This window comes from Glycine max, chromosome 18, assembly GCF_000004515.6.
Source record: "Glycine max cultivar Williams 82 chromosome 18, Glycine_max_v4.0, whole genome shotgun sequence".
NCBI lineage: Eukaryota > Viridiplantae > Streptophyta > Magnoliopsida > Fabales > Fabaceae > Glycine > Glycine max.
Window position 1 is genome coordinate 23,518,558 of NC_038254.2, and position 72,089 is coordinate 23,590,646.

Sequence of the window (72,089 nt, forward strand, 5' to 3'; positions counted from 1 at the left end):
ACATATGCATTAAGTTTAGTGCATTGGTTTTTGTGAAGATGAACAAAAACCACACACCCAAAAATCCTTGGTTGAAGCATCAACACAGTAGGTAAGTACATGAGAGGTGTTTTAAAATTCAAGACCTTGGAGGGCATGCGGTTGAGGAGGTATACAGCTGCAGTTACAGCATCATCCCAATGACGAGTTGGTACATGGGTGCCAAGAAGAAGAGCATGTGTTGTCTTCACAATATAACGATTTTTTCGTTCAGCGACACCATTATGTTGTGGAGTTTCTAAGCATGAGGTCTCATGAAGGAGACCATGTTGTTGGAAATATGCTTTGAAATGATGGTTAACAAACTCACCTCCATTAACTGACCGAAGAACTTGAATCTTGGCTGAAAACTAGTTTTGAATCATGATATGAAAATTTTGAAATATTTGAAACACCTTATCTTTAGTCTTCATTAAGTAAAGCCATGTCATTCATGTGCAATCATCGACAGATATTACGAACCAACGATGACCAGATACGGTAGTCCTAGAGGAAGGTCCCCACACATCAGAATGCATTAAAGCAAAAGGAACACTACTTTTATTCAAACTCATGTGATAGGAGGTTCTATGGCTTTTAGCCAAAATACAAGTCTCACATGTAAACTGAACATTTTGAAAATGTAAAAATAAACCTGGAAATAAGTGTCTTAAATAAATGAATGATGGATGTCCCAAACGACGATGCCACAACCATATTTCTCGTTCTTCGCTACTGGACTGATGGTGCACGTGATGTGTTTTTCCCTTGCTAAAATCATCTAGGTAGTATAGCCCCCTCTCTTAGTACCACGCCGAATAATCTTCTTGCTAAGAACATCCTGAAGAAGGCGAAAAGTATAATACATCAATACCACACAATTGAGCTCTTCAGTTATTTGACTCACAAACATAAATTTATTAGATAATGTAGGAACAAGGAGAGTGTCAGATAAAGAGACTGGGGATGATAATGCCACAGTTCCAGGGCCTGTGACTGGGTATGCAACTCCATTTTCATTCGCAATGTAAGTCCTATGTGGCAGAGTTGAATGGGAGAAGTCTATGGGATCAAAGTTCATATGGTTTGTTGCCCTAGAGTCAATAATCCATGCACTTGCATCTTAAGAGTTAGAACTACAGAAAATTTACCACAGTTACCTGGTTTCATTAAGGTAGAGGAACTAGTCATAGGACAAAGTGAGAGTTGAGACTCGACAGTGACTGCAACAACTTTACTAGTGCCTTCCTCAAGTGTCGGGGTGTTTTTCTTCTTCTTAGCTTGCAACTCATGCCACCACTCTGGATATCCATGTAGCTTGAAACAGGTATCATGAGTATGTATGACATTTCCACAATGTGTGCACTTTCCTCCATCAGATGGACCCTTTAACTTCAAGACTGAGTTGTGTTTCTTAGCCACCCATATTGGCAATTGGTCAAATTTTTGAGCCTTTAGTGTCCATAACAGCACCACTTGTTGTATTCTCTGCCCCAGATGTCATTACAGTTTGACAAGTGTCCTCCCTTCGAACATGTGCATAAGCATGCTCAATTGTGGGGAATGGCTTTAGTTGGAGTATGTCACTCCAAAGGTTATCGAGTCAATCATCCAATCCATCAAGAAAGATATAAACTCTTTCCTCCTATAGTAGAGAATTGTATTTATGTATGTCTCTTGGGCACTCCATGGGATTAAGGCATCGGAAGTCTATCTCACGCCATAGCCATTGTAGATCATTGTAATATTTTTTAATCAATCCTTCTTTTTTTTCCGCATCTGGTTTACCTTACGTCGAAGGTCATAAATAATATTTTTTTATAAATGATATAAATTAAGTTGTGTATGTTTTGAAATTTTTTTCTCCCATTTTTGTTTTATTTTTATATATAATTTTAGTTGTGTATGTTTACTAATTATTTATTTTTAAATTAGTTGTGTTTTTTTGTTTATAAATAAAGTTATTTTTTTATAGATTAAGTTGTTGATGCATACTAATTAATTATTTTTACATTAGTTGTGTCGTTTTTATAAATGAAGTTGTTTTTTTTTGTTATAAATTAAGTTGTGGATGTTTACTAATTAATTATTTTTACATTAGTTGTGTTTTTTTTATAAATGAAGTTGTTTATTTTTTTATAAATTATGTTGTGTGTGTTTTGAAATAATTTTATTTAAATTAGTCTTATTTTTTATAAATAAACTTGTTTTATTTTTATGAAGAAAGTTGTGTATGTTTTGACAGAAAAAAATACGTGTTCCACATGATTTGCAGATCATGGTTAGAACACGAGGTTTTGGTCGTGCTATAGGTAGAGTTATAGGTAGAGATAGACAGGATGAGCATGATGCAATTGATGTTCCCGAGAGGCGTAGGCCTACTGCATCAACCCGTAGGCAACAGGTTCATCAGATGACTGAGGATGTTCCTCACATGACTGAGGATGTCCCTGATATGGCTGAGGATGCACCTGAGATGACTGCGGACGTATAGGGTGATGATGGTGCTGAGGGGTCACATGTTGATGATGCTGAGGGATTCTCAGGTGGGGCACATGACCATCAGTGCTGACATCATTTGCGGACCATGTTGCACACGCCATTTGGAGTGGACAAGTATTTTAATTTGTTAATTATTTCTCATTGTTGATTTGTTTGTCATTATTTTTTTTATAATTGTATAATTTGTACTTCAAATCAGGAACATCTTGAGTTGAAGTTGGTGTCGCATAGGAGGAAGGTGACATTAATTGGGAGGCCAGTGCCTGAGATTGAAGGACTAGTTGGTGCCACAGGATTAAGTCCATTGATTGAGTGTTCAGTTGTAACCAGCGATCCTGAACTTATATCCGCATTTGTGGAGAGGTGGCACAGCGAGACCAACACCTTCCACCTTCCAGTAGGAGAGTTGACGATCACACTGGATGATGTGTCGTCACTCCTCCATTTGCCTATAAGTGGTGCGTTCCCCAACTTTCATGCTCTTTCTGTGGACGAGGCGATATTTTTGTTGACCGAGTTGCTTGAGGTGTCTGCTGAGGAGGCTAGAGCCAAGACAGCACGATCACGTGGGGCATATGTACAGCTAGGATGGGTTCGAGACATCTATGAGATGTGATGTGAGGCCCGACAATGGATTGTAGCAGCTCGTGCTTATCTGCTGCACTTGGTCGGTTGCACTCTTTTTGCTAACAAGAGTGCAACATATGTTCATGTGGTGCACCTAGAGGCTTTTCGCGACCTGGGTCAGAGTGGTGGTTATGCCTGGGGAGTTGCCGTGCTGGTTCATATGTATGACCAGTTAGATGAAGCTTTTAGGACCACTACACGATAGATTGCGGGGTACCTGACTTTATTACAGGTAAATTTTGTGTTTTTAAATATGTTACGTTGGATTATGATTTAGACATGTTTTTATGTTATAATAACCTCATTTTTTTTGTAGTGCTGAATCTATGAGCACTTTCCTAGTGTGCATCAGTGCGTCACAGATGATGCATACCAGGAGACGTCCCCACGTGCTTCCCGGTGGCTGACGTTGAAGGCGCATATGAAGGGAATTACAGGAGCACCGTACCGGGCACGTTGTGATGCTTTGACAGTCACAAATGTGTGCTGGTTGCCTTACACTAAGCATCGAGGGGTTAAGGGGTTTGAGCTGATTTCATCATTACAGGGTCAGTTGAGATGGGGTCCTATGGTGGTCACAGCTCGACCAGAGAGGGTGCTACGACAGTTTGGTTACATTCAGAGCATCCCTCCGCCGCTTGTTAGTGCTTCATTGTCATATGATGATATAGATGACAGGTGGAAGCATTTCGCGGACCACGTACTAGCTGTGGGTGAGCTTTGTGTAGTGCCTGGGCAGGTATCTGCGGATTACATGAAGTGGTTTTTCCGGATATCTCACCCATTTATGATACCGACCCAGGCAGGTGACCAGCTCAGACATGCACCTGCCGCAGACCATGAGGAGTACATGCAGCCGGCCATCCCACAGGTTCCAGTGGCATTTGACCTCCCTCCATATGCAGTGGTAAGATTATTTGCGAGTTTAATGTTTGATGAGTTGTTATTTATTTTAAATTTTATAATAAATGTTTTTAATGACTGTCACAGGATGATTACGATGGCTATGAGGCGATCGCAGAAAGGTTGGAGCGTGTGCTCAACCTTAGGATGGTCACTGCAGGCACAGAGTTACAAGATATTATGCAGGATTGCCTCACGATCGCCAGAGGGGGTGCCAGTGCAGATGGAAGTGTCAGGGCTCGACAGAGACGGTGCACAGAGCATTGATTTTTGTTTTTATGTTTTGTTTTGTAGTTGACATAATTTTTTGTATTTGTTACACTTTTTAGTTTAATATAGTTGACTTGTTTTGCACTGTATATTATCTTATGATATTAACTGACGTATCGATTCCGATTCCGATCCTGGTCCTTAAGCGAAGTTTTGGACTGTTTTGAATTTTTTATAAAAAAAAAGTGAAGCTAAAATCATGAGTTTCGTTCGTAAGAATAACATTAAAATTAATTTTTTTTAAAAAGAGGCAGAAAAAATAGAAATTGGACCCTTTTTTTATGTTTAAGTACCCATGTTTGAGGTTTTTTTTGGAGGGTGTGCGAGTGGGGTAAGACTTTGGAGGGGTGCTATTTCTTATGTTTGAACGTCAAAGAACCCAAAATAATTATTTCCATTCCCTGGTTCCATCAAATAACACCTAGAAAAAGAGGCAGAAAATCGAAAAAAATAGGAACCAGACCCTTTTTACATGTTTAAGTACCTATGTTTGAGGTTTTTTTTGGAGGGTGTGTGAGTGGCGTAAGACTTTCGAGGGGCGCTATTTATCATGTTTGGACATCAAAGAACCCAAAAAAATTATTTCCGTTCCCTGGTTCCATCAAATAATACCTAAAAAAAGCGGCAGAAAATCCAAAAAAATTGAAATCAGACCCTTCTAAGTATGCGTAAGGTCTGAAGGTCAAACAATTAAAATAAATTATCTTTGGACCATTGAAATAACACATTGAAATTTATTATGGGATTTAAACACGCCATAAATAGATAAAGGTTACATCAACGAAAAAGCAAAAAAATAAACATTGCATTCAATCGTTTAGCGATGTCGCAGTCACCTCGTCTTCGAATTCCACAACATATTTAGTAAAGATAGCTAAAATTTCTATTGGTCCATATTTTTTTCAGTAGTTAGATTGTACTAACACCTTCAGCAGTTCTTCGTTGGTCTTCAACTCATCAATTTTATATTTTATAAGCTTATCTGAATACTTAAAGCGACCTGGTTGGCGGAAAAACAATCGTCTTACCGTTTGTGATTCGCGAATTCCAAGAGGGGGAATCCCTTTAGGTGCAACTTGCTTTATTAAATCCTTTAGTTCATCGATGATACATGTTGAAGGAATTGGAAATCTCTTAGGATTTTTTCCTGTGAACGCGCATCCAACAAATTTGTTCTGCGGTGGTATGTTCCATTTCCCGTTGTAATACATGATCGCGTCATGAGTACGGGGCATAGTGCGTTGAAGTAAGTTTATTACTCCATCTGGTGTTCTTCCAACGGTGCATAATAACTCAATCAGACCAACACACGAAAATTGATCATTACACATTAACATTGTGTTGACATCGTCATCATTTATCAATTTCATACACTGAAAGCGAATTTGGTTACCTGTATGGGTGAATGGCTTCCGGTAGTGAATTTCATCCAAAAATTGTTTGTCGGATAGCTGAAGGGTATTGTGTATTCTGATTTTTAGGCTTGCAAAATCACAACTGTTTGGTACTCGAATGGGCACCGGAGTCGAAGTTTGAAAGTAAACCCTAGTATAATTGTGAATAATCGATCCATTTGGAAAAATGAAACCCAACCTTGACTTGACAATCGTCTGACTGCTAGTTTCTCCTAAAAATGCCATACTTTGTGTATCAATTGGGAGACTATGTGAAAGCAAGATAATGTAGATGCAATTGGCTTTGATGTTTTGATGATGATCATGATGATGTGTTGCAATTGATGCAAATGGGCTTTTCAAGATTAAAATTCAAGACAATACTTCAAGATTACAAGTCACAACATCAAGATGATCACTAGAATATTAGGAAGGGAATTCCTAATTGAATTAGCAAAGGTTTGGCCAAGTGATTTAAAATAAAAAGTGTTGTTCAAAGGTTTTACTCTCTGGTAATCGATTACCAGAGGATGTAATCGATTACCAGTGGCCAAATACTTTTTATAACAGCTATAAAAATTTGAATTCGAAATTTTAGACTGTGTAATCGATTACACAATTTTGGTAATCGATTACCAGCAGTTAGTAAACGTTTTAATTCAAATTTTAAAAGCTGTAATCGATTACACAATTACTGTAATCGATTACCAGACAGGAATTTCAGAAAAATAATTTCAAGAGTCACAACTTTTCAAAGGCTTTACTCATGACCACCAATGGTCTATATATATGTGACTTAAACACGAAATTGCTTAGAGATTTTCAGTACAACAAAGTGTTTATCCTCTCAAAGAGCAAATTCATTTTATCCTCTTAAGAATTCCTTGGCCAATTCAATTGCAATTCATTAAGGAATTAATTGAGTGCTCAATCTGTAAAATCCATCTCTTTCTAGAGAGATTTGTTCCTCTTCTTCTTCTCATTCTCTAAGGGATTAAGAGACTGTGAGTCTCTTGTTGTAAAGGATCTCTAAACACAAAGGAAGGATTGTCCTTGTGTGTTTAGAACTTGTAAAAGGAATTTACAAGATAGTGGAACTCTCAAGCGGGTTGCTTGGGGACTGGACGTAGGCACAAGGGTGTGGCCGAACCAGTATAAAACTGAGTTTGCATTTTCTCTTCCCTTAATCTCCTTTATTTATTATTGCTTTATATTCATATTCAAGTTGCTTTGTTTGAAATAATATTTAAGAAGATTGTCATTAAGGGAATTCATAACTTGAGTAAAAAGCAAAATAGATTTTTAATTAGGGGAAACAGTTTGGAATATCTTAATTCAACCCCCCTTCTTAAGATATCTGAGGCCACTTGTCTAACAGATAATGTGTGATTTATTAGCCGTGTCTCATATATATACATGGTTGTGACCGACAGATTGCTTCACTTTTTTACAAAAAATAGACACGCGTGAACATGTTTTGTGTTTATGTTTCCTTCAGAATGTGCAGTCAATGTGGTTTCATGCTCAAACTTTAATACGCATGCATGTCATTATGTGTTGTCAATTATGACAATGATGTATCGTACACGTGTAATTGATTTTTTTTGGACCAACTATTTTTTTGCTTAACAAAACGAGTACTTAATAATATTTATTGGTTATTAATGGCTTAAAACAAATTATATCGCATAATGAATACAATTACACAAACAATGCATGTTTAGTCTTCATTTAGGTCGACATAGTGTCTTTTGAATGACATCAAGCTTGTGTATTGCTGCATTCTACTAATATATGGAGTTGTCCACTGCTTTGCCTGAGAATAACAATTGCTTGACCACAACAACGCTGGAGGCGGTAAGGGACAATGGTCTTTCAAATAAACCTGTTGTACATGAACAAAGATTATATCATGTGGTGACCGACTCAAATGAACCAGGGAAGTCATTGCATAATTGTTATACTAACTATATTCAATGTACCTGAACAAAATGATTTCCAAACACGTGACCGACACATATGATGCGGTGCCCAGAAGAATCAGGTGGTGGTTGAATTCTAAGAGGAAAAAATGTCATGCTTTGTTGTCGGGACAATGATACAACGATTACGTTATACCGTGATGCAATCACATATCCCATCTCCGTTATATCCATCCACTTGTCCACACTAACCTAAATCAAGCAAACATACACATGTAAGTAATTTAAAGTTTTTTATTAAAAAAAATAACCTCAAAACATACCTTGGAAAACCCATCAACAAGTAGGGACAACTTTAATTGTTCAAATCTCTCTGTGCCACCGAAGAGGTTCATGTACTCATGCGACCACCTGCCAAGTTCTTTAATCAATTCGTTATGCACTAACGACCACAAATCTTCCCCCGTACCTAATAAAGCGGCAAAGGACCGATATCCACAGTTACCATCTGCATTCACATCCACAACGTCACGAATGAAACCTTGAATGAATGGCGCAAATTGATCCAACATCGGGATGATCGTTGTTGGCTGAGGCGGTTCAGAACATGATGCACTACGTTTGACTGAAGAGTTGCTGCTTTGAACAGAATGAAAAGCATCAACATACTCCCAGTAAGACGGATCAAGCTTTGTGGATCTTTGACTTCTTTTCATCGGTTTCTTCGGTGCACCTTTAGTGTTGACCTTTGACGGAGGAGGGCACATAGAGTTCTGATCAGGGTATGCAATTTCTCGAAGTTTACTCTTCAGAGTTACTTTGCCAGACACATCAAGTTCCTCAAACCTTTTAGATATGGTCTCAATCTCTTCCTTGATGTTGACTTCCGCCTCACATAACCCTTGGTGTGAAAAGCAAAGTCTCCTCCAGAAAATATGGACTGACTCCAATGGGATGCTGCCAGCAGTATACCTAGAAAGCTCACATGCACAAGGAAGACCATGCGTGCTTCTCATCACACAACCACAAGAAGAGGGATTGTTGCCGAGATAACGTAGATGGTCAACCTCAGAAGCAATCTCATTTAAAGCGCCCTTGAAACCATCCCAAGAAGCCTCTTGTATAGGGTTTTTTTAAATACATGTCCAACCACATGCGTATTGGTTTGAAAGAATGCCTTAATTTCAACATGTTACAGCGTGATCATGTTGTTCATGGCATCTCAAACACTACACAGGTCTCCAAGGCTATTTTGTAGTACTCTTTTTAGAGCCCCATGAGCTGATTCAACCCTACATTTAAAATACACAACAAACATGAAAAATATACAACAATTAAATACCATTTATTAATAATCCTTACTAACAAATAAAATCAATTCGTAATACCTGTTTGTTGTTGTGTTGCTTAGGTGCATGACCTTATTCGTCCATGCTGTAATAAATTTTTCCTTGTGGGGGATAATCCATGTGTCGTTAAAATAGTCAACGAACTTCGGCCAAGGCGAACAAGCAATTTGAAACTTCTAAAGTGACTCAGGGAATTGGTGTTCGGACGGACAATCAACCAAAGTATCCCAGTTATCCATTACATAGTCCCAGGCATTTTTTTGACCGATTAAAGATTTGCACTTCGCCTTCACATTCTTATCGATATGAAACCTGCACAACAAATTTGTACACTCCAGGAACACAGTTTTCACTGCATTCATCAGTGTTAGGTCTCTGTCAATGACAATAACAACAAGGAGGTGATCGTTTATTAAAAATAGACCTCAAAATCGTTCCAAAGCCCATACAATATTATTAACACGCTCAGCCTCCAGATATGCAAACCCAGCAGAGAATGTCATCGCCGTTGGTGTCACCCCAACAAAGTCAAGTAGTGGGAGTCTGTACCTGTTTGTTTTGCAGGTACTGTCTATAAAAAATACCAGATGACATGCATTGCATAACTTTACAGCATCTGGGTGACACCAAAACAGATCACGCACCACAACTTCATCTTTCAATCTATGCCAATGAATGTATTGATCACGTTCAAGAAGCTTCATCAGATGTTGTATTTCGGTATCAGCTCCTCTTATTGAAGAACGATATGCACTTCTTGCATTGTAAATTTGCTTTATCGTGGTGCAACTGTTGGCATTATGTTCCTTCAACGTTAGCAAGATGTTTTTTGGTTTCACCATCGACTTTGTCATATCAGCAATAATTTTCTTTTCATCCTTAGTCAATCGCCCAGCGTATGGATGTCCAACTAAGGACTTGGCCAATTCATGATTGTGGATCCCACAGATCAACTTCACTATCCAACCTTCCCCTCCATGCACTGGTTTCCCACGAAGCCTGAAGGGACAACCACATTTCCTATTCCCAGTGTCTTTTCTAACGAATTCTTTATTCCTACACTTGTACATACCACTCCTTTCACACCTAATTATGACAAATGAACTTCTTCCTCTGCTACCGGTATCTATGTCAGACCTCATAATCACTGCAACAAATCCATTTTCATGGGCAACTGTTCGAGCCCACTGCAAAACATCATCTCGAGTACCAAATACCTATAACGCAACCCCAACATATTAATTTTTATACAAAACATAAATTCAACCAAATGACTCAAACTAATCAACATGATTACCTGAGATGTATTAAAAGCATTTGAACAATCAACATGTGGTTCATTCACGCCACATTCTTCTTCATTATCATAATCATAATCCATATGAACTTCTTGTGACATCGTATAGTCATACGTCCATTGATCTTCGTCCATCTTAAGGACATATGCATCATACACAAGTACATTCAAATTATCATATAACCACATCCAAAAATTGACTACATATTAACTAACAAACATATTAACAACTAATACAAATACATTCAAAATTTATAACTACATTATCTACTTAAACTAAAATTAACACTATAATAAACAACTAATAAAACATTTTTCTACTACTACAAAATACAATTATTTTACCTAAATCATTTAATATTATACTAAAATCATTATACCTAATTAAACCAATTATCCACAATTTAAAATACATATATTATAAATTATAATATTCATATATATATATATATATATATATATATAAATTTTAAAACAAAATTCAATTTTTTTTTAAAAACTAACATTCCGGAAGAAGTGGTTCCGGAACCACTTCTTCCGGAGTTTCACATATTAACTTCCGGAAGAACTTCTTCCGGAAGAACAACACTGAAATTCCGGAAGAAGTTGTTCCAGAAATCTCTTCCGGAACCACTTCTTCCGGAAGTTGCCAGATCAACTTTCGGAAGAAGTACTTCCGGAAATTCATAGTTCTGCTTCCGGAATAACTTCTTCCGGAAACAACTTCCGGAATAAGTTGTTCCGGAATTTCACAACTGTTCTTTCGGAACAACTTCCTCCGGTAGTTCGAAGTTCTTCTGAAAAAAGTTTTTACCATTTTACTGTTCATCTTCTCTGAAAACCTACCCAGAAAACGCAAAAAAAAAAACTGATAAATACGTATCTCCGACGAAATAGGAACAACAACGACTAACACACAAATGGGACCACCAATATTTAAGCTTCACAGAACAACTACTTCAAACACAAACGGGACCACCAAAACTTCAAAAGCTTTTTACAGAAAAGGATAGGAATACCAAGAACACCAGGATGAAGGCGAAACCAACAAGGTGTAAAACGGAAAAGCAGCGCAGTAAATTTAAAGAAAACAACACAGGGACAAAATTGTCATTAAATATGCATTAAATATTATTTTATTTTTAGTTATCTTTATAAAATGAAATTTATTTTTACTTCACGTTGTTATAAAATTAAAATTATTTTTTTATTATATATTAAGTTTTGTAATACAAATTAAATGTTATCATAATAAATATTTTATATTTTTTATAAAATATAAGAATTAATTAATTTTTATGATTCAAATTATACTAAATTGTCACACAATTTATTATTTAAATTTACATGTACGTAAAAAAGGAATTACAAATATTAGTCATAATTATGTTTACTAATAATTTATGTATAATAATATTATTTATTTTATAACGTAATTTATATATTAGAAATGAAATTATTAGAAAAATATTGCATTTTAAAAAAATCATTTACAAAATCACTTCCGGAAGAACCTTCTTCCGGAAGAAGAAGGTGGTCTTCCGGAAGAACCTACTTCCAAAAAAAATTCCGGAACACGTCTTCCGGGAGTTCTTTCGGAAGCCCACCTTCTTCTTCCGAAAGAACCTTCTTCCGAAAGTTTTCCGGAAAGACATCTTCCGGAATTTTTTCTGGAAGTAGGTTTTTCCGAAATAAGGGATCGCAGAAGGGCAATTTTGTCCATTCACTGTTTGCTGGGTGCCCCAACAATATTGCTGGGTGCACGTAGCATGTCCCCGATCCAAATACCCCATTTCAAATTATGTGTCTACTCAACATTTATCAAAGCCTATTCAAGCCTTCACAAAGACATTATTCTCCTGTCATATTCCAAAGAATGTGGGAGAAGCCTTAGTTGATCCTAAGTGGGCACAAGCCATACAAGAGGAAATGGAAGCTTTATAAAAGAATAATACATGGAGGTTGATACCACTTCCTAAGGGAAAGAAGACAATGGGGTGAAAATGGGTGTTCTCAATCAAATACAAAACCGACGGATCCATTGATCAACACAAGGTAAGGCTAGTGGCGAAAGGGTTCACACAGACTTATGGTATAGATTATACAAAAACTTTTTCACCTATGACCAAAGTAAATACTGTTAGAGTCTTATTATCTCTTGCAAAAAATTTAGATTGGCCACTACTCCAACTCAACATGAAGAATGCTTTTCTCCATGGAGATGTTGAAGAAGATGTTTATATGGATATCCCACTGGGCTATATGCCCTCTTCCAGAACCAAGGTGGTATGCAAGTTAGAGTGAGTACTATATGGATTGAAACAATCACCTTGAGTATGGTTTGGAAGATTTAGCTCAGCTATAAGAAGGTATGGTTTTGACCAAAGTAATTCAGATCACACCCTATTCTTAAAGCATCGGCAAGGAAAGGTAACTACTCTAAATGTTTATGTAGATGACATGATTATTACTGGAGATGACACCGAAGAAATTTCAAGACTACAAGAGCAATTGGTAGCTGAGTTTGAAATGAAGAATTTGGGTGGACTCAAGTATATTTTGGGAATAGAGGTGACAAGGTCACAAAGAGGTATTTTCTTGTCTCAAAGAAAGTATGTGTTGGACTTATTGACTGAGGTGGGGTTGCTCGACTACAAACTAGCAGATACTCCAATAATCCAAAATCACAAACTTTCTCAATACACAAACCAAGTGCCCGCAGATAAAGGAAGATACCAAAAATTGGTGGGGAAACTTATCTATTTATTGCATACTCACCCTGATATTGCCTATGCTGTAAGTATGGTGAGCCAATTTATGAATAATCCAAGTGAAGAACATATGGATGTAGTAAATCGAATACTTTGCTATTTAAAATCCTCACCAGGAAAGGGGTTGATGTTCTCTAAGAATAATCACTTGAGTGTTGAAGGGTACACCGATGCAGATTCAACACGGAATGTTCTAGACAGAAAATCCACATCAGGATACTTCACATTCGTGGGAGGGAATTTAGTTACATGGAGAAGTAAAAAGCAAAAAGTAGTGGCCTTATCCAGTGCTGAAGCTGAGTTTAGGGGCATGGGTAAAGGTCTTTGTGAACTATTATGGCTCAAAAGGTTACCAATGGAGATTGGCTTTGGTCCTAGCATGGAGATGAACCTATTCTGTGACGATAAAGCTACAATTGATATCTCACAAAATCCTATCCATCATGATCGAACAAAGCACATGGAAGTAGATAGTCATTTCATCAAGCAAAATCTTGAGGAGAAGATCATTCGATTTTCGTTTGTCAAGTCGGAAGACCAATTGGTAGACATTCTTACAAAGGCAGTGTCCAGTAAGAACTTCCGTGAATTACTTGACAAGTTGGGCATTAAAGACATTTATGCACCAAATTGAGGGGGAGTGTTAGTGTGAGTCATTGGAATTACCAAAAAATAAGAACATTAATTGTAAATAGCTGTCAAATCCCTTAGTAAATGACTCAAAGGAATAATAAGGTGAATAAAATACCTTCTATTATGATATTTTGAACCTCAAATTCACAGATCATTAATCACTGGCGCGATTCTTCTTGGTAACTTAGTCTTCCTCAATTCATAATCTGCTTATTTATTTATTTTTATTTTGATTTTTGCTGGCTGGATGCTACTTTACTCTCTACAGCTCAGAATTCAGCGTTCATTTGCTGTAGAAATCTAGTTTTGGAGTAGTCTTTGTGATTCGACATTCTAGGTGTATTGCCAATTGCACCTTTTTCCCTTGTATATTGTTTTCAAATGCTTTTTAGTTTTATTGACTATATTGAGCTTTTACTTTGATCAATTTCTTTTTTCTATTTTTATGCGCGTGTTTTATGTTTTTTTTCACCTTTGAGGTCTTTTTCAAAATTTTTTATGACGATTTATGAAATGATTATTGGCAAAAAAGTCAGAAACAAAAATATGACTCCAATTCCTCATGTTTCAATCTGTGCTTAGTAGAAAGGGTAGGAAAGGTGAAGAGGGGCTGAAAATTGAATGGTATGGAATGAATTTTCATTGGGAGAGTGGAATATGAAAAAAAAATCTTTATACTTTCCTCTGGGTAGAATTAAACATTATTTTGGGAAATTCATAATTAGAATAATCTTCCCCTCATTTTCAACTCAATTTCACACTTTTGGGAGAGGTGAAAATTTGTGAGCCAGAGTGGGAATGAGCTGGCCTTCACTCTCAATTGGTTCCACATTTTTCTTTTCTCCAAGCAAGTGAAATGTCATTTCCAAACCAATCCAATTCTTCTATGACCTCATTTACATATCCTTGGCAATTTGCATAAAACTAATTTGACTTCTACTAGTGCTAATAGAAGTTGGGAAGCATATTGGTATATTGCATGATGATTTTCACTTTGCATCATCTAGTACTTTTGGTAAAGATGTTTGTCCTTGGATTTGGTCTTGTTCTTGTTCACTAAATCTGGTAATCAATCTAGACACAAAGCATAATCTAATATACCAAATCTGGTAATAGTCCACTCTATAACCACCATTGACCATGTACGGTTTGAGCAAGCCAACATCCATAAGGAACTTGCAGAAGCGTAAACAAAAAAGAGGTCTTGTGAAGTTGTGAACAATGATGAGCTTCATGTGGTTATGTTCCCATTCCTTGCATTTGGTCACATTAAGGCATTTGTTCAACTCTCCAACAAGTTGTTCTCTCATGGAGTTCGTATCACTTTCTTGTCAGCTGCATCCAACATTCCCATAATCAAATCAACTCTTAATCCCACTATACTTCCCAAATGGCATAACTAGCACTGCTGAATTGCCACCAAACTTGGCAGAAAATTTCATACATGCACTTGACCTTACTCAACCTCATGTAAAGTCCCTTTTGTTGGAACTCAAACCCCATTATGTTTTCTTTGACTTTGCACAAAACTGGATCCAAAAAACTAGCTTCTGAACTTGGCATCAAATCTGTTCGCTTTGCATCCTTTTCTGCCTTATCTAATTCTTACATTACTGTGCCTTCAAGGCTTGCTGATATTGAAGGAAGAAACATCACTTTTGAGGATCTTAAAAAGCCTCCACCAGGGTATCCTCGAAACTACAACATTTTCCTCAAGGCCTTTGAGGCCATGTACTTGATGTTCTTCTTCAAAAGATTTGATGAAAAAAACTTTACTGGTTCTGAGCGAGTTTTGCAAGGCTTTAGTGTCTGCTCATTAATAGTGTTTAGATGGCGCAAGGAAATAGAAGAATCCTACTTAGACTACTGATAGGGAAATGGCTAATACTGGTTTCAAGGACCAGTTCCTCCTAGAAGAAGAAGAAGAAGGAAATTGAGAAGATAAGTATTTCATTCATATTCTGCAGCTTATTACAATATGCATATTTATATTGTAAATTCCCTAACAGAATTGTGATTCTATGCTAGGAAAATATTACAAGCAAAATGGAATTGGCTGTCCCCTGATCCCTTGACAACAATGATCTGTAGATTCTTCGTTGCCAGCTCAGCCACAATCACACATAATCTTCTAGGTATGCAGGTTTGGTGATTGTTCTTTTTGTTTTCCCTTCTAGCTACACCCCCTTGTTGCTAGGTCCACTGTTAGTTACTTCTTGCACCTCTGTTCCTCTATCAACTACATAGAAAAGCAATTTGGGAAACTGATTTTGTGAACTGGTTTCCTTGTCCTAGAGCCATCAATGGATGTGCTAGAGGAAAAATGGTCCAAATGGTTAGACAGTTTCCCTGCCAAATCTGTCATACTATGCTCTTTTGGCAGTGAGCAATTTCTGAATGATGATCAAATCAAAGAAGTGGCTAGTGGCTTAGAACTTAGTGGCTTTCCTTTCTGTTGGACCAGAAGAAGCAACAATCAATTTAATAATATTCTTTAAACATGAAAGAAAAAATTGATTGCAACAAAATAAATGAGATAAGGGAAGAGAGAATGCAAACACAGTTTTTATACTGGTTCGGCAAAGTCTGTGCCTACATCCAGTACTCAAGCAACCCACTTGAGATTTTCCACTCCCTTTGTAAAAATCCGTTTACAAAGTTTGAACCACACAGGGACAACTCATCCTTTGTGTTCAAGAATCCTTACAACTTAAGAGACCCTTAGTCCCTTAATCAATCTCTTTGAATGAGTAGAAAGAAAGAAGAATTCTCTCTTGAAGAGAAGGATATTACAATTGAAGTCCATGGAGAAACTCTTAATGGATTTGCAAGTGTTTGTCCAAGAGTTTCTTTTGAGAGAGCATTTGACAATGAATTCTCTTGGAATATCTCTCTCATACATTTTGTGTCCCAAGTCACCTATTTATAGGCCTTTGATGACCATTCAAAAATCTCTTGAACAGATATGACTCTCAGAAGTTATTTTCTGAAGAGTTATGACTCTTGGGAGTTTTTTCTGAATTTCTGAATTCTTGACTTGGATCAAACTTGAGAAGCGCTTATTCTTTGGCATCATCAAAATCATGAATACATACATTCACACTTTCATTTTGGTTATGAATTTCCCATCCAATCTCTTTGCCAAAGCTGAGTTAGAGAGAGCATTACCAAAAAGGTTTTTGGAAAGAGTGAAGAATAGGGGAGTGGCGCACACTGGTTGGTTTCAGCAGCATCTTGTACTGAAACACTCTAGTGTGGAATGCCATATAGGCCATGGTGGCTTTAATTCCGTGATTGAAGCTCTGGCCAGTGATTGTGAACTGGTGCTTTTGCCTTTCAAGGCAGGTATAGAGGTGAATTATAGGAGTGAAGATGTGGACTTTAAGAAAGAGGATATACTGAAGGCAGTAAAAACTATCATGGTGGAGGATGATAAAGAGCTAGGGAAGCAAATAAAAGAAAACCACATGAAATGGAAGGAGTTTTTATCGAATAAAGGAATTCAGAACAAATTCATCACTGGTCTGGTTGCCCAGTTGAAGGCTATGGCTTAGTGTTCACGATTCAGATTTCTTGGACTATAAGCTATCATTTAAAATTTGAACTGTTCGATCGTGTATTAGTTGTTTTGTGTGTGAATGTGTGTGACTAGTTTGATCAGTGCTCATTTTCTTGGTCTATTCTCTTCCAATATTAATGTAAAGTCTACTAAGACTAATCCATTTTTTTAGTCTAGTCTCTTCCAATGTGTCTCTTTTCTCCAGCTTCTACTGTAGTTATAATAAGACCAGTTAGTGCATGAATTCTCTAAACAAACATGCAGGGTGGATAATTCACCTTGGAATTGCTTTATGTAAATTGAGACTATCGAGTTCCTACTGGTTGAGGTCAAAAGGAAATAAATGCATCCTTGCTTAATTGAAATCAAGGGGAAGGCTGGCTTGTAGTTTTTGCACAAGGTTTGTTTTGAAAATTTGAAATGCAAATAAATAGAAATAAAAATTGTAGAACCATTCTATTGTTTGAAATATACAAGTTAAATGGTTTGGAATATAGGTTGAACAATAATGGGGACATAAAAATGTCACAATATATTACTTTTGTAAGATCCTGCTTAGGTTTTAAGAGTAAGGATGTGGAAAAACTAAAACAACGTTGAAGTACAAATAGAAATGCACTTTTCCTTTCTCGATCAGATTTTTTATTTATAAAAAAAGCCCTTAGTAAATAAAATATATTAAAAATGATTAGATGGTTCATCAGCCAAATCAATCATACAGTGCTCCCTTGGTAGTCACTAGAGGGACATTCTGAGTTATAATCATGTTGTGATATAATTGAAGAGGTGGTTATTTTTGTTAAAGCAGTAATTCAGTTTAGTTGAGAGAGTTCAATATAAATAAACATTGTATCAATGTTGTCATAGTTAGGTCTTATTCTATAATTTATCCTCTTTCTTATTATTATAGGGGTGTTTTTGAGAGTTTTTCCCAACAAATCGATAATCAGAGCTCTCGTTTGATCCGATACCAGCATCAGGTTCACAAGCCTGAGCAAATTCTAGTTGATATATTCTGTTTACGAATATGTTTCCCCTTTCCAAGTCTGAGTAAATTCTTGAGTGTGACTACCTTGCTTCTTGTAACATTCCATTTTTTGTAAATAAATTAAAAAGATTTTTTAGTAAAAATAAATAAATAAATAAAGTTTTAGAGGATGCTAATGTTTTTATAATTAAATAAATAAAGAAAAAATAGTTGTAATAAAATAATACTTTGAAATATATATATATATATATATATATATATATATATATATATATATATATATATATATATATATATATTTATTCATTTGATAGGAAATAAAATAGAGTTCCTTTATATAAAATAATAATAAAAATAAATAAATAGAGTAAATAATAAGCTTTGAGTACCCTAGGTATAAATAGCGATATGTTAGATCAGTTTTCAGATTGACGATGCCCCCTCTTTCCCTCATTTTCGTTTTTCTCTCTTCTCCTTCCAAAACCCTCTTTTTTTCCTGTAGACTACCAAACTTATCTTAGAAAAATGATGATCTCAGACTCATTCACCGTTGGATCGTCTTGAAATTGAAGCACCGGGTTTGAAACTCAATTACGAGGCTTTTTACCGTTGGGATTTATGAGCAAATGTTGGAGCTGCGAGAAATACCATTCACTTTGTAACTTTTTATTTCTCGCAAAAACCCAGAGTTGTCTCCGTAAAAATACGATCGTGGATTCATTAACAGTTGGAATGTCGTGAAATTTTGATATGTTGTTCGAGATTCAATTCCACACACATTCACTGTTGGGATTTGCGAGATAATATTCGTGGAGGGAGATAATGAAATTGCACGGAGACAGTACAAATGGAGGCTTCAATCCCTTCTCATTCTCTCTAACGTTTGGGAACCCTATCAGAGCAATCAGAGGAGAAACTTGAGGAATCTCAAGAAATTGCTAAAGATGCAGTTATTGCTGTCGAAACATACGTGAGCTTTTTTAGAGGTAAGGGATGAGTTTATTGCAATTGGGGGTTAGAATGAACATGTGTAGGTATCCTTAGAGGATTAAATAGGAGTTTTATTTTGGGATGTTTATTAAATTGTAATTTTTCCTTTATGATCATAAATACAATATTGATGTCTTGATTCAAATTGGTTGATAAAACAGAGTGCTCTTGATAAAATAGAGTGTTTTCATTGTTTTATACCTATTATTTTGATTAATTGATTTGGATATAACTGTGTAATATTATTTGAGGGGTTTTACTCCCCAGGTTGCGATAACCTTTTGTATAAATTGTTATATTGAGGATATGAAATGGTGATTCAAATTGTGAGGATGTGATAAATTGAACATGTGATGAATGATGAAATACATGTATATTGAGATGTGTATTGTGTTGTGAGCTATGAATTGTGCAATCACACAACTGCAAGACCCTTTAAGGGCGACGAGTTTTGCGTGACAAGTATTGTGATGGGATCCATTGTGGGAACCTGACGAGTTTAATCACAAGTGTGACGAGTTAAAATGATTTTGAGAACAATTGAGTAGTTTTGTGTATTGCATAGTTCATAGGTAAAGTGTGTATGATTCATGAGGTGTGATAACATGATATTTTGAGATTATACCATTGTGATTAAGATCGAACGTATGTGATAAACTGAGTATGCACGTGATTGAGATATTGTATGCATTGAGATGTTGTATACATTGAGTTGTAAACTATGGATTGTACAATCACACGACTATAAGATCCTTTAAGGGCGACGAGTTAATGCTAAGTCCCTTTAAGGGCGATGAGTTAATGCTAAGACCCTTTAAGGGCGACGAGTTAATGCTAAGTCCCTTTAAGGGCGACGAGTTAATGCTAAGACCCTTAAAGGGCGATGAGTTAAAACTATTTTGAGAACAATTGAGGAGTGGTGTGTTTTGTACAGTTCATAGATAGAGTCTGTATGCTAAAATGTTTTCTGGGTTGGACTTGAATCAGGAGGGAGAGGCCCTGACGGACTCTTCGGAGTGTAGGCCTTGGGGGTCATCCGGTTTGAGTGCTCCTTTAAGCCTGTGCCGATCCCACATGATTGGAGCATTCTCGCAAAACACTGTGACCCTGATTGGTCTCCCTATGATATTACCTAGTGAGAGTGACTTGACTTGCTAGTGTGTGGTTTGTCTTGTCATGTACTCCTAGGCGCTCGACGAGGTTTGTCACTGACATGGTACCACATTGCATATAAGATTGAGTCTTAGCGTATATGTTGCATAATGCTTGTGTATTGATCGATATGGATTGATTTAATGATATTTTGTTTTGATCATTGAGTACGTAAATGTTGTGTTGTGATGTTGTGTGACAAAGTGGTGAAATAATGTGAGTTATGCTTAAGTAAATTGTATTTGGCTAATATGATATTCATACCTATATGTTGTCTTGTTTCTCTCTAGTAGTTAGGAATGTGATAACTCACTCCCAGTGTGCTATTTGTGTTTGGATCCTGTGATGATCTCAAACCTTGTGTTCGAGGGAGCAGATATAGGTGCGATGTAACTCCATTGGAACTTGTAGGCCTTGGATCTTCTTCATCAATGGAGTCCTTTGCTTCTTGAATTTTAATGGCAGCGAAATGGAGAAGAAGAAGAGTTGAGAGGAGACGCCACTTCAAGGAGAAGATGAGTCAAGAAGAAGCTCACCACCATAGGAAGCCATGGATAAGAGCTTGGAGGTAGGAGAAGAAGAATGGAGGTAGCACGAAATTTGTCCCTCAAAAGAGGTCTGAGCTTTGAAGTGTAATTCTCAAATGATCAAAGTTGAAAAAGTGCACATACATGACTTCTATTTATAGCCTAAGTGTCACACAAAATTGGAGGGAAAGTTGAATTTCTATTCAAATTTCACTTGAATTTGAAATTGAATTTGTGGAGCCAAATTTTGGAGCCAAAATTTCACTAATTATGATTAGTGAATTTTAGCTATGGTTTAGTCTACTAATCCAAGATCAAGTCCAAGATTCTTCACTAAATGTGCTTAGGTGTTATGAGACATGTAAAGTATGAAGGACATGCACAAAGTGTGACTATATGATGTGGCAATGGAGTGTAGCAAGCAAATGCTCACCTCCCCCTCTAAAATTTAATTGGATTGGGCTTCTCCCAATTCAATTAAATTTATTTCCAACCACACACATTAAATATTCACTTAATGCATGTGAAATTACAAAACTAACCCTAATACAAAAACTAGTCTAGGTGCCCTAAAATACAAGGGTTGAAAAATCCTACATTCCTAGGGTACCTTACCTATATTATGGAGCCCTAAATACAAGACCCAAAAATAAGAAAACCTTAATCTAGTATGTACGAAGATAAGCGAACTCAAACTTAGCCCATGGGTCTGAAATGTACCCGAAGGTCATGAGAACCCTAGGGCCTTCTCTTGCATCTCTGGCCCAATATTCTTGGAGTCTTCTATCCAATGCCCTTACAGGGTAGGATTGCATCAAGGTGGATGGCTATGAAGAACCTGATTCTAGAGGACACGGGAACACAATGCTCTGATAAGATGTGACATTAGGGTATAAGTTCTATATTAATTGTATGATGTTTTAAACGACCTTGTTTTGAGTCGAAGTAAGTTTATTATTTATTTGAACAAGTTTTATTATGATGTTAGAAAAATGAATGTGAACCTTATACCCTTTTGAAAGACTTGTATTTAAACGTGTTTTAAAAACTTTTAATTAAGTTTGATTTCTTATTTCTTTTATTTTTAGTACATATATGTATGGGGTAGAGAGTATCACACTTATGATATATTCTTAACTTAAAACAGTGTCTAATTTTTTTATCACTCATTGACACATTATTGTAAATGTTGCTTCCGTGTCCTCTATGTTAAGATGCACAGCTTCTATATCATCAATACTTACAGTTGAATTTCGTTAGCTTTTGGTTTCTTTGTCCACACTTCCCTATTTTGTCTGCACTTCTCTTCTTCTATTGAAATGTTGGATGTTTTATTGAGCTGTTGTACTGGTTTGAATTTCGAACTGTTGAGTGAAGAATAATTCTATCATCATTCTATCCCAATATTTCGTTTTCTATTCGAAGTACCCATTGGTGCTAAAAATGGTTTTCTAGATAAACAATATCTTGGGAAGTTCATAATTAGAATAACCTGCCCCTCATTTTCAGCTAAATTTCACACTTTTGGGAGAGGTGAAAATTTGTGAGCCAGAGTGGGAATGAGCTGGCCTTCATTCTCAATTGGTTTCACATTTTCCTCTCTCTCTCTGCTTCACCTAACTAAATGGGATGGGTAAGTGAGACTTAATTCAATCATGGATCCATGGTTCATTTAGTTCCTTAAAGACTAATATCTTAGTTTAACACCTTATTCTGTAATCATTTGGATTTGAAGGGAATAAATATAGATACACTGAAAGAAAGGTATCTCCAAGGTACTTTCAGTTAATTTCGTTTTGAACATGATTTGCAGGTAATGCTTGCCAAAGCAGATTTAATAGGAATATATTCAAGGGATAGAGTGTATTTTATGTTTGGTTTCAATGGTAGAGCCGGTCATGCTTGCCAAAGCAGATTTAATAGGAATATATTCAAGGGATAGAGTGTATTTTATGTTTGGTTTCAATGGTAGGAATCATAAGAATTGATTTTTTTGACTTGTTAAACTTGGTTTTGGAAAAATGTAGAGTATATTTTGATTCGAGAACATAAAATACTTTTACTTCTGAACGGTGTGTTTGGAATTCCTTTCTAACCCTCTTAAAAGTAAGTTCAGTTTAAAAGTAGTAATAAAGGAGTGTCTTCTATAAATGCGTATTCAAGTCTTAGTAATAAAGGAGGAATGTTAGTCTGTTCTTTCCGACATTCTCTTTCAAACACTTTTTTTCATGACTGATTGAAATTTACAGGAAATCATCAATTTTATGAAAAAGAATTTGAAATTATGCTTTGGGATTGATAGAAGTATTTTTCCTATTTTTATTATCCAAATGGTTGTCCAAACACTAATATCTTCTGGCACTGACATAACTAGCTGCACACACTATACACGCTATTGTAAGTTTGTGGATATAAGGCTTGTGTAATCAACTAAGTATTAGTTTATGCTTTATACTTTTTTTTTGCTTCGGGTTTATGCTTTACACTTTAATATGAAATGGGTTTCCAGTTCATGTTGATATCCGCTTTACCTAAATTTCGTAATACAGAGAGATAGTAATGACAGAGACTAACGCCCTTATGCAAACTGATTAGTTTTTCGGTCCCACATTAGGCTGCTGATCGTTATCAACCTTTTTTCTTTCATTAGCAATATTATAATTTGAACGTCCAAAAGAAGCTGACTGAAGTTAACTGGTATTAATAAATTTTATTTATATAATGGAGCAGTTACAAACAATTTATATATGCTACGTACTTGAAAACAAAACAAAAAGAATCTTGATAAGTTGCAGAAGGAAATAGAAGCTCTAGTCTACATCTCCATCTTTAGATTGCCAGCTTCAACCAGACCTGCAGAGATGTCAAACAACTTTTTTTAGCATTTATATTGAGTACACAAGTATAACTACTTTCCGAAGTGGATAATTATTTTGAGTGGTCTTAAAAAGAAAGATTGTGAAATGACAAGTAGAAACAGGTCCAATTTGCAATCCCCTATGCTAAGATGTCTTCAAGAAAACGATTGATCCCGATCCTGCCTATTCATCCTACCTGCCTAAGAACTTATTGCTTGCTTCCTCTTTAATACTATTCATTTTATTTCACAAAATACAACTAACTTGCTAAATAGTGGGGAGTAAAAAATAGTGGAGAAGGGAAAGAAAACAAAACAAAAAATAAAACTAGTTGTATAATTGAATGATTTAACGGATCCATATTAAAACTTTATCATTATTTTGATTAATTAAAAAGGTCTCAGCATGTGTATGCTCTTATCAACATCAGTGGGGCTTAACGTCTCTATCATGTATTAAAATTCACTCTGTTTAGCTTTCTGGTTTCTGCTTTTAAGATAGCAAGCTAAGGAAAAGAGTGATACGACACGGCACAGATTTATAGTCACCTGATAACAACTGAGAAGGGAAACCTACCGTGGAAAGGTTTTGGAAATCACCTTCCCATGATGAGGAGGGTAGCATTTGCTGCAAACACACATAAATAAGACAACTTGGCCCGTGGTTGATCAAAATCAAAATTGCAAAGGTTTTGGAAATCACCTTCCCATGATGAGGAGGGTAGCATTTGCTGCAAACACACATAAATAAGACCAAATTGAGAAAAAAAAATGAGGGTAGCATTTGCTGCAAACACACATAAATAAGACATCTTGGCCCGTGGTTGATCAAAATCAAAATTGCAAAGGTTTTGGAAATCACCTTCCCATGATGAGGAGGGTAGCATTTGTTGCAAACACACATAAATAAGACCAAATTGAGAAAAAAAAAATGACCAATATAACAAACATGGAGTAGAGAGAGAGAGGAAACCTACCGTGGAACATGACGATTGAAGATATATATAATCTAGTTATGCCAAGAGTTTTTTTTTTCTTTATTGTTCAACAATTAGTTTAGGTTATAGGTACAAGTTTTTGACTCAAGTTTACGAAGCTAAAAGTTGTAGCCCATAGTGTACTCGACTCAACAGTTTTGAATAATATATTACTGTCATCACCGCACTACTTCGTGTTAGTGAGCATCTTTCGAGGTATGTATCTCTTTATTACACTTGTCTGCTTATTATATGTTTGTTGATATATGAGTATTTTTTTATATTAAAGTTATGTACATTGCGAGTGAATCTTAGTTTCCCGTTTGAGATTCAATACAATGATTAATACGGACAGTTTAGATTAATCGCTGTATTGAATCTTGAATTGTCTGTTTGGATAGTTTGGGAAAAGTCATTTCTTATACTTAATTCATACTCATAGGTTAAGTATATTGTGTTATATTTGATGAAATTTCGGTTTAGTGCATATTACGTTGTTCTCCGGGTGCATACTTGATCGTAGTGAATTCATGTCACCCTTTCAATCCTCCTGTTTATCATTTAACATTAATTGTAATCTAGGTACTAAATATTGTTATTCAATTGAATTGTTAAATGTGTGTTCCTTAAGATGTCCTACATAAATTTTGTTGGGCCTCATCATATACTTGGCATATATTATACAAACAGAAAAGCAACATATTTGGACTTTATTAGCTATTATATGTGATCCACCAATCTTCAAAGACAATGAAGCATATTAATGTTGAATCTTTGATACACGAAACATGCTAAGATGTATGGAAATTACATAATGTTTCCTCTTCTAGCTTACTAATACAAGGGATTTTGTTTTGATCAACAAGGTTTTATGAACTGCAGGTTTCAAGTGAAGAGGCTATAGAAATTGCTAAGCTGCTTGCCTTGAAATAAGGTTTGCTGGTATGGTAACATTAATTTGTGATTCTTGCTGCCGACTTTACAGGAATTTCACAAGGTTATTTTGATTAAATATGAACTCTATACATTTGTAATAGCAAATATGCAAATTATTATTTTTCATGATTATATAAACACATATTTTTCATATGAGAATTTCTATTGAAGCAGCAACAATAAAGGTGGGGAAGAGACCCGAACATGCAGGAAAAATCATTGTTGTAAGTTTGTTATTTTCAATAAGTTTATTAAATGAGAGTTATAGGATGACCCGTACTATCGTCTATTCGTCTGTGAGTTTCAGATGGGAATTGACTTTTATCTTACATTAATCTTTGTCTATCTTTAACCACTGAACAAACTTGTTTAATATTGGCTTTATTTTTAGAGCATGCATACTCCCTATAGGCAACAGAAAAAAAGTGATGTTTACAACATGGGAATAGTGTTTATGGAACTTGTTAGTGGTAAAATGTCAACATATGAACTTTTTGGAGCTGAGATGGACATGGTGAGATGGGTAGAGATGTACATGGCATATGGCTTTGCACATAAGGAGTTGATAGATCCTCCATGGTTTTGTGATGACAAAAGAATGTTTGTGACGAGAAAAGATGGGTCTATCGCGATTGAATTTTGTTTTAAAAAAAAACACTAACACTTTCTAAGACTGTTGTCTCGCAAAACCATCTTAGAAATTGTCAACAAAAATAAATTCAAACCCTTTCTAAGATGGTTTTCTACGGAGACTGTCTTAGAAAAGGTTGTTTCCATTTTCCAAAAAAAATTACAAATTCTAAGACAGTTTTAGGTCTAAATCGTCTTAGAAATTCTAAGACGGTTTTCCTGTAAAATCGTCTTAGATAGAAGTTTTTTTTAAACCTATTCTAAGACGGTTTAGTTAAAAAACCATCATGGACCTATTCCTATACGAAGACGGTCAGAGACCCATTGCGGAAAATATTCACTTTCCACGACATAGTCTACAATCAACCGTCTATATTGCCAAAAGAACTGATGTTGTGTCCTAATTTTGTAGTAGTGATGACTGACTTCTTAAAATTTTAAACTTTAACAAATATTCTAAATGATTTTTGAAACTGAAAATAGTTGGAGTTAAATTTGAAATTATAAATATTTATCTTTAATAATTAATTTCTTAAAACATGATTAAACAAATCTTTTTAAATTGTGTATATAATTTTGTTTTTATACTACTACATACAAATTAAAATAGAAATTACTATATCTTAAACTATGAAGTTAACATGTGCATTAGAAGAGTCAACACATTAGTTTATTTAGAAATAAATATACTAGAAAATATAGAAGTTTCTAAATGCACCTCTAATTTTTAGTGAATGTACCCCCACTTTGCATTCTAGACCTAAAGCATACAGAAATTTAACATCACTTTCTCAGAGATCATGTTTAGAAAAGGGATAGTGATCTACAGTTTGTACCCACTAAAATGTAGCTTTCTGATATCTTTACGAAACTCCTTATTAAGGAAAATATGATTTTATTAAGAAATCAACTGGGAATGGATCTTGTGAAAGAATGAGTTAGTTCTATATAACTTTGTGATCAACAGACTCATCGTTCAAAGACTCCAAAATTACTACAGTTGCTTGGCTGGATGATCTAAGACTAGATGCATACATACATTCATACAATAAATGAAATGCATCATTTTAAGGTAAGGAAAATACTATGTGTATGCTCTACTAAGTTGGCACTTGAGTAATGAGCTTATTTAATTCCCTTTAAAAGCCTAAGAAAACCACTCAAATTACCTTCTTTTCCCCTTTATATCATATACAAAACTAGAAACGTTCTAGTTACCACATTAATCTCTCTCAAATATCTATTAGAAAGAAACAACAAGAACTTTTCTCTTAAACCCTAATTCAAAAACTCAACCATGTCTTCTGAAAGTACAAACCAAGAGATGAGCATCCTTTCTATGGAGATTACCACCATTCATATTGATGGAGAACCTACCATACACATTGAGCAATTCTTCGACATCAATGAGTTGGAGAAAGTTGGTCTCAAGCTTCACAAGACCTTGCTTCTATGTGGCGCTAGGTGCTATTTCAATGAACAACAACTCATCCACCAAAAACTCATCAAGATATTCTAGAGGAACTCTGAATTTTAGGACAACAATGTCATTATGTCCAAAGTTCTAGGGGTAATTGTGTCCTTTTCCAGCAACACCATCGCCAAAGCCACAAGATGTCTTCACGAAGGAAGCACATACTATGAAGGATGAGAGAAGGCATACAACTCTCACGTACCTAGAGCTTATTACATAGAGAATGTTGACAAAGCAAGAGATAAAAAAGCCATCATATACAATCTTTCGTGTGAAATGGAAAAATCTCAGCGAATATGCTAAACAAGAGTGTCCTCCATAAGATTGGTTCCAAAACTACACTCTTTGATTTACATAAGTTTGTACTTTTCCAACTTTTGGAAAACCTGCCATTCGATCTACCAATCACCATCTACATCAATATTCTCCATAATCTAAGAAACTAGGGAGGCATGGACAACATCTACTACGCTGCCCTCATGAACAAGTTGCTATGGGATCAAGGGGTCTACCATGTTTTCAACAAAGTGGATGATGACTCAAAGGGCAACTTAATGATCAAAGATACAGTGGTGGCCAAACAACAAAGGTTCAACAAAACAAATCTGAAAGCTATGAAGGTAGTAATAAAGGAACATAAAGTAATTCCTTAGGTGGAAGAGGAAGTAATCAAACAAAGAAAACAAAAAAGGCATGCAAAGGCCATTGCAGACAAAGGTAGAGGTATGGATAGCTTTGGAATAACAAAGAAAATTCAAAAGATTATGAAAGAGAAATAACAAAGAAAGAAAACCATAAGACAATCACATCGTCAAGAGGAAGAAGAACTCATTGCCAAAGAAGCATGAACAAAGAAAAGGCATGAACCACAAGCAGCGTCCAAAATAGCTCGTCTAGAGGCGCGTCCAAGGATTGCTCCTATTCGATAAATCCCAAGGAAGCCTTCTGAGAAGAAATCAACCGCTCAAGTACTAAAGGATCTAAGTGAAACAAAAGATGAAACTCCTTTAATTATCCCAAGGAAGTGAAAGCAAGACATTTAACTAGCCCCTGCCGTCAACAAGAAGTAGCAGACTAAAGTAACACTCAAAGGCAAGGAACCCACGCTCAAAGTTGATGTTCTAAGAAGATGAAAAACCAAGGCTACTCGTCTCAACATAACCCTCACTCAAAAGGAAGTAGGTCCACCTGATGGCTTCAACACTTCTGAGAGTGATATCAATCCTTCACTTTTCCAACCATCACAGAAGCCCACCACTCAAGAAAACAAGAATTGTCCACGACCATCTCTTATCAACATATCCAAGTTCAAACCTTTAAGCTCCACAAGGAAAGCAATGTGGAGACCTTGGAAGAAGCCTTCTCCAGAAGAAGTTATTAGAAGAAGATTTCCTATTGCATTCCTTAACTGGAACGAGTAAAATCTTCACAAGACAAGTGAAGTTGTTAAGCGTCCTCCACAAGAACTTGTCCAAAAGCATCACATCACTGTGAACCCCACTTCTTGGATAAAGTATGACCACACCCATTCTCCATCAAGAGCATACAAGGATCTCCCATCAGATGCAATTGTATCTCTAGAAACTCCATCCTAGATGAGGCCTGTATATCTAAACCTCATTCGCATGGCCCCCCACTGGTTACCTAGTGGGACTCCACAAACCACGCGACCATCCATCTTGAATGTGTGAATGTATTTTGATGATGTCAAAAGAAGAATCAAACAAGGCTCATTTTGCTTCAAGATTAATACAAGATTGTTTCAACAAACAAAGCCTTGATTCAAGATTTCTTCAAGATCAAGTCTTGCCTCACAATGAAAGGTTTCAAGTCATTCAAGGCACATGTAATCGATTACCAATACATGTAATCGATTACACATCATATGTAATCGATTACCAGAGACTCTGAATGTTGGGAATTCAAATTTTAAATGAAGGGTCACAACTGTTCAAGAAAAACAACTGTGTAATCGATTACACTAATTCTATAATTGATTTCCAGAGAGGATTTTCAAGGAATATCGCCAACAGTCACATCTTATCATTTGGATTTTGAATGGCCATCAAAGGCCTATATATATGTGTGACTTGGGACGAAATTGAAGAGAGAGTTTTGCTTGGCAAAAATGTCTTATCCTCTCAAAAGACAATGAGAGAGATTCCAAAAGAACTTCATTGTCAAATGTTCTCTAAAAAAGAAATCCTTGGCCAAACACTTGCTAAATCTATAAGGATTTTTACATGATCTTCATTGTAATATTCTTCTCTTGAAGAGAGAATTCTTCTTCCATTCTTCTTACTCAATGAAATTGATTAAGGGACCGAGGGTCTCTTGAGTTGTAAGGATTCCTGAGCACAAGGGATGGGTTGTCCCTGTGTGGTTCAGAAGTTGTAAATGGATTTTTACAAAGATAGTGGAAATCTCAAGTAGGTTGCTTGAATACTGGACGTAGGCACGGGAAGTGGCCGAACCAGTATAAAATTGTGTTTGCATTCTCTCTTCCCTTATCTCATTTATGTTATTGCAATCAATGTTGCCTTGCGTGTTTAAAGAACATTATTAAATTGATTGTTGTTGCTTCTTCTGCATTCTAAGCCTATCCTTCTTAAGTTATTGAGGCCACAAGCTCCAACAGAATGGAGTAGAGTCTAAATAGAAGAAGCTCTTAAACAAGGTCATCCCTGCAAAACCCATCAGGTTGGACCCATTACTGGAGAACCCAACTTCTCCAGTCCACTGGTCTAGAGAAGTTAACATTTGGTGTCCACGACCAAGGCTCCTTCCCTCTAACCTTGCTGATCTCCATCTTTCTCCCAACGAGTTAGATATGATAGGAGGAATCCTGAAACAAATGTTTGTAGTAAATCAAGCAATAACTTGTCCACTAGGTCTACATATAACCAAAACTACTGATATCAAGATGGTACCAGATAGGACTTTCCCCAAACTACCCATCTGTGATGAAGGAAAAGGAAGAATTTTAAGCTGTACTTTAACATTGAAATGCTTAACATAGAATAAGATATCCAATTGGTTAACTATCCCAGAAACTAGAAAACTCTGTTTAAAGGTAAAAAGATGATAAGGAAGCTGGACATTGATGATGCAAAGAAATTTTGGAATCAAATTCTATGGGAACACACATAGAAAGAATCCCCCTCTAACTTCGAACACATTACTACATCAAATAAAAGAGATTCAATACAAATAATGTATCCAACAAGAGTTTATCATTTTGATGATATAAACATATGTTGCATATAGAACTCAAATGGGGACTTCATTCAATGGATTAAGAAATTGCCAATCATATTCAACCATGCTATATTTAACCTAAACAAGATGCCTAAGGGCAAGTTTGAGGCTTGCATCGCTCACCTTAAGAAGGATAGAGTCTATTATGAATACTAGTGGAAACTGAGACTAGATGCTGAAGAAAAGAAGAAAATTAGATCAAAACAACATGCTAAATAGGATACTGTTAAGACCCAACAAGTCATTGTTGATCTTGAACTATCTGGCATAAAGGAAACAAAAAAGGAGGTGGTTGTGTCCATTCATTACATTGTTGCAAAAGAACACCTCCATGAGTCCACTCAAGCTGAGCAGTCCGATGAAGTTACTTCTATCCAACAAGAGGTAATTATTTACTCCACTAGTTCCAACAATTGCAAATACAGTCCTCCAATCAACTATGCTGCACCCACTGAGGCAATCACTAAGGAATGCATCAAAGAGATGCTAAATCAAGCCATGCACAAGCAAAAAGAAGAAACTCAAGAGAGGCTTGAACTCTATGTTGAACAACAAATGTAACATCCCAATTTTTGTAATCTAGATTAAAAAGGATTGTTATTTATAAATAAATAGAGTTTTAGAAAAATGATGAGATTTTATAAATAAATAAATAAGGAGATATAATTATTAATTAAAATAACGATTTGAGAAAAAATAAAAAGGGTATTTCATTTATTTGTTTGATAGAAAATAAAATAGAATTTGTTTTTATAAAATAAATAAATATAGAGCAAATAATAGGTTGAATACCTTAGGTATAAATAGTTATGTTAAGTCAAGTGCCTCTTTTTGGCTTCATTTTCGTTTTTCCCCTTCTCCTCTCAAAACCCTTTCTTTTTCCCGCAGTCCACCAAACCTGTCTCAGAAAAATGACGATCTTAGACTCGTTCACCGTTGGATCGTCGTGAAATTTGAGTACCACGTTCGAAACCCAATTTCTAAAATTCTCACCGTTGGGAATTTCAAAATAATATCTGAGCTTAGAGGAAAACCCTTCGCATTGTAGCATTTTAATTTCCCGCAGAAACCCAAAACTGTCTCGGTAAAACTACGATCTCGGTTACGTTAACCGTTGGATTTTCATGAAATTTGGATATGTTGTTCGAAATTCAATTGCGCAAACTTCTACCGTTGGGAGTTTCGATATAATATTTGTAGTGGGAGAAAAAGGAATCGCATGAAGACAGTACAAGTGGAGGTTTCAATCTCTTCTCCTTCTCTCTGACGTTTGGGAATTCTATCGGAGCAGTCGGAGGAATAACTGAAGGAATCTCAGGGAACCGCTAGAGATGTTACTATCGCTGGCTGAAGACACGTGAGTCCGCTCAGAGGTAAGGGATGAGTTATTCACAATTGGGGGTTAGTGAGAACATGTGTAGGGATCCTTAGAGAACTAAATTTGGGTTTATTTTAGGATGTTTATTGAATTATAATTTTTCTTTATGATTATGAATGTAATATTATTGTGTTCTATGTACCAATTGATGTCCTAATGAGAATTGATTGACAAACTTGAGTGCTCTTGATGTCTTTGTGTTTAACCCATGATTGTGATTAATTGATTTTGATACAATTGTGAGAAACTATTTTAGAGGCTTTACATCCCATGTTGTGATAAAATCTTTTGTATAAATTGTTATGTTGAGGTTATGAAATGATGATTCAAACTGTGAGTATGTGATAAATTGAACATGTGACGGATGATGAAATACATGTGTATTGAGATGAGATGTGTGTATTGAGTTGTGAACTATGAACTGTGCAATCACACAATTGTAAGACCCTTTAAGGGCGACGAGTATTGTGATGGGATTTACTGTGGGAACCCGACGAGTTAAAATGATTTTGAAAACAATTGAGTAAATGTGTGTATTGCATAGTTCATAGATAAAGTGTATATGATTCATGAGGTGTGATAACATGTTAAATTGAGATTATACCATTGTGATTGGGATTAAGTGTATGTGATAAATTGAGTATATATATAATTGAGATATATATGTGCATTGAAGTGTTGTGTGCATTGAGTTGTGAACTATGAATTGTACAATCACACGATCATAAGTCCCTTCAAGGGCGACGAGTTAATGCTACGTCCCTTTTAGGGTGACGAGTTGATGTTAAGTCCCTTTTAGGGCGACGAGTTGATGTCAAGTCCCTTTAAGGGCGACGAGTTAATGATAAGACCCTTAAAGGGCGACGAGTTAAAATTATTTTGAGAACAATTGAGGAGTCGTGTGTTTTGTACAGTTAATAGATAGAGTCTGTGTGCTAAAATGTTTTCTGGGTTGGACCTGAATCAGGAGGGAGAGGCCCTGACGGACTCTTCGGAGTGTAGGCCTTGGGGGTCACATGGTTTGAGTGCTCCTTTAAGCCTATGTTGATCCCATATGGTTGGAGCATTCTCACAAAACATTGTGACCCTGACTGGTCTCCCTATGATATTACCTAGTGAGAGTGACTTGACTTATTATTGTGTGGTTTGTCTTGTCATGTACTCCTAGGTGCCCGACGAGGTTTTTCACTGACATGGTACCACATTGCATATAGGCTTGAGTCTTAGCATAACTGTCGCATACGCTTGCTAATTGTTTATTATGAAATTGATGTGTTATTATGTCTTGATCGGAGTGTATGATTCCTGTGTATAGTGATTGATGATTGAAAGGTGTGATTAATGGATGAAAAGTGTGATTGATGAATGACAAAGTGATGAAATAATGTGAGATATGCTAAGTAAATTGTATTTGGCTACTATATGTTGTGTTGTTTCTCTCTAGTAGTTAGAAATGTGATAACTCACTCCCGGTTTGTTGTTTGTGTTTGGATCCTGTGATGATCTTGAACTTTGTGTTCGAGGGAGCAGATGAATAGGTGGATGACTATAAAGAACCTCATGCTAGAGGACACGGGAACACCACGCTCTGATAGGATGTGACATTAGGATATAGGTTCTATATTAATTGTATGAGACTTAGATGACCTTCTTTGAGTCGAGATGACTTTATTATTTATTTGGACAAGTTTGAATATGACGTAGAAGAAAGTGAATGCGAGCCTTTTACCCATTTGAAAAGCTTGTATTTAAAAATGTTTTAAAAATACTTTTAATTAATATTTGAATTTTTTTTCCTTTATTAATATATATGTGAGGGGTAGAGGGTGTCACAACAAAGGCTGGAGAACGAGCAATACTACCTTTCTATCCAAAATGTCATCTTCATTTAGTTCACCAACTTGTCACAAATGCTACCCACCAACCTCCAACAAGCTCAAACCAACATTCTAGGAGCTGTTGCTGCACCACCACCACCACCACCACCTGTTGCTTAACCTCACCACAAAGCATTTCAAACATCCCACATACCATCCACAAGCACAAGCTGCCACTCTGAGTCTACCTCTACCAATCAGCTCTGAACCACTTCCTACAACCCCAAGCCATCCTGAATCTGTTCCACCACTACCACCCACCCAACCACCACCAATCACACCTCCTCCACCACCCACTCAAGGACAACAATGACGTTTTTCATCATTTCTTTGGTTCTTTGAACCCATCTGTGTTTTTGACTAATGACAAAAGGGGGAGAAGACTAAGGAACTTTGATATAATAAGAGCAATACACTTCACTTAATAAAATAAGTGTTTTTGGTGGTAAGATTGTGTGGATTACTCTTCTGCTGTCTAAATATAATAGGTTGCGCATCTTCATCATTATCATTCTAAATTGTATAAGAAGTCATGAGACTCAAGGGGAGACTTTACGCATACAAACTATGATTGTCATTATCTTTTGAAACTAAATTGATAATATCTCTTATTTGACTACATATGCTTCTTGAATCAAAATTTATATAACTTGTCATCATAAAAAAGAGGAGATTGTTAGAACTGGACGATTCATCATTGGATGATTCATTTCCTTTGGTTTTAATAAATAACAATAATATAAATTTATGATTACTAATGATTTACATGTATGAGCATAGGGCACGTCACGTGAAAGTATTATGGTAATAACTTCCTATACTTAAAGTTTTGTGTATTATTGTTGCTTAATATATAATTAAGTATTAATGTTTTATCCAGTGTCCAACGTACTACTAATAGAACAAACATCGAAAACTAGTGGATCACCTACTATGCTTTTATCATGTGTCCAAAAGAACTCTTAAACACTTGCATACCTTTTTTTCCTTCATAAGCGTAGTCCAATAAAAGAATGGATTCGGTCTTTCAATCTAGCTACTTTATATTGTTCCTTATTACTTGATTTAAACTAACATTTTGAATCTAGAATGATTGAGATAGACTTAGAAAGGATTTTTTCCAGATCAATTCACTACTAGAAACATGAAGAGCTTGCCTTAAAAAAATTTGCACCTCCAACTGTCAAACTGCCATAAATACTGCCAAGTCAAATTTTGAATGCGCTGATCCTAGAGAAGATCTGCTCCTCCAACGACTATAAAAGAAAACTCCAAGAAGCAAAAAATGATGAAGTCAAGAACTCAGAGAGAAAAGGATATCAATTCAAGAGAAACACTGAGCTTAGAGAGTTTATTTCTTTGCCTAGCAAACTTCAATTATAAGATTAAGATTTTCATCATAAACACACTATGTAAGTGTTGGAATCTCTAATTCTATTTCAAGTAGTTGTTTGGGAAAGTTAGTGACTTAGTGATAAAATAATACTTGGGTGTCTTAGATTCAGGGAGAGTTTAAGGGTTGTGCTAGTAGTAGTCTAGAGAATACTTGTAAGGCAAGAGTAACATGACATAATACTTATTGTAATCAGTTTGATTTTTGAGACCATTTACTAGTTAGAAAAGGAGAATTGGAGGTAGTTCAAGATTGGGTAAATCAGTATAAAACTGAGTGATTCTAGTACTCTTCTTTAGCTTATCATAAGCATTTTTAAGGCATATTACTGTCAAATCTGTGCATACAATTTTTTTATTCAAAACTATCATCTATAAATCCCTGGATGACAGTCCTTTACTATTTGACAAACACTCACTAGACGATAGTCCTTGTGTACTAGTTTGTTATTTAAAAATCATTTTCATTAAAAAAGATGCTAAAAGTTTATCAATAACACTATTCAATCTCCTTTTAGTGTTATTTATTGTATTTTAACTTACTCTGTTACCATGTTAACAATGCAAATATAGAAGAAATGGAAGAAGAATAGTGCAAAATGAGATAAAGAATTGAGATCTATTAAATAATGCAAAGTGTAGATGTACAAAGTGAAAAGAGAGAGATATAAAGTCAATAAGTAAGAAGGTAAACTATCATAACAAATGAGTAAAATTAAGAAATAGTATAAAAGTCTATTGGACATATTATCTAACACTGACAATATTAATATAGAAACTGCCAATGATGAACGTGGGACACAAACATCCAACACAAAGATTTCAAAGTTTAAAGTTATTAATGCAGCAGAATCAAGTGATTAAGAGTTGAGTTGAGATTGTTGAATTAAGCTTTTACAATATTTCTTGCATTATATTAAATATAACAGTAGCATTTCTCACTATCATCAGATATCCTATACATGTTTAAAGCGCATTCAATTATTTTTGGATCTGTGATATCTGAGTCCATTTCAACAATTTATTCACTATTCTATTCAAAGTTCGGGACTGCAAATTATTACCATATTTGAGTTTCATTTATAATATAACTAATAATTAATTATTACTTAAAAATATATAAATAATATTAGATTATTATTACATACGGTCGAAGTATGATAATTGAGGTACAACGCTCAATAAAGATGTTCTTTCAGGTTATTTAGTTTTTTTGGCAAAAAGAAAAGTGGTAACATAATTACTGAACATCTACCTTTTCCTTTGCAATTTGATTAATCCTCATAAGTGAAAAGGCTACAAAATTATAACTTAAGACTTTTTTCTCATTTTTCTCCAATGGAGGAATTGCGTCTCTAGCTATCCTATAGTTTTTTTAAAGTTAAATTATATTTCAAAATTTCTTGATATGGCATTTTTTGCCAAAAAAAAAAACGAGTCACTGTGCATGGAAGCAGCATCGGATCCAAGAGTGTATCAAGAGGGAGGGGGGGGGGGGGGTAATTTTTCTGCATAATTACTTAAATATTTAACTTATAATAAACAACAAGTTTAACAAAAATAATTATTATTAATTTTATGTGTAAAAATACATATGTATTCCACTACTAAAAAGTTTAAGCAAATATCAATTCAAAAACCTATTTTTCTTACATATCTATCTTTATTAGTAATTTTTTTAATTTAACATTTTCTTTCTTTTTCCTTAGAGAAAGTGAAAAGAAAAAAGAAAAAAAAAAGTTGACCTTTAAAAATAAAAATTCAAAATTTTATTTTCTTATATTTTTCTTCCAATTCAAATTTCAAACTTTTCATTTCTTTTCCTCAGTCTTTCCCCCTCATTCCAAACACAATGTTAGATCTGGATGATCCTATATGTTATAACTAGATGATCCAAAATATCCATAAATTTGATGATAAGAAAAATATAACAGGACATACTTGATATAAGCTCGTATGATAAAAATATCTATCTCTATGCTTTTACAAGTTATCATCCAATGGTTAATGAAACTTGTTTTATTAAATTATGTTATTCAGTGTCCAGTGTGCTGTGACTAAAAGAGTGTCCAATGGTTTGTGAAAACTAGTACTCATGTACTATGTGTCTTTACATGTCCAAAAGGACATAAGTTACACAATGATTTTTATATTATGTTAGTTAGTGTTCAAACAGTTTGCCTGCACTTGAAAACATATCAAGGATGATTCACTCATAAAACATTCTTATATTTGTTTTTTTTCTGCTTAATGTATGCTGTGATATTATTCTAATATTTGAATTTCAAGTGAATGAAGGTAGAGACAAACAAAATGTTATCATCCAAAAAATCTTGTACAAGTAGTGGACCAGAGAGTCGCAAAAGCACTGTACCTTTGTCTCCTCTCTCTTTCTCCTCAACAAGTTGTCGCATAGCAGAAAAGGCAAGTTGTTGATAATAGAATTATTTGAGGAAGGCGTAGATCCCACAACAGATTTCTCTTATCAAGCCTATAAAAGCATCCTCAACAATCAACACAAGCAGGGGAATTCATTGAGATTATACAAGTGTTGAGACTCTTTCAAAAACTGTTGGAAGCCAAAATCTTCAAAACCTAGAAATTTTCATCCTTTGCTTAGCAAAGTTATTTGTTATATTTAGAATTTATTGTATATCCTTTCTTTGAAAGATTTGAATATTGTATTCATTCAAGTTGTTGTTTGGAAATCTAAGAGTGATTTAGTGATCAAAGAATACTAGGATGTTCTTAATCTTAGGGGGAGATTAAGGGTAAGCTAGAGTGGCATAGAGAATACTTGTTATAACCAAGAGTGGCAAAGTAAAACTCATTTGTAATCAGCTTGATTAGTGGAGCCCTTTATAGTTTCATATAAGAAATTTAGACATAGCTCAAGTTGAGTGAACTAGTATAAACATTGTGATTTTATCTTAACTTTTGTTATAACTTGTCTATTTTTAGTTACTTCTATCTTATCTTTGGATGCACAAGTTCTATTTTAACTTTTTTGTGAAAATCTATTTATATAACAGTTGGACGCTTTGGTAAAAAACATGTTCTTCAAAATTGTGAGAAGTATCTTTTGAAAAATATTTTGTCTTTCGAGGTGTGAGATATGACTATTGGAAACAAAAAATGATTTCATTCTTTGAATCTTGTCACATTGACATGTTAAATGTAGTAGAGAATGGAAACTACATTCCCTATGATGACAACCTCAATGAGCTTCCAAGGGAGAGATGGACTGATGAGCAAAAATAAACATTCTTGCTAAACTCCAAAGCAAGAAATTCCATAATGTGTGCTCTATCTAAGGAAGAGTATACAAAGGTCCACAACTTCAAAAGTGCCAAAGAAATGTTGGACACTCTTATTCTAACATATGAGGGTTTCACCGAGGAAAAGAGAAACAAATATAGTCTCCTCACTCCAAAATATGAGATGTTTACTATGGACGGAAATGAAGACATACAAAGTATGTTTGGACATTTCTAGACCATATTAAATAATCTTAGAGGTCTTGGTAAATCTTATGATAATTATGACCATGTTGAGAAAATCTTCAGAAGTTTGCCTAACCAATGGAGACCACAGTTGAACACACTAAGATCATTAAGGAACCTTGACAATCTATCCATAGAAGAACTCATTGGTATTTTGAAGGTTCATGAACTTAAGCTCCAGAAAAATAATGAAGGGAAGAAAGAAAAGCCATTATCACTCCACGCTAGAAGATCAAAAAGCCTAAATCATCCGGAACCCCCTCATCAAAATCATCATCCAAAGTGAAGTGGCAAAAATACCACAAGGGGGGGGGGGCAGGTTGAATTGTGGTTTCATAAACTTTTAAGTTACTTTTTATAAACAAAGTATATTTAGATAGAAGTTCAGAAAAAAGTCACTCCAGAATGAATAACTACTACGAGCTCAGAACAAAAATGCAAGCAGTTTTGGAAAAAAAGTTTTTATAGTTTAGAGCTTTGTTTCAAAAAGATGTTTAGTTGAAAAGACTTTGATGAAAAGGTTCAGTTCTAAGTGTGTTTGTAAAATGGAGTTTTTTTGTCTTTATAATTATCAAAAACCAATAAAGTGATCAAACAACAAAATTAGTGCATATAAAGAGGACAAAAAGATGATGCACAATGATTTTTATACTGTTCACCCAACCTTGGGCAACATCTAGTCCTCATTCTTCAAGATGAGATTTGGTTAACACAATCGGCCACTACGAGACCATTAAACCACTAGATTTAAACAACTTGTCAACAACCCCAGGACTTCACTTCTAGCCATTGTTAGACCAACTTCACCATTAAATACAACTTTTGCTAGCCATTGTTGGACTTTCAACTACAAAAGAGTTTATGTGTTTTTAACTGCACACACACAGATCTTCTTCTCACAAGAGGGTTTCCACTCAAAAAATTAGAATCTATTACTTCTATCTTAGATATATTATAGATTACAAGCTTTTTACAGAAGTGGGTCTCTCTTTATTGAGAGGGTTGAAACATCAATGACAAATTTCCCACAGAGAGAACTTGCTCGAGTTTCTCTCTCTTGGAAGGCTTAAAATTCAGTTGAAGATACTTCTTGTTGACCACTTATAGCTTCAAAGAAGACCATTGAACTAGAGCCCACTCAACTGACAAACTTTTTGAGGAAGTAGACACAAATGATAGTGGTCATTTCATGACTACTAACAAGGTTATTCTAAGGTTACTATTTTGAGGAACCTTTCTGATGGGTATTTTGAAGTAACATTAGAATTGTGGTTCTGATGTTAGCTAAGAAAGGATCTATACTTGAAGTAGATCCTTTTTTATGAAGATAAACTAATATGTCTTTCTCAAGTAGCATAACTTCATCAACCTTAACACACCTTCACAACACAAAGCATTTTGAAGTAAATTGCTTCATAAAATCAAAGTGAATGTATAGTTGTTGGTGTGTTAGTATTTTGTCCAAGGTTAGTCTATCATTTTGATGATTCATATATGTTCTTCTCATGGACATCTTCAACTTTCAACTTAATTGCATCATCTAATGTAGTTGGCATTCACTTTCTGATGTGCCCTCAGTGAGTGTGGAATCATATGAAAAGTGAGATGTTGTCTTTTAAGGTGTGTCAGACCTTAATTTTGTTCGGGGACTATCGTTCGCTGATACTTTGATTCTTTCTAGTCGAATTATGATATTGGGCGCCCGTTACAATGCGAAGCAAGGAATCACTCAGTGTTTTGATCAAGAAAACAAAAAGATACCAAGGAAGGGGGCAAAATGGCCTTTTTCTTGGATTTTTCTAGACCCTAGCTCGCCCATTCTAGCATCTGGCTCACCTGGGCCATGAAATAGCTTCATACATAAGCAACCAGCTCGCCTGGGTGAGCTCGTTCCTTTAGAGCTAAGTAACTAGCTCGCCTGGGCGAGCTTCAACCACTCTAAAATGGCTTTTTCCTATAAATAGCCATGCTGGGGGGTTTTTAAGGGGTGCCAAGGTTCAGGAGTTGAGAGAAAAGAAGGAGAAAGAGAGAAAAGAAGAAGAAACGAAGCCGAGGCACTATCGAATCACGATCGTGATCATTCCCTACATTATTCTCTTGTTCTGTGTTCCTCGTGCAACAGTCGGTTAGTTTTGTTTTTAAGGATTAAATGTAATCTATGTACCCTTAGGGGTCCCCTCTGTTATTATGTGCATATTCATCTTCTCCATTTATCATCGATGATCTCATTTTTATTTGTAAAGTTTAATCCTAATCGATCACTAGTGTCGTAAATTGAAAGCTAATAAACAAAAACCAAAATAAAAAACCAACTCATAACTAACTTCTCTCCATCAAATATCACTTGAGATCGTTTCAAGGTCCAACGCCTTAATGAATTTCTTGTTTGTAATAAAAATTAATCTTTCAAAAGCATAAAACCAACTCAACACTCAAACTTTCTCACTTTAAAGAACTACGTAGGTCTGAATTCTTCATCGCACCTAAGGATACATAGGAGCAAGGACAGCCCCCTTGTCGACCCCAAAAAATAATAATAAAAATCAAAAAAGGGAAAATGCATAATTTTGAAGTCACGTGTTGCATACTCGATCAAAGACTGCTGCTCCTTGTGATGGGTGCATGGGGTGCTAATACCTTCCCTATGCGTAAACAACTCCTGAACCCTTCTTTTCTAAATTCGCAGACCTCCTTTTGGTTTTTCTAACGTTTTCCTTAATTAAATTTTGGTGGCGACTCCACTCGTTTTCTCCCTAAGAGACAAACGTGCTTTTATGTTATGTATTTTCTTTTGTTGTCCCGTCATGATGTAGGTTGCGACAAGGTGCATTCTGAACTCTATTTTGAAGTCTAGTCTTCAAAGTCAAGTTCTTCATCATTTTAATGTGGACTTTGATACAACTTTGTTAGTAGCCTTTGATAAATCTACTATGTAAGGCCTAGATGTCTTGTCCATTTCCATAAACAAGTACTTAGAGGGAAACATTCTTTGTCATGCAGATGGGCTTCAAGGAATCTTTTGAGTTCTTTATTTACTCTTGACAGATGTTCTAAGACAACTTTGCTAAGCACCTAAGAATGAGTGAACATGTCTGTTTCTTAATAAGATTGACACATAAACACTTGAGAAGAATGTTAGTCATCAAAAGCATCATCAAAAAGATTAATTGTGGACAACTCCTTTGATGATGAATCTGAAGATGAAGATACTATTGACGATGATGAGTTATCTTTCATCTCAAGAAAGACTAGAAAGATGTGGAGAAATAAAAATGGATCTAGATGGAAGAAATCATGCAAAAGATTCTTTAAAGAAATAAGGGACAATGAGAAGAGTCTAGTCGATGTGCTATAAGTGCAAAAAACCTAGACACTTTAAATCAAAATGCCTAGAATTTGAAAGGACTAAAGACAAGAAGAAATCCTTCAGCTCAAAGGGCAAGAAATGATTAGTGAGCACCTGGGAAGACCTAGACAACTCAAACTCAGATGAAGATGAGGAAGAACAAGTCGATCTGTGTCTGATAGCTGATATTATATCAGGAGAGGCAGAATCACCATTTGAAGAAGAGGTAGATCTTGATAACTCTGAATCTTTAAAATGAGCTTATCATGAAATACTTTCAAACTCTTTCATTCTCCTAAAAGCTTACAATTCCTTATGAAAATATTTCAAAAGATTTATGAAGATGAAGTTGACACCAGTCGAATGAGTGAAACACATGAAACTCTAAAAATAAAGGAAGATAAGCTTCACTCCAAGAATAGGGAATTATCCAAAGAAAGAGATGTTCTCTTGCAAAACTTTCATGATTTAGAAAGAAAAATTGAGGAAATCCAAATTGAGTTGAAGTAGTTCAATGAGTTATAGGATTGGCTCAATGAAGAAAGATGTGATCTTTGGAAAAACTATGTTCTTCTACAAAAAGATTATGAAAACTTGGAAAACAATAAAAATGATCTTTTTGAAGAAAATGAGACACACAAAAGGTCTGTGAAACTCTTGAACAACAAGGTTGTGAGAAATGATGCCTTAAGAAATCAACCTCAAGATGTTGTAAAACTTCATGAGGAAATTAATATTCTAAAGGCAACCTTTGCCAAATTTGTCAAAGGAACTGATTGTCTTGACAAGTTGTTGAGATATAAGAGAAGTCTTGTGAACAAATCTAGTCACGGTTATAGAGGTAAAAAGTTTGTTCATGGTGTATTTGTTATTGTTTTTTTATTTATATGGGAAAGTTGGACACAAAACATGTAAGTGCAAAGACCTACCAAAAAGAAGTACGCCTAATGTCTACAATAATAACAAAAGAGGACCCAAAAAGATTTGGGTACCCAATGAAAAGATTATTCTTGTTGCAAATGTGCTTGATAAAAGGAAAAAACTCTTGTCATGGTACCAGGACAATGGCTGCTCACATTTCATGATAAGAAAAAGGTCTATGTCCCAATGCTCGACTCTCAAGCATGGTGGAACAACAACTTCCTGAGAGAATCAGTAAGAAGTGGTGTTTAGAGTGAGTAAGTCAGGTATACTCTCTCCGCTCATTCATCTGCCCTTGCTTGTTAAGTCAGGTATACTTTCTCCACTCAATGCAATATCTCTTCAAATCAGTTTAGACCATTTTGAGAATCCATTTGTTGTTTGAATGCAATAATTATTACTAGTACTGAAAGATTAGATATTCTTGATGACAATGATCATATACTTAACATCAGGCTTATTGGCGGCGATCACAGACTTAGGGTACCTAACTAACTTATAACTAGCTCTACCTTATTACTTAGTATTTGACTATTTGCTTTCATTCTAAGATATATATTATGCACCTTTTTTCTTGGGGTAAGTGGAGTTTTCTTTTCTATGCTTATAACTTTGGTGGTTTCTTAATTTGTTTAAAAATAAGATATTTTCTACACATATTTATTTAGTTGTTAAAACAAATTATTAGTGCATTCTTGTTTAAGTCTCTACAACATTGTAGAAAGTAACAAGTAACTGTTGTGTTCAGAAAAGTGGCAATTTTGTACAGTCATTCTCTACCACGTTTCTAGCTAAAGTTTTCATTATCTAGCAATTTACAAATTATGAATTGTCTAACTAAAGTGTCAATTTTGTAGAGTGAACACATTTTAAGAATCCATTTTTTGTTTGAATGCAATAATTACTAGTAACCAATATGCATGTTGCAACCCCAACAATTTTCTCTCTATAGTTGAATTTAACTCAACATCACCCTTTTAATGTAGGAGTTAACGGGTCTTTCCCATAGTATAGTTGAACTCAACAACTATAAAGTTAGGTAAGCACATAAATATAAAATTTTAGGCTTTAGAAAATTTATGAACCCTAGAAAGCCATGGTGCGAGAGAGAGGTTCATACCTCAACGGAGAGAGCTGAGACAGAGGTGGCAGAATGATAGTGAAGTAAGGTTGTATTGCAGTGTAGCAGCACGACGTAGCTTCACATAGGTTTGCAAGAAAGAGTGTCGAACTCAGCCACCATAGGGAGACTGTGAGGGGGTAACTCAGTGCAGCATGATGACAACATGGTGGAGGCAAAAGTGTCATTGTGAAAGGGCAAGAGAGACGCAGTGAAAGGTCGACTAGGTTCAATGTGAGAAGGCGCCAAAGTAATGTGACTGTGAGAGGGCGTGAGAACAAAATGGGAAAACACAAGGATGATTTTTTTTTAAAATGGATGTTATTCGCTTGATTTCAACATTTATTATTAAAGAAGCTGATGTTGAAATGCGATTTCTATGAGGGTTTTTTGAAAGACAATGTCAACAACTTGCATTTATTTACAAAATGTTGGAATTTTAGGGGATCCTTATAAAATATCAATAACCATCAGGAACACATTACGTTAGATTATCAAGAAGAGTTTTAGGAATACTTGGATCCATAATGATTGATAAAACAAACACAACAAAATCTGGAGAATAGTCATGAAAATTGATTTAATGACCTTCCTCAACCAAATATTCTTATTCCTTATGGGACCTTAGTTTTCTCTTCAGATGGGGAGAGGATAAACTATTTCTTGATTTGGTGTCTTGGGGACCATAACCATGCCTTAGGTTTTAAACCTATTAGGGTTCCCATTATCGCCTAATAGGCCAAACTAGTTTCCGCTCATTTAGCTCATATCAATTTTTTGTTGATAGTTTAATAGGCTCACTAAATTAGATTAGTTATATTGAGCCCAAAAAAATGTAAATAATTAATATAAATGTTATAATATAATATGTAGCCCACATTAATTAATTAATTAGGAATTACAAAATTCCTAACAATCTCCCACTTGGGTTTCATATTAACTTTACACATTTATACCATAAAATTCTTTAGGTGTGCAACCGTAAGTTATTTACTTTTAGACTTACCTTAACCAATCTGGTTCATCTTATATAACAACAAGGAACCACTGCGGTTTTCATCACAATCTAATGTGACTAAGCCACAATGATCACCATTGTCACTTATACTTGATGACATAGATCAAATATGGATAAGCAGCATGAAAGTAACATGTAATGTGATCTTATCCATGTTCATTTCCAACTAGTCCAAACCTTATTCTTTATAGAGATCAATCCAAATGGAACAAATATCACATATAAAACATAACACAAGTTTATAATAAGATGATAAACATCAACTTTATTACTACAGAAAATCCAAACAACAAAATGTTTGTAAACCATAAGATATAGAACATAAGCAAGACTCCTACTAAACTAAGGTACTATCAAGAATTACACCCGTATGAGCAGTGTGCTCATAAAAAACTTTAAGTGTCAGACCTTTAGTAAGTGGACCAGCTAGCATGGAATGAGTCCTTATATGTTCTATACAAATCCATATTTTTTGAATTCTTTATTTAACAACCAAATACTTTATGCCAACAAAATTTTAATTGGTTGAATCCTAAATAAGATCGCTAAGATATTATTCCAATAAACACCTGATGGCTTCTTAATGTTGGCAACAACAGGCAAGCCAATTACAATAATTTAACAGTCATAAATTCTAGTATGATGTCTCATAGCAAAATATTAACTCCAACAACATGGTTAAATATAGATCCTTATGAGGAGTGATTGCTATTAAGACATTCCGTAAAATCAATGTTAGAATACCCAATGATCTCTAAACTTTTAGACTTTCGATATGAAAATACGTAGTTTCTTGTTCTTTACAATTAGCGCATTATGTGCTTTACTACTTTCTAGTGTTGCATACCAAGATTACTCACATATCACCTTAGGATTCCCACTAAAAATTATTTTAGGACAATAAAAAATAAACTTAAGCATACATGGTAAATTTCAATATAACTATTTTGCAAGAATAAACTGTATGATGCTAGTAGGATGTCATCAACATATAATACCAAAATAATAAATTTACTCCCATTGAACTTTTAATATACGCAATCATCAACCATATTTACCTCAACACCTCTTTAGTTTGCATACCATAGACTTTGGATCATGTTAAACAAGGTTTTCTGGTTGCACTGTATAAATTTTTTCATCAATGTTTCCATTTAGAAACTAATCTTTTCATCTATCTATGCAAACAAATCATCAAAATAATCTACAATGTCATTATAGTCCCAAAAGTGTCTTTCTAAGAAATTAGAAAGAAAGTCTCTTTGTGATCAATGTCTTCCTTCTTGTAAAACTTTTGGTGACAAGAAAAACTTTATATATCTCAATATTACTCATTGAATTCGTTTTAACTATAGATATTTATCTACAAGTTATGGGTTTCACACTTTCAGGTAATTTGACAATATCCCAAATGTCATGTTCAACCATTGGTTTTATTACATCATTTATGGTACCAATCCACTTGTGAGTTAGAGCACAACATGACTTAACTAAAGAATCCACTTGAGAGTTAGACCGTAGCATCACTTGACTAAAGTCGATTAGACCTTCTCAATTAACCTAATGTCATATTCATGTTCTTAAAGAAATATAACATAATCATTCAAAGTACATTTTTCCTTTCTCTAGAGGATCTTCTTAATGACACTTCTTAAGGCTATTGAGTTTGAACTCTAGGTGGTGCTTGAGAGGAAATCTCAGTGTTGTCTTGTCTTTTAATAATGCTAGGCATAACATCATTAAGTTCAACTTAATTAATTATCTTTAACTCCAACTTACCTTCATTCAGCCTATATGGCATTGCTTCGGCTGGACATCCCCAAATGTGCATATGCCTAATGTTGGGATTTCCCTGGCTCACACCTATAGGGGTTATTAGTGACTACTTTAATTAGTATCCTAAAAAGATATAAATTGCATTCTTTAATGTCTTTCCCCAAAGCGACTTTGGTAGAGAAGAAGCAAACTTCTTACCATATTTGTACAAGTCTAGTGTCATCATTCTACAACTTTGTTCATGGTAGGTTTGCCTAACATTATATGTTGTAGAAAAATTTCAAAATTATTGAAGACAACACATGGGGGACTCCAAACGTTGCACCTTATGTCATATCTACCATAGTATTTCCCACAATCAGATTTGACAACCTTAATTTTCTTTCCTAGTTGAAGTTCAACTTCAGCTTTGAAAGACTAAATATCTAGAGGCCAAAACTTCTCATAATTTAAATAAAGAGAAATCATCTATGAATATAATAAAATACATTTTCTCATTCCATGAATCCATAAGAAATAGAACACTAATATATGTATGTATTAGTTCTAAGACATCCTTAGTTCTTTCGACACCTGGATTCCATTTTATTTGATTATTTTCCCTTTATATACTAAATGTAGACTATAAGTCCCACCAATATAAAGGATTTGGAATTTCCCATAACACAAGCATCCAAATTCTCTATTGAGAGATATGACTTAAGCGTATATGTTATAAAGTGACGAAATTCTCATTTTAAGTTTTGTACCACCCAAAATTGTTTGCAATAGGAACACTCAATATCCATAAAAGATCTCATAACTTGCAACATTTGAATCACAAGAGACACTAACTTTGTTATTTCTAATCGAACAAGAATCAATGAATTTGTCCAAATTAGAAATAAAATTTGGTTTAATAAACAACTCAATATATGTCTCAACCAAATTCAAATGAAATCGAGTCTTTTAAAGCAACATAAAAGTTCTTATAGCTTCAACTGTAACTTTATGTCATCGCCCACATAGATGAATCTTTCATTATCACTTGGTAGATGACTCCATAGGTAACATCATATAGACATGCTTATGTGAGTAATAGAACCAAAACCTACCCATTAGCATCCTTCTGTACAAAACTAAATTAACTTTAAAACAAATAAAAATGAGAAGTTTACCATTCTTCACGCACTAAATAGTGTAATTGGGACTTTTTTTATGCCTCATCCTACAAAAGCAACAAGGAAATTCCTTATCTTGTTCTCTTGTTTCTTCTCTTGGAATATCCCAAAAGTTATGCAATATCCTCAACTCTTAATTGACTCTTTTCAAACTCTAAATTTTATACATGCAGCTTCGGGATTCAAGTAATATGAGTAATTTAAATCGTAGTAGTAGCAACAACAACAATTAAAGAAGAGAACAATAAACATAAAAAGCACAAATAATCTTTACGGTAAATTTCAAGACTCAAATAAGATACCTAGTGCACCATTAATCCTCAATCTTTGAATTGAAAAGACTAATTGCAAGTGGTACTCTCAACGCATTGATCATACATTGGTGATAAGTTATGTCAAACAAAGGTTGTCTTTGGACACTCCATTGCCTACATGGAAAACTTATATGATGATTACTCTAGTCAAATAATGATTGTCTTTGGAAATTTCATTATTCACATGGAAGATCACACTATTTATAATCACCACATGTTTACCATCGCAAGCATGTAATTATTCTACCAAATTGTGTCTTCCTTCGGGCCAAGCACAATACGCATGAATAATTCCATACAACATCTATGTACATTCAATCAAATCAACTTATGCAACTGAGGTTACTTTGACAACATGTTATTTCAATCAATGTAACCAAAAAATACAAGATAATTTAATATAATAAATGGGAGGTCTTAAAATTACACAACTTTTAAATATAATCAAGTAAGTTATATAAAAATATATATAGCAGAACGTGCAAATATTTCACATAATGGACTCATCACAAGATACTTGGCACAACATTAATTCATAGTCTTTTGATAGAAAAATTAATTTGCAAATGGTACTCTCTACCTTTATGCAATGATCAAATATTAGCAATCAACTCTATCAAATAATAATATTTCTTTGGACCAACTATTATTCACATAAAAATTACTTTATGATTGTTACATATTTATCATCATAGATATGTTATTATTTGACCTAATTGTGTCTTCCTTTGGGCCAAACATAATTAGCATAAATAATATCATATAAATATTCATGCAATTTTAATTAAATCAATTTATATTACATAATAGGGATTACTTTGGCAATATATTGTTTCAACCAACTCAATTAAAAATTAGCTAATAATTAGGAAGAGTCTATAAAATTTGCACCTAAATATAACACTGTGACAAATTAATGAAACGAATTAAAAATATTGAATGCAAACAATACAATAAACCAAGATATTCAAAATCTCCTGTCAGTGCTTCTAGTCTCTATAGTCTGTTCCACCGTACCAATGCAAACAAAACAATGAAAATTAATGTTGTGTACACAACGTGATAATGGTATCCAAAATATTCACAAATTGCACAAAATAACTTTATTAAAGGCATAACCCATGTGGCTTTGAATTCAACGTAAAAAGGTTTTCGGAAACCCACAAAAAAGTGTATAGAGCTTCCTCAAATATATATCACAAGCGACGTGAATAGAAGTTATGCATAAATCCAAAAGGGATGCTGAAAAATGATAGAATCGAATTCAAACCAAATATGGAAAATAGCAATATTTGAATTTACCGACAATTAATATATATTGTCCCAAAATGAAATTAGAGTTCATATAAAAAATTAATTGATCCATGCATAATGGGAATTAAACAACTTTTAATTCGAATAACCTAACTATAATAGTGGCTTTAATACCATTTGTTGGAATTTTAGAAGATTCTTATAAAATATCAATAACCTCCAAGAATACATTACGTTAGATTATCAAGAAAATTTTTAGGAATATCTGGATCCATAATGGTTGATCAAACAAACGTAGTGGAATCTGGAGAACAATCGTGAACAATTGGTTTACTGACCTTCCTCAACCAAATCTCCTTATTCCTTATGGGACCTTCGTTTTCTTCAGATGGGGAGAGGATAAACTGTTTCTTGATTTGGTGCCTTGAGGATCATAACCATGTCTTAGGTTTTAAACCTATTAGGATTCCCATTATCCTTTAATGATCCAAACTAGTTTCCGCTTATCAAGTCCATATCAATTTTTTGTTGATAGTCTAATAGGCTCACCAAATTAGATTAGTTATATTGAGCCCATAAAAATGTAAATAGCTAATATAAATGTTATAATATAATATGTAACCCACATTAATTAATTAGGAATTATAAAATTCCTAACACAAAAATGCCACCACCTTTTTTACTACAATGGTTTTAGTATAACCATCATTGAACCAATATCATAGAAGCCCCATTTTGTAGTAGTGTTGATTGTCACTGCCACCACCTTGATCACTACTAGAACCACAACCATAATTATCGTCGCTACCACTACTATCATCAACCGCCACCACCTTCGCCTCTATGATTGTTGTTATCGTTGTTGTCACCACCATGTCCACCGTTGCAACCACCACCATGATTATTGTTATCACCATCATCATTAATCGTCACTACCACCATCATCAACAACCACCACCTTGATGGTCGTCGTCCCCACTGTTGTTGCCACCACCACCATTGGCGGAGGTGGAGGTGGTAACATTTATGGTGATGGCGATGGGTAAATGATAATTGAGATATTGTAGGACATGATTCTTTAGTGAATCTCTTAGAGATTTAATGGTTATTGGATTTTAATTTGAATTTTTAAATATTTTAATATCAATCATCTATTATTTTTGTTGTGGAAAATGCTTTATGGTACACAAAGAAATTCGTACTCTTTACACGAATGATGTGGCTTAGCTTATTTTGGCTATGCTTAGTTTTCTCCGTTTTCTTTCGTTAGAAATCCAATAGTCTTGATTACATATAAGGTTTGATTCATTTGCAGTGGTGCCTTCATCACTTCATTTTCAACCGAAGCTTATCAAATTGGCTTTGGAGCACCTAGATGTTGAAGAAGGCCTTGGAGCATCAACGGATTGAGAAGTCACAAGAAAATTGACTAAGGCCAGAGAACTTTGAAACAATTGTTGTAGCAATGATGAACAATGCTATGCCAAACAATTGTAGAAATTGCTTGAGAATATTTTCTATTTGCTTTTGATAAATAACTCCACAATTAGCAGAAGATAATCTAGGATAAAATCTTAATATTTTATTTTTTCTTATCTTATAACATTTTAATTTATTAGTTTTAAAAATAATTACACATCATATAACAATAAAACATAAGCTTTTATTATGAAGTAATTAACAAGACTATTTTGGTTCATTTCGTACTTCATCCATTCACACCATATAACAACACACTCTCTCTCTATATACATATAAAAGCATGGTCAATTAGATATCCAACCATCGCAACAACCTAATTGCAAAAGCGGAGCTATACCAACTGGACTATATCCCCATATATACTAGATTAAAATTAAAAAAAAAAAAAAAAACTGTTAAACATTGTATTACAGGAGCATTTATGGAGCGGAAGCCTAGTTCTAGAAAATATCAATATAACCCTTTTGTGGCAAAAATGGTCTTTTGGCTATTATGAATTCATCAATGATGTTATGTGTCTTCATTGCAAACGTTGAATAATGAGATATTGTTGTGACAAGGCATCTTATCCATAGTTGTGCATACATAATAAATTGCAAGTTGAGACCCACAGCAAAGGTAGGCTAATTGACACCCACTCGAATGTCTGCCATCATGTGTGGGTCCGAAAAGCATTGGTGTTTATTGTTTAGGGGCCAAACTTTGCGTCAGGATTCAATGCAACTCCACAAAAAAGTGAGAAAGATGAGGGAAACTCGATGATCTGATATGATTTTATGTTGCCAGTGCTTGGAGCACATAAACATATAGTTTACCATATCCAAAAGAGATCAAAATGTAGGTGGGGGCGTTAGTTGAATTAATTATCAAACCCGTGACATAGAAAGAAAGCACACAAACTTGTGTGTTGCATATTGATCCATATTTTTATATCAGATTGCATCATGAGTCTTATGCATATGTGCATATCCTCTTTTCTCTATATCTCTATAATTTGCTTCTATTCTCTGAGAAAGTTCTTCCTGAATCTTGAAGGTTCTTCAACACCCTTCTTAAGGTGTGGTCTCCAAATACATTTATGTTGCTACATCTTAACTTATTAGTTGGAAGAGTCACTAACTTGGATGGTAAATTTTAATAAATAGTTGTGCAGAATGTGTGTGAGTTGTTGTAAATTTTTTGGTATTTGAATTTCCTGAATCTTGAAGGTTCCTCAAAACCCTTTTTAAGGTGTGGTCTCCAAATACATATATAGTTATGTTGCTACATCTTGTGAATTGCAAGAGTGGCTAACCTGGATAGTCATTTTGTAACAAACAGTTAAAAGTGTGAGAGATGTTGTAAATTTCCTGATATTTAAATTTTGTAACAAAAGATGTTCTATTTGTATGTTCGGTAGTGCAGGAATTGAAGAGCATGGAAAGTGACCAGAAAGTCCAAATAGCTTCTTGGAGTGAGGTCATGTCAGGTGCTGGGGTGGAGTTTCATCAAGGGGCTCCTAATTTGGGACAAGGTGGTGGTGGTGGCCTTCAGAGACAACCTAGTATGACCAAGAACAATTGTCTTTGTTCTCCAACCACACATTCTGGTTCGTTTCGTTGCCGGCTTCACCGCTCCCCTAGCCTCCAGAGGACCAAAAGCATGGAATCAGAGTCCCTCAGGGATCACGCATCAAAAGTCCATGCTTCAATTGTTGATGCTGTTGCTGATGCCAACAAGGATCCAGTGCATTGATCTTCTGATGAATTGAATGTTAAATTGTCATTAAGCTGCCATATGTTTTACTTGTGTGTAGGCGTGTCATGTTTACTTTCTATCTATTCATAAACTTATAACTGCGAAGTGTGGAGATGTATGTAATGCAAGTACTTTTACTGTATTTGATTGTCACGTGAACAATTTGGGATCATTTAATTTCATCCCTGCTTGATTCTCCTTTCAAGTTTATGTTATTGTAAGTTGAAATACCCGTTGTCTTTTCACATTCCCGTTTTTTTTCAAAGTGTCCTTTCTTAACTTGATCTATAAATTTAGTAGTTTAGGGCCTGCAGGTTTAAATCTAGTTGTATCTAGTCTTCTGTTGTCTTTGTGGTATGTCATGGGAAGCAATACACTTATGTGTAGCCTACGATAATCTATGACTACAGTCTCTGTGCTTCCAAAAGACCAAAACTCATCAAATCCCTGTGCTTCATGAACAAGAATCACTTCCTTGTTTCTGAAACTGAGATTTTGCAGAGGACAAAACTTAGTGCAGTTGCTTGAGCATTGATGTTATTTTTTTTAATTAGAATCGAAGATTACTTGGAAAACTAGTTCTAGCTTTTATTATGCGTATTACTACTTGTATAAAGCTCAATTTTAATTTAAGAGGAATACTAAAAACATTAACGATTGTCCATTTGGCAAACTCTTTTTTGATGTCAAAATTTTCCCGTAGTTTTAGATGTCTTCAAGATGTTACATAACAAACTCGGGTTCCCAGTGAATCTAAATATAGCAAACATCAAAGGTTATGTGTACATTAGATATTATTAGTATATTATAAAATTTAATCTATGTATATGTTGCCAATTATGAGATTCAACATGAACCCAAGTCTAGCAACAAAATTTTCCCCTGACATCGTACCCTGATGATGAACAACTACAATCTCTTTCAGATTTGAGTTGTAACTACATCGAAGATACAACACTGAATCATTGAAACAACCACCTACACCAAGTCACCAACATTTCCTAGAGATGGAAAAGAAAAATTGGATTTTGGCTTACCAACATGGCCCATTACTATTTAGACACGAATTGCAAACCCTCACCATTGTCACTTGCAAGCGATTAATTTTTTGACCAGTAAAATTTCCAATTATTTGTGTTATGTGGGTAGTATATTTTCGGTAAACATGTTCAGAAATAAGCTTTCTAATCATTTCCTTGCATAAATTTGATTTCGTATCTCTAACTTCTAAATAGTTTTTTTCTTTTTCGGTTCCAACTTTTAAATAGTAAAAGTAGAGCAACGAACCATCGGAAAATAAAGAGATCCACTAAGAACCAGGAGGGTACATTCCCATTCACCGATTCACGCAACTTCTTGACAAATGACTAGTAAGTAGTTTGAATTGAACTAGAGAAGAAGCAAACAAAATATCAAAAGGAATGTAAACACTAATGGTTCAAGTAGTACCAAAAAAAATTGTTAATGCTAATCATACCTAGTAGTAAATCAGTTACAGGAATATTCATGCAGGCATGCTCTCAAAATAGTTATTTAGTCAAGGTCAAAGAAACTATGATGACTAGTGATCATAATTGCAACAATGATGACGATGACCACCACAGCCAGTCCCCCACTATATGATTCCCATAAGCTTTTATATGACTTTGTTGGAACTAAAAAAAAGGGTATGATTCTTTCACCGCCTCCAAAACAGTAAGAGGTCGGTCTCAAGTTTGAGAGATTGAACTAACTAGTTAGTTCTCTAGGGACATAATTCATCCCATCAATCCCACAAAATCCAAATTAATGATAGTAATTAGAAATCTGAGAGTAAAGGAGGTTGAAAGTGACCTCCATCAAATTGATCTTAATACTGCAATTAAGAAGTCAAATCAATACCAAAATAATTACTAGCTGATAGTATTAAAGAAGTCTATGATTTCAGGGCCTCAACTTGTTAAACATTTTTCTTAGTAATGCTGAAAAGGCTTCGCTTTAAATGGAATTCCCATCTTTACTCTTCATTTGTTTTTTGCTTAGAATAGTATATATAGATACATGGAGATTTATGTAGGGATGGAGCAATGCTGAGTCATGGGTATTAAACACAACAAGTGGTTTTAGATTCAACAGTTGTCGTTGTTTCAATAAAACCACTTAGAAGCAAACATATCTTACCAATGCTGGATCTTTTTCTTTCTTGTTTATTTGTGCTACTTTTTGGTCGGCTATACATTGCACATCATTTTGTTAATCAAACTAACACACTAGATTGTTCCACTGCATGATATATTAATGACAAATCTCTGCTAACAAAACATCAAATGGTCGAACCTTAATTATTTGCCACAAGTCCTATCCATAACAAGATATCAATTCAATAAGTAACTAGATTATCCGCGTGGATACAAAATAGATATGAGGAAGATAATCTGATATTACAGTATTAATTGCTGTGTCAGAAGCATGAATATGCCAATAATTAATTTTATCAACAGAATCAGGACCCATTTGAAGTGAACCATCAAAGATGAACATAGCCACGTGTTTCAGATTCGTGGACACACACGGCACCATTGGACCTACAATACGTCACTTACTCCTAAGTTTCCTCTTCCTCATCATCCAGTTTTTCACATGTTACCAAAGAGATTTCCCCTCTTGTGAAAAATCTTGTTTCTCATTATTATATAGGTTACACGAACAATGCATATTTGGATTCAATGATTTTCCCTAGATGTTACATTACAACTTACATATAGTATATGTTACCCTCTAATTCCCCATATCCCCCATCATGGATAATCTTAAAAATTCACTCAATTCTTTTCAGTGGCACTTCTGTTTGTAGCCCACAATTTGCTAAACATTCGTTTGGGCTGAGTGGGAAGACCAAGACCCTTAAATTTAGAAGTTCTTCCAATCTCATCACGGGGCACAACATTTTCATCCAAGTCATCCTCAGCTAGCTTCATTCTGAGGGTAGGGTTCCTAGTTGTTGACTTTGGTGACTTGAATCCAGAAACACTCCAATTGTCATCAGCATGAATACTAGTCGTGGTGCTCAATGGTGCTGTGTGCTTTGAAGGGTCAATGCCATGAGCTGTGAGCAATGCCTTGATGTTGCTTGGCATGTCACTCACTTTGCCTCCAGCAGCTGCTGCTCTTGCTTGCTCAAAGAAGAGAACTTGGACTACAACTCTTAGGGGAAGAAGCTCATTCTGTGCTGCATGCATGCATGCTTCCATTGACAGTTTTTTGCAGTCTAAAATTCTACATAGTCTCTTCCTTTCACTCTTGCTGAGTTCTGGATGTGCCTACATTTTCAAGTTAAACAAAAAATTTAGTGATACTAATAAGGTTCTTTCTTCCAGTAACAGACATATATTACATTACTAAAGTGTTCAGAGTTCTCTTTTTTGTAAAATTTTTGCTTAATGGAATGGACACATTTATCATGGATAATGGGAAGAACACACTATCAATCATGTGAAGGACTAAAGGACATTTATCTCCTTTTCTTTTTATCCCGATCTAATGAACACAACTAGTATAAATAAAAACTCATTAGGATCGGTTTAGTGGCAGAGGATTTGAGTATTTTGCAGGATGTCGTAAGTTCAAATTTCACTGTCGCCATTATACACTTAAGAATCAAAAAACTAGTACCGATAAAACAAACTCGTGTGTGCCAAAAATGTTCTTTCATAGTTATCACTGGCAATTCTTTTCTTTCTTGTTCCAACCAAGTGAAATGACTAAATGCCAGAACGGAAATTAGAAACTGCGAGTATTAGTCAGAAAGTGGCTTCATTCAGGCCAAAATTTCTGGTGGGTCATCCTACACCTAAACCACGAAAAAATGTTGAATGAGACAAGATTTCAAGGTCGAGTTGTTTATCCACCAATTCTGTCCCACCACTGAAACATGTTCAACCAGAGTCCCCCCGGGAACCCCTCTATGTTGGCCATTATTTATTTCTAGCATGTACAAAATGCAGTAATTCTGAAAACAAATAGAAATTCCTCACAAAAAAATTACCTTGAGGTAAATGTCAATAGCTCTGTACAGATCATCATGGTCATGCCTTGCAAAATCTGGTATAGTTTCAGCAATAGCAATGAATTTTGAGAGAGCCAAATTCACATCCCTGGCCACCTCTTGAAGGTACCTATCCACAAGCTTTGCCACCTTAAGTTTTGAGCTATGAGAAGCTGAGGAGGACCTCCTACTCTCTTGAAACTCGAAGTTAATATTCTCCGCGGAACGAGACCGCCTTCTTTCGACGGCCAACCTTGATCTTGGAGGGCTGGTTGGAGGACTCTGACCTTGCAACATGAACTGTTCCAATATGGTCATCACCAAGTCCACTTCATACATCATATCATTAGTACTCTTAGACACCGAGCGTATCAGAAGATCGTTAACCGTTGCTTCCTCCAATTGAAGTCCTACTCTTGTGGCCAATTCCACTTTAGAAGAAGCAGAGGCATTGAGAATATTAGCAGCCTTCAAGAGCTTAAAAAGGAAGCTGCAAGAAACAGCACCTTTCTCTGCTGGAAGCAAGCTCACTATTGATTCCAAAAGCAGCCTATGCTTTGAATTCACTTCACTAGCAGAATCTGAATCTGAGTCTGATTCAGTCTCCCTCTTGACATTATGCACATTCTTCCTTATATTTGGTAGCCATCTAGATGCATAAATTTTCAATGCATCACCAATGAGATTTGAGGGTGTCTTGCCACCAGATTTGATAGCCATCATGGTTCTCCAATACAAGTCTATGCTCAAATCTGCTAAATCCTCAGCCCACCATCCCTTGCTTGTTGATTTGTGTCTCAGGCTTTCGGTTTCGTTGTATGAAGACACATCATTCCTCAATCTCCGGGAATGGCTGTGTGACAAACTCACCTTTGAGGGGTGGCTTAAGGCCTTTGAGGCAATGGCCTCAATGCATCTGCTGGAAACTGTCAAATCCTCTGACCACAAAGGCAATGCCTTTGTGGTTTGGAGAGTCACAATGGAATCCTTCCAGCCATTGAGGATGCAAGAGTTGAAGAAAACATCAAGCTTGTAAATCAAATTCCCCTTCTCAACATCCTCAGTCATCTGCAAGTACTCGGCCGCGCTTCGCGCGGCCACAATGTTGTAAGCACTGAGAGTGATGGTTATGCCATAGCAGAACTTGGCACACAGCTCAAATGCTTCCACCCCACCCGGAAAATCAGGGAGTTGGACTATTTGGTGCTGTGGAGAATCAGAACTCTCTGAGCATAACCTTTGCAGGCGCAAACATTTGGACAATAGTGGAAACTGAACAACATCATGAACTTGTGTGACTAAACAATAAAAAGATAGAAAAAGTTTTGTTCAAAAAACAAAATGGACTGAGATATAGAACTTGAAGAGTTTCTAATTTTCTATAATTGGTAATTTGGTATCCTCAAGTATAAAAATTTCAAGAAGCACACCTTGTGAAGTAGGTATCTAGTTCCTTTCACTTGAATTATGAGGTCACTTGAAACTTCAGAAGAGATTGTCCTGCATACAAAGAAAAAGAAAAAACTCATGTTACTCACCTAAAGCTGATACATCATCAATCGTCTACAATTAGAAACAATCAAATGATGAATCTATGACTTGCCTTACAGACTCTGCAGTGTAAAAGGTGTCCGAACGAGATCCAAGTTTCATAAACTTCATGACTGTGTGTCAATTTCTTTTATACTAAATCATATGTTAAACTGAACCAGTTACTTGAATAATTCAGAACTGCAGAAAGCACAAGAAGTGCATAGAGCAGATAGTGGTGAAGAAAATCTACATGAAATGCTCTTTCATTATATTGCCAAGTTGAAAATCAATCAACAGAACTCATAAAGTTTCTGGAGCCTCAATACAAAACTTCAAGAACTCTCGGACAGAAAGAAAAAGAAAGTAAAGAAGATGAAGAAGTTTTTTCTTGGATGAGAGAGAAGATGTCAAAGGAAAAGGAAAAACAAGAGGCTTGCCATGGGAAGAAATAATATAAAGCAGTTTAAATAAGTAGGAGTGACAACAAATTTGATAAACAGGAATGCAAGTTTTATCCCATTTATTCAAAAACACAATTTTCGTTATTGATTGAAATTTGTAAAAAAAAATGAAATTATAAATGGAATTTGTTAAATAATAGATGAGACCTACGTAATTCTGTAAGTAATTATAGATTATAATGTTCAATCATTGATAGAAAGTGTATTTGAAAGATTACGGAAAGAAGTGTGTTTCTAACGCTGTTCAATGCTCAATCAACATAAATTGGGACGAGAGAGCATCTAACACTACAAAGTTAGGACATACCTGATAGGAGATGCTATTTTGGGTTTTTAATAATCTTTTTTGGTGCATTTTACTCTTAAGATTTCCTAAATTTTTTATTTCAAAAATAGATATCATTTTTTATAAAAATTATTTTAAAATAATGAAAAATGATTAATTATATATTTTTTTATTTCAAAAATATTTATAATTGAAAATACAAAATTTATTAATAATTAAAATATTTATTTATCAATATAATTTAAACTTGCAATAATACATAAAATTGATAGAAAAAATACAAACATCGACATTGAATAATAAAAATTAAATTTCTTGGAAAAACAGAAATAGAAATAGAAAAAAAATAGTGCATGATAGACAAAAAAAAAAATCTTTTGAGAAATAATACAAATTTTGGTAATTTTCATAAAAGAACGTGAAAATCTTACCGTCAACTTTAATAATGAATCTTATAAATATTAGATTTTAAAATCAAGATCTCCTCTCAAGAATCACTATTGAAAATAACATAGCTAAATTGGACATTTAAAGAGAAAGGATAGAATTAAAGAGCAATAATACATATTCTTCCCGATTTAGGCTAAGATATAGATTACATAGGCATGCTCTAGAATAAATGAACTATATATATAGCTTAGCAGCACAGCACCCACACAAAAATATGGAACAAAACCAAATTTTGTTTTTAAAAATGATTATAAATTGAACAAAAAGTTGGATGTATTTTTTAAGTATGGTTTTCAAATCGAAATAATTGCAACTCAATAATCTACATAACAAAAATTAGTATTTAGCGTCAACACATATAACTAGGTTGTCTTTACAAATTCTCCTAAAAATCTTCCTATTATTTTATAAGAAAGAGAATAATTATAAATTATTCTTAGACATTCTTCTATGAATCCCCTTACTTCTTTTTGTATTGTAAGTTTTAAATATGTTTTAGGTTTAACTATTTATTTGATGTTCCTATATAGTTATTTTTTTAAGTCTCATGTAATTTTTAATCTGTTTTAAAAATTAAAAAAAAAAGATTAAAATGATATGTATAACGAAAAAAAGAATTATATTTTGTAAGTGATATCATATCTTTTTACAAATCTTTTTCTTATTTTATAAAGAAAATATTAATAATAAATATATTTAATATCTTTAAAATATAAAACTTAGAATATTTACAAGAAAATTTATAAGAAGATTTAAAATTATTTATAAAAAAAAAAAAAAGCATCATTGTATAACAGGAAATACTCAGCTAAAATAAAGAATGCAATTGAGACGTGAGATTTTTACAAGCTGAGGTAAGAGCATCTGGATACTCAATAATGAAACTGTCAATCATTCATTGACCAAATTCGACCTAGGAAGATTGTGCAACTTTATTATTTATTTATATTTTTATTCTGTTTTGCTTTGTTACTTAGTAGAACTGTAGCATGTTGTTCTATATTAACAAAAAGAAAAAAGAAAAGAGAAAAGAAATACGGTGTTGTTGTAGGCTGTTACTTTTTACTATGGAGACAAGCCATTGCTAGCGTGCAATTCCAAAGGGCAATTTCCACGTGCTTATCCTGCGCCTACTAGTTACCCTTCACAATTCCAATGGATATCCTCATGTACATATTAATTTCATCTTATTATATACTATAAAAGATCATGGGTAAAGATTGCCCCTATGTGTTACAAAGATAACCAAATTGCCATTTTTCTCTCTTTTTTGTCTGTCTTCTGGACGAGCCTTCATTTTCATTTATTGCAAATGGCCCAGTAGATTTAAACTCGGCCAAACTATAAAAGGGGCAAACTTGTTTTGAAATTTATCAAAATAGGAGTAAATTTCAAATTAATACCCACAATTCTATTACTTTTGAAATTAAAGTCGTAAATTAATTCATAATTTTTTTTATTAAAGTCGTAAAAAAATAATTTTAATTATAATTTTAAAATCATAGGTATTTTAATTTTTTAAAATAAGTCGTAAACATATTTACTATCTCAAAGTCGCACTTTTTTAAAATTAATTATTAATAAATTTAAATTAGTTTTAATTTTAAATTTTTATTTCAACGTTTTTAATCAATTTTTTTAATATTTTTGTTACTAATATAAATAAATAATATTAACTTAAAATTTATCAAATAATATTAAATTATTTTTAATTAATTTTTACAGTTATTATTAAGTATATTAATAATTTCATATAGTATTATCAATTAATTTTATATGATAAAATTATTTTAATATTAAAAAAATAATTTAGTAATAAAAATAGTTATTTTAATAAAAACAATATAATATATTACTATAAAATAAACAATACAAGTTAAACACTATTGTAAAATTAAAAAGTAATAAAAGTAGTTGTGAAACATCATCTTACTATTAATATTTTTCTTAAATAAATATATATTATACTTTTTAATATTTTTATTTAAATTTAAGTCTTTTGTTTACATTATTTATCTAATTTATGAAACAAATAATAATCCTTAAGGTTTAGTAAAAAAAATATAAGAAATATTAAATAAAAAATATACAAATATAAAAATATTAAATAAAACTATAAATTAAAACTAATTTAAATTTGTTAATAATTAATTTAAAGTGTAATTAAAAAAAAATCAAAAGTCGGTTACTTTTTTATGACTTTAGTAAAAAGAGAAAAAAAAAACAACAATAACAATAAAAGTTGTGAATTATTTTACAATTTTCTCTTTAAAAGTCGTATTCCTTTAGGAATTAATTTGAAATTATCCCATTTAGTAAATTCCAAAAATAATTACCCTTTTTTAGTAATTTCAACTCGAAACTCCGCATATTATGAGTAAAACTTTGAAAAACTCTAGGTTATCCAATGTTGGTTTCATGAGACGTAGATTTTTAACTTATTAGGTAAAATTAAGTTTTTTTCTGGTTGCGAATTTTGGCTGTAAGTGCTGGAATTGGTTAGAATGTGTTAATCTTGTAGTTGATGGTTGTCTTATACTTTGTCTCCCTTAGGATTCTAATGAGGCAAATATCCTGTGTTGATTAACCGAGGGAATTAACTGCACCAAATTTGATACCATACTTTAATTTATTTATTTATTTATATATATGATTCAACTTTTTTAATTGCTACTCGGATCTTTCTTTCACACTTGTAATCAAACATCGTGTGATTTTTTTTTTCCCTGGAATTCTCTCGCTTTCAGTTTGATGAGCTCATATAAATAATTAAGGAACTATGAGATGGATGGCTGCGGGCCCTTTATTGGTAGGAAACAGAAAAGGAAAAACAGAGTTATAAGGGTATGATATTCATGATTGGTTCCATATAGTGATGTGTCAGAATGATTTGTTCAATGCTAAAATCAATATATCAATTTTTGTTGGAAGAATTATAAGAAAAATAACAGAGAGGAGAGGAGGGGTCGGCTTCTATTTTAATTATATGCTTCATCGATCCAAGCTTTAAGAATCCCACCCTCATAGATTCCACTGTAAAGATTGAAAACACTCTTAGTTTTGTAGTAGGCCTACAATGTTCATGATGCATCATCTCAAAATAACAATGAACAGAGAAGTACGATGGAGAATTTAGCTCCACAAAATTATTCTATTAAGTGGTGGTGTACACACCTATGATTCTCGTAATTTGATCTTACGGCATTAGTCATTTGCCAGGCTCATGTTTTCTCATACTTTAAAAGATTAATGCCTTTTTTATCCATTGAATTTTAAGAAAAAATCTTGAATAGTGAAACAACTAAGCCGAAAATGAGAACCAAGAAATGGCCTCTACAGCCATCGAAAAAGAAAAAATTGAAAAAAATCCTAACAAGGTTCGAAGTGAAGACCAATCGATTTGAGAATGTTTTTGCATGTGACTTTGAACAAGGTGAGAATATATAGAAACATTATTACATGAATATAAAGATTGCTTTGTGTGGGACTATAATGAAATGGTTGGTCTCAGTAAAGATTTGGTTGAGCATAGACTACCTATCCAAGAAGGCAAGAAATCAACAAAACAAACCCCTCGAAGTGAAGACCAATCGATTTGAGAATGTTTTTGCATGTGACTTTGAACAAGGTGAGAATATATAGAAACATTATTACATGAATATAAAGATTGCTTTGTGTGGGACTATAATGAAATGGTTGGTCTCAGTAAAGATTTGGTTGAGCATAGACTACCTATCCAAGAAGGCAAGAAATCAACAAAACAAACCCCTCGAAGTGAAGACCAATCGATTTGAGAATGTTTTTGCATGTGACTTTGAACAAGGTGAGAATATATAGAAACATTATTACATGAATATAAAGATTGCTTTGTGTGGGACTATAATGAAATGGTTGGTCTCAGTAAAGATTTGGTTGAGCATAGACTACCTATCCAAGAAGGCAAGAAATCAACAAAACAAACCCCTCGAAGTTTCGCACCAGAGGTGGTAACTAAGATCAAAGAAGAAGTCGAAAGGCTATTTAATGGAAAGTTCATATGAACAGTAAGGTACGTGGATTGGATTTCGAATGTCGTTCCTATAATTAAGAAAAATGGTAAAATGTGTGTTTGCATATATTTTGTAGATTTAAATTCAATGACTCCTAAAGATGAATATCCTATGTTGATATGTTAGTTGATTTAGCACCCGAGAATGAAATCTTTAGTTTATTAGATGGTTATTCTGGTTATAACCAAATTTAAATGGCTGAACAAGATATATCAAAAATATCCTTTCAATGTCCTAGTGCTTTGGGCACTTATGAAGGGACAATCATACCATTTGGCTTAAAAAATGTAGGTGTGACTTATCAAAAGGAAATAGATTCATTTTTTCATGATTTGATAGGTGATTACATGCAAATATACATAGATGATGTGTTGTTGTTAAATCACAATTGAAAGAGAATAATTTGACTCATTTGAGAGCATCATTTGAAAGAATGAGAAAGCATGGATTGAAAACGAATCATATCATTGGGTGTTTTTGTAGGTGAACTATTTTAATTTGTCATACATAAAAAAGGAATCCAATTTGACAAAAACAAAGCCAAGGCAATAATAGAAACTTCTCCACCTAAGATTAAGAAGCAACTTCAATCCCTATTAGGTAAAGTGAATTTCCTTCGAAGGGTTATATCTAATTTATTTGGAAAAACTCAAGTGTTTTCTCTTTTGCTTTGATTGAAGAATGAAGCTAATTTTAAAAGGGAGAAGGAGCATCAAGATGCCTTCGAAAAGATCAAGAATTACCTGATTAATCCACCTGTTATGTGTTAGACATTGGACGATCCATCACTAGCTGATCCAGACATCTCTTAAAGTTTTGATGAAGACAAAGATATAAATTTATGTTAGTCAATTTGTTACATGTAAGTCAACAGGATTGATGATTGGAAGCAACATCAGGAGAAACTTATCCATTAGTGGATACCTCTTCTACTGGAGTAGGAAGTACTCATCTAGTCCATCAAAATATCTATTAGGATATGAACGCTTATTTGAATTTATCAGTTTATGCCAGTTTATATGATTCTATTTAAAAGGAATAAATCTGCAAATCAAACTTTCATTTCCTTTTATGAGTTTAATGATCATATTGAGTTATGAAAGTTTTGATTCTATCAAATAGAAATGCACAACAATTATATTATCCAATCCCGAAGATACTCTCCATAATTACGAGCTTCTCTCTACCTATAAATACGACATCAAGGATTGAAGAACAACGATGAAAAAGTGCAGAAAAACAAGAGTCGTGAATCTAGAAACAAGAGAAAAAGAAAAGCATTAGTTGAGAAATACACTGAGCTTAAGAGAGTCCATTCTTTGTAATACACAAAGTACTTCTAAGATATTAGAACTTTATTGTAAATTCATTCATTGAGTGTCGTAAAGAATCTCTGATTATACATCAAAGTTTTGTTTGTGAAAGCCAACAGAGACTTAGTGACAAAATAATACTTAGGTGTTCTTAGATTCAGGGGGAGTCTAAGGATTGTTGTTAGAGTTTTATTCACGTTAGATTCAACTTATTGGCTAAGTAACACAATCATGATGTAGTAACTGAACTATTATGGTAGATATCAATGAAATCTTAAAAGATATGGTATTATTTAAATTTTCAATTTTAGAATTTTTACTAACTACCTAGAAGATAAGAGATATTTACAATCTAATAAAATCTAATGTAAAAGATATATAGACTCACTCTATTTACTTTAATTATTATCTACTAATCTATCTACACCTAATAAAATTTTTCTATAATTATCTATAACTATTTACATTATTTACTAGTCTATTTACAAATATTTAAAAGTTCTTAATCAAATAAAAATAAAATTTCATTTATTCTTCAATAACGGTGCCAAAAACTTGTTAGGTTTTTATTTCATGTTAGATTCAATTTATAGGTCAAGTGTAACCCAATCATGATGTAGCAACTGAACTATCGTCCATGTCGTCTCCTAAAGGAATAAAAGAGGGATTTCATATAATTATTTAACTAAGAACTAGGTTTTTGTATTTTTGTTTTGTGCTTGCCACGAAATAAATAACATAAATATAAACTGCAATAAAATTAAATGATAATAAAATAATTAAGTAAAGATAGAAATACTAGACTTGGATGGTGACATCGATCTTAATGAATGAATATCTAGGTGTGGACATAGAATTCTCTCAATCCACTATAACTTGACAATTCTCTACTTATCTGTCTTGCTCATCCTCAATTCACTAATGTATTCTACCTCGGCTCCTATATGGTCGCAAATTCTTAACTAATTGTCTGATACCTAATCCCCTGGACATACCGACAGAAGCAATCAACATTAATGGTCGAGAATTAGCGACACTTAACCAAGATTATTCTATCCCTAGAGATAATCTCAATTAAGTACTTGATTAATGTTCAGGTTTCAACAAGGCTCGACAAAGTGCAAGTCAATTCCTGAATTCATCTACATAATGGTCAATCAAATAAAAACATTAAGTACGAAAATAAATAAAGAACTCAAGATGAAGTATTGAATTGATAGAATTAAAGCGAAACAAGGCTCATCCTTTCCTCTCCTAGGTGGAAAGAATTGCACTCATAAAATAACACAATGAAACATAGAGTGTTTAATGGAATAATGAAGGTGTCTAGTAGGTTGAAGTCTAAAATATAATTCTATGAACTGCTTGAGACTGCTACTCATTACAATCAATGTCTAGCCTCCTATTTATAGAATTATAGCTAGATTTAATTAAGGATATAATCACAAGAAATTTCAAACAAATAATATCTCTAATTAATTCAAGTAATTATCTTCTTCTTTAGCTAATTTATCCTCGAAAAATATCTTTCTCTTGATTTTCCTAACTTTTATCTTCAATCTTCTCAATTTCTCCTTCTAGAACTTTTTGTTGATTTTAGGCCTCTAGAGCTCTAGCGCTTAAGCGGGAGATTGATGAAAAACTATCAAAAAATCATTAAAAATAACCAAAACATAAAATTCTACCTAAGACAAAGTAAAAACTGAATTTAAAGCTAATTTGATTCAAAACAAGGCCTAAAGTTAACTATAATGCTAAATAAACGTCACAACATGCATATGAGAATCTGGTAAATTTTACATTTATCAACACTCCAAACATAGAAACCTTTCTTATGCTCAAGAAGGGCTAACTAAAACTACTAAAACAACAAAAAAAAAAAACTACTTAAAAAAAGTAAGGACTCAAAAACTAAATTAAATTAAGACTCAGAAAGAAAAGACAAATTAAAACTAAAGACTAAGGATACACAATGACAAGTTACATACACACTTTTCTTGCATTCCCTTTTATTCAAATTTTTTTTTGTTCATGTGCTTCAATCAACTAAGTATGATGCCCACATTCAACCTTTTAGCTCAACCAAATCAAATACAAGGTTAGAAATATGAAACAAGAATGGCAATCAAATTTAATGGCATAACAACTTGTCCTCACAATAAGTGTTTCACTCTTAAGCTTTTGACTTAGCTTTGGATGTTTTACTTAATTCACAACTTAAGACACCACATTTCAACTTTGAATTTCATCTCAAGTTAATCAACACATCAAATGCATGCAAAGATCAATAAGGACTTTTTTGGCTTGTAATGGGGCTTGGCTAACAAGGAAAATTGGTTTTTCTAGATATTCAAAAGTAACTCAAAGGAAGGAAAACATTTAGTCTATTCATTGGATTTTCATTCACTTCCTACCACTCCTTGGTACCCCAAATTTTTCAATTAGATTCATACTTTACTTGTTCTCAACTTGATTTTTTTTTCTTTACTTTTCTTTCTCTTTATTTTTCTATTTTTTTCACATGTTTCTTTTTCAACTTTTCAAGAGAGAATGAGGATTTTTCTTTGTTCACGTGATAGCTCACAGGAGCCCTTACTTTTTTCCCTTTAGTAGTAATTTTTTGCCACTCCAAACTTAAAGACTTCCCAATTCGTAGACCTTTCCTCCCCTATCTCTAAGTTAAGGGTAGTAGTGGATATAACATATATTTTCAAGGTTAAGGGATTAGAAAAGAATAAATCAATATAAGCTCAAAGTATGGTGCAAGGGATTCACATAGGGTTGGCTTTTTTATTCTAGGCTAAACATGCAAACATGGCCTTGATCACTTCAATGCATACAATTGCAGTCAATATACAAGAGATTTAGTCAAAGTCTACTGTGAGTAAAATAAGTGTGCTCTCAATATATGTATCAATATAAGGTTCCCTCACTCACCGGGCTAGGTCTACAAGTTGCATCTTTTGCTTTCAATTCTTCATGCCCGATTCATTACACTTTCTATTCAAGCTATTCAATGGTTTTCACAATTAGCATATGAGTTCATCCACACAAAGAATGATTTTAGCACACAAATTTTTTTATTCAAATATTTTTGTTTAACTCATGTGGAGTTTGCAATAGAAAAAAGGTGATGTTCCTAAGTCGTGTGTTTCCTAAAAACTAAAACAAACTTCCTAAACATAAATCCTAAACTATTCTACTTAAACAAAGAAAACATAAAATGAACAAACAATTAATAAAAGCAATAATAGAGAAGGGGGATAGAAAAACTTCACTAGGGCTCAATGGCCCTCATCTTCATCGCCATCATGTGTGGTGTCTTCCTCCATAGCTTCTTCTTGTGTAGCCTAGACACCTCCCTGGTCAGCATTGACATTATCCCCAAAGCCAGCTAGCCATGCCACATAGGGTGCATACTTCTCATGGGATGGGCAATGATAGGGTCCAGTAGCTTCGGTGGTGACATGTAGGAAGAAGCTGTGGAGAGAATCCATCACCATGTTAATGTCGTGATTGTTAATGGCTATGGCCACCCTTATGTTGTGCATCTCTGCTTCATAGCCCATTGGGGCTTGTTGTGCCTGCTACTATTGTTGATGGTGGTGTTGTTGTTGTTGTTGTCTCCTTTCTTCTTTTTACCTTGCCACTTCCTCCACATTGGGTTTGGGGTTACAAAAATCTACTCCACAGTTGGTAACAATGTAGTTCCAATTGATAGGCGGACAGATGGACTTATAGGGTCGTGCAAAGGGTGGATCTACCATCACTCCATTTTGGGCACTTAAGTGCCAGGTGTAACACCCTGAGATATTATAAGTTATAAATCGATGTTTAATTGTATTTATTGTGTTATTTGACTATATGATAGACTTGAATGAGTTGAAGTATGCCTTGAACTAGTCATGTGTAAATTTCTTTATGTGGATGTTTAATTATGTGAAGTTTTGTTGAGCGAAGTTGAAATTATGAGATTTTAGATTTTACCAAAACCTAGTTCAGTGAAATTGCGATACCGGATTCGTTAACCGTTGGATCATCTTCAAATTTTGTCTGGATCTCCCTCAGATATTTTTCTACAATCTAACCGTTGGGATTTTGAAACAAATAACTTTTGGTCTCCCGCTAAGCGAGAATGGCGCGCTAAGCGCAGTTCCAACTGAGGGGAATTATGCTGAGCAGCCCAAAGCTGCGCTAAGCCCAATTCCAACCGAGGGGAACTGCCCTGAGCGGCCCAAAGGTGTGCTAAGCGAGACCTAGTGTAGAGGGGGCTACACTAAGCCTAAATTCTTGCGCTAAACACAAAAAGTGGACTTCAGCTTAACGCGACAGGCCCGCTAAGCGAAATTTGCAGGTTATAAATACGTCCTCAGCGTGAAAAACACAATTTTTCACTCTCCTCTTCTCCAAAAATGCCACCCAAACCCTAAAACCTCATTTTCCACCACCCAAGACCACCGGTAGCCACCATAAGTCGTCGTTGCTTGCCGTTGGACCCCCACACGAAGAGGAACACTTTAATCGGAGCGGAATCCTCAGAATCCTCCTCAAAGATTTGGTGGAGAAAATCCCTCAATCCTCCATTTCAAAGTTTCTTTGAGGTAAATCTTGACTTCTAAACCTTATCCTAGCTAGCTTGAGTTCCTCTTAGTGTCTCTTATGTGTTGGGTACTGTAATAGGGTGTTTTTACACTTCCTTTTAAAAATCCTAGAGAATGAGACATTGTAAAAGTTATCTTTTTACAACATTGAGGTTATTTTTGTGCCATTCACTGAACCCCCGTCACATTGGCGTGATCAAAATTCCAAAATGATGTTTCTATTTGTAGAATCTGAAACACCCCTCAGCCCTTTATGTTTTGACAGAGGTATTTGACCCTGAATGTTGCCTTTGACCTTGTTTTTGAAATCCATACTAAATTCCTTTCGTTTTGGCGTAATAGAGACTTGCGTTGGACCGACAAGTGCGAACGAGAAAGAGACCTCTAAGTGACGCAAAGAGGAACCGACAAGGAGCTCACGATAGGTGAGGGGAGTTATTATAAAATTTACCGTTTTGACACCATAGTTAGGGTCAGGGAACCTAGCTATGAGAATATCTGCCTGTCCCTGTTGCATGTTGATTTTCTTTCAAGAAAACTACGTTTTTAACTAATGGGATGTGATACATTTGGTATTGATGTGAATGTTGGTTTTCAAGAAAAACTATGTTTTTAACGAATGGGATGCGATATATCTATTGTTGATCAATAACATTATTGTTTATTAAACTTGTGTTGTTTGAAGACCTGGGGAGTGTGAACCTCAGGCATGAATAATATATTTATATGTGGGATGCGGCTTATTGTTGATGTTGCTATTGTTGACTTTAATTGATATGTGGTGATGTTGATATTTACGATGATATTGATTTGAGATGACGTTGTTAACAGTGATCATGTCAACATGAATTGATGTTATTATTGATGATTACGTCAATATGGAATGAGGTTGTTGTGGTTATTGGTGATGTCATTGAAATGGAATGATGTTAATGTTGAGAAAGACATTGAAATGGAATGTTGATGATGTTGGAAATGCATTGACAGGTGCATGTTGTGTATGTTCGTGGGGGGGTGCATTGGCCTTGTCGGATGTCCCTTGTGTGGGAAAATAGAGTGATTAAAGAATCTAAGCATTTCCGAGAGGATGCTTAGGAGCTTTAATTCATCCATGGTCATTGTACTTGATGATGCCCACGTTCATACATCGTATGTTGTGTATGTCCATGGGGGGTGCATTGACCTTGTCGGACGTCCCTTGTGTGGGAAACTAAAGTGGTTAAAGAATCTAAGCATTTCTGAGGGGATGCTTAGGAGCTTTAATTCATCCATTGTCATTGTACTTGATGGTGCCCATGTTTCATGCCTCATATGACATGGGAAATAGTATAAATTGTGCTAGTATGTACTTTGTACTAGGGGGTGTGTCACCTGGTAGGGAACTCCTTGTGGCCCCAGGTTGATCACCTAGGGGGGAGTTACAGTGCACGACTGGGTGGCCTCGACAAATATTGCATGGTTTCCTAAGTGAGGTGTCGTGTAGACACGCTTAGGGCTATTTCCTTGGTATTGGATACGGTACATACCACTTTGCATCTGAGAGTTGAGGTCAGGTGCATGCATCATTCTGAGTAGTCTTGATTGGATCCATGGATAGATGATGAATAATTGTTGAATGTGTCTGATGAATAATTGTTGAATGTGAGTGTTGAATAATGAATGTTGTGTAAGCTCATAATGTTTGCCTATGTTTCTTACTAATTGTGGTTATTTGGATTTGGTATTGGTTCTTTTTATAATGAACTCACCCTTGCAATTTGGTATCGTGTGGTTGATACCTGTGGTGATTGCGAACATTGTTCGTGGGAGCAGAATGACAGCAGCAGGGTGCAGAGAGTAAGATTCTGGTGAGGAGCCGTCGAGCCGACGTGATGACGTTGACATTATTTTGGGAGAGAGTTGTGCTTTGTAATCAAATCCTCCGTAGTTGGTTTTCAAGTTCTACTTTGTTGAGTTAATGATGTAAAACTTGGATTTTAATTATATTTATGAACAAATTTAATTTCCATTATGTGTATGACGTGTACCAAGTTACTATTCCTATATAATTATATATATTC

General features: G+C 34.4%; 2 protein-coding genes, 1 long non-coding RNA gene and 1 pseudogene across 7 annotated transcripts; 2 read left to right on the forward strand and 2 right to left on the reverse strand.

The window, feature by feature from the left end:
- Nucleotides 1–13,767: 13,767 nt before the first annotated feature.
- Nucleotides 13,768–17,240, forward strand: LOC100791574 (UDP-glycosyltransferase 79A6-like; annotated as a pseudogene).
- A 6,384-nt stretch (nt 17,241–23,624) lies between these two features.
- Nucleotides 23,625–24,692, reverse strand: LOC106797074 (uncharacterized). 2 transcript variants are annotated; one of them, XR_001386102.3, is made up of 3 exons: nt 24,463–24,692; nt 24,337–24,387; nt 23,625–23,755 (listed from the first exon to the last, which is right to left on the reverse strand). It is a non-coding gene; the product is annotated as an uncharacterized lncRNA (long non-coding RNA). The 2 variants fall into 2 exon arrangements; XR_005889653.1 differs by having other exon boundaries at nt 24,337–24,692.
- A 27,419-nt stretch (nt 24,693–52,111) lies between these two features.
- On the forward strand, nt 52,112–53,540 carry LOC100791587 (uncharacterized). 4 transcript variants are annotated; one of them, XM_006602345.4, is made up of 2 exons: nt 52,112–52,310; nt 52,980–53,540. In XM_006602345.4, the coding sequence occupies exons 1-2, from the start codon at nt 52,218–52,220 to the stop codon at nt 53,307–53,309; spliced, it is 423 nt and encodes a 140-aa protein (XP_006602408.1). In that variant the 5' UTR covers nt 52,112–52,217; the 3' UTR covers nt 53,310–53,540. The 4 variants fall into 4 exon arrangements, with proteins under 4 accessions (XP_006602408.1, XP_006602409.1, XP_006602410.1 ...); XM_006602346.3 differs by having other exon boundaries at nt 52,291–52,412; nt 52,975–53,540; XM_006602347.3 differs by lacking the exon at nt 52,112–52,310 and adding an exon at nt 52,378–52,702 and having other exon boundaries at nt 52,975–53,540.
- A 2,124-nt stretch (nt 53,541–55,664) lies between these two features.
- On the reverse strand, nt 55,665–59,633 carry LOC100792829 (BTB/POZ domain-containing protein At1g67900). The gene is made up of 4 exons (XM_003551996.4): nt 58,940–59,633; nt 58,767–58,836; nt 57,337–58,608; nt 55,665–56,611 (listed from the first exon to the last, which is right to left on the reverse strand). Exons 1-4 carry the CDS (start codon nt 58,996–58,998, stop codon nt 56,114–56,116), a joined length of 1,899 nt encoding a protein of 632 aa, XP_003552044.1. The 5' UTR covers nt 58,999–59,633; the 3' UTR covers nt 55,665–56,113.
- Nucleotides 59,634–72,089: the final 12,456 nt, after the last annotated feature.

Excerpts from the sequence above, each read along its gene's own strand:
- LOC100791587 (XM_006602345.4), top strand. The coding sequence starts at position 52,218 with ATGTCTGCCATCATGTGTGGGTCCGAAAAGCATTGGTGTTTATTGTTT. Across the intron at positions 52,311-52,979 it reads CAATGCAACTCCACAAAAAA|GAATTGAAGAGCATGGAAAG; the intron begins GTGAGAAAGATG and ends TCGGTAGTGCAG.
- LOC100792829 (XM_003551996.4), bottom strand. The coding sequence starts at position 58,998 with ATGAAGTTTATGAAACTTGGATCTCGTTCGGACACCTTTTACACTGCA. Across the intron at positions 58,837-58,939 it reads TACACTGCAGAGTCTGTAAG|GACAATCTCTTCTGAAGTTT; the intron begins GCAAGTCATAGA and ends CTTTGTATGCAG. Across the intron at positions 58,609-58,766 it reads CTAGATACCTACTTCACAAG|TTTCCACTATTGTCCAAATG; the intron begins GTGTGCTTCTTG and ends GATGTTGTTCAG.